The sequence below is a fragment of the Stylophora pistillata genome, chromosome 6 (genome assembly GCF_964205215.1).
Source record: "Stylophora pistillata chromosome 6, jaStyPist1.2, whole genome shotgun sequence".
Taxonomy (NCBI): Eukaryota; Metazoa; Cnidaria; class Anthozoa; order Scleractinia; family Pocilloporidae; genus Stylophora; species Stylophora pistillata.
Genome location: NC_142524.1, coordinates 25,682,379 through 25,746,357, shown reverse-complemented (window position 1 = coordinate 25,746,357; position 63,979 = coordinate 25,682,379). Strand labels below are relative to the sequence as shown.

The following is a 63,979-nucleotide window of genomic DNA, read 5'->3' as shown; positions in this document are numbered from 1 at the left end:
CTAACCCTTCTAATCACGGTCCTGGAATTTGGAAGTTCAACAGCTCTTTACTCTCAGATGTAGAATTTAAAAACATTATGTCAAAATCGATTAATAACTTTAAGCTTAAAATTCCCGAATTCGCCTCCCTTCGCGAATGGTGGGATGCTCTAAAAATTGAAATCCGCAAAACAAGTATTTCATACTGTATCCGTAAACAGAGAATAGCAAATGCCAAAAGAATCCTAATTACTAAGCAATTAACCCATGCTAAAAACGCTTTACATTCTAATCGCTTAAATAACCCAGGTGTAATTAGCGATTTGGAAAGCCACTTGTCCTCTCTAATCTCGAAAGAAGCCGAAGGAGCTAAAGTCCGCTCCCGAGCACAATGGTTCGAAGAAGGCGAGAAACCAACACGCTATTTCTTCCGTCTGGAGAAAAAACGAGCTGACATGAATAGTTTTGAATCTTTTTTTGACGAGAACGGTGTTCTCAGAAATTCTCAAAATGATCTTGAAAGAATTTTAACCAATTTCTACAAGAATTTATTCACCAAAGATCCTCTTGATATGCGAATTCAAACTGAAATAATTGACGACCTCGAATTTTCACTGACTGATTATGAGCGCAATCTATGTGAAGGCCCTTTTTCTAATAAAGAATTACTTACTGCATTGGAAGGCCTTCAGACCGGCAAGTCACCCGGTTCTGATGGTCTCCCAACAGAATTTTACTCGTGTTTTTGGAACGATTTGAGCGAATCTCTCCTTTCTGTTTTGAACGAGGCCTTTCTTGCTGGCTCCCTCGCGGATAGCCAGTACGAGGGGCTCCTACGACTCATCCACAAAAAAGATGATCGACGCCTCGCAAAAAATTGGCGCCCAATTTCCTTGTTAAACACTGACTACAAGTTAGCATCTAAAATCATCACTGAACGATTGAAAAAAGTCATGAACTCCATCGTGCATTCAGACCAAACGTGCGGCGTGGTCGGCCGCACTATCTTCTCAAATTTGGCCTTACTTCGTGATGCCCTTGACATGATTGACAAAACTAATGAACCAGGTATTCTCATTTCCTTAGATCAAGAAAAAGCTTTTGACCGAGTTGACCACGAATTCATGATGAGAGTATTGCGTAAATTTGGTTTCGGCCCCTCCTTTTGTGGGTGGGTCGAACTATTTTATTCTAAAGCCTTCTCTAGAATCATTGTTAATGGCTCCCTGTCCCCCCCTGTCCACTTAAGAAGAGGGGTGAGACAAGGATGCCCATTATCTCCTCTCCTTTATGTGCTAGTTTCAGAAGTATTATCAACGCAAATCCGTAATTGTAAAGATATTGAAGGTTTCCTGCTCCCCGGAGCAGGGGGCCTTCAATATAAAATATCCCAGTACGCTGACGATGCTACTTGCATCTTAAAATCCGAAAGATCTCTTTCTTCACTTCTCCGAGTCGTATCAAAATTTGAACAAGGATCTGGCGCTAAACTGAACACGTCCAAATCTGAAGCAATGTGGTTAGGAAAATGGCGAACTAGAATTGAATCTCCCTATGGCCTCAAATGGGTCACTAAAATGAGAGTGCTTGGTGTTTACTTCTCAAACGGCCTCGTCAATGTCGACGACGACAATTGGCGGGCCAAATTAGACAAACTAAGTTCGGTTCTAAATCTTTGGAAACAAAGAGACCTGTCTTTTATCGGTAGAACCTTAATTGTAAACACTTTAGGCGCAAGCCGTTTATGGCACGTTGCTAAAGCCATCCCCCCACCCCGTTGGGTGCACGATAGCTTTAAGTCGATCATTTGGCCTTTTATCTGGAAAGGAAAAATGGAAAATGTAAGTCGCGATCGCTGTTGTGCGCCCCCATCCTCTGGGGGCCTCAACGTCGTTAATTTTAAAGCTAAGTGCGCTAGCCTGCGCCTTTCTGTTTTTTCCAGTTTAAGAGATGACTTTGGCACATCCAAATGGCATTACCTAGCTCGATATTTTTTAGGACATAAGCTAACTATTCTAGATCCCCGTTTTTCTTTTCCCACAAATTCTGGCCCCTCTTCCTTCCTTCCTTCCAATTACTACCGGCTTTGTTTAGATAATTTCCGTACCTTGCATCAGAAAACTGGTGCCTTACCTGATTTACTCACCAGTCAGAATTTATATCTTTTGTTGCTTGACCCCGTCTGCGTTGCACCCCGGTGCTCCGGTTTTTGGGCGTCTGCTATGGACCGCCCCATCAATCGTTGGGCCTGGGTGTGGCGCAAGTCTCGCCTAAAGCTAATTGAGAACAAGAAGAACGATCTAATTTGGCTATTGATCCATAGAATGATCCGCGTAAGATATCTCCTAAAGTCTTGGGGATACATCAATAACGACAAATGCGCGATCTGCGGTAAAACAGAAACTATTGAACACTGTTTCTTGGGATGTCCCAGAGTTGTGAAAGTCTGGGACTATTTCTCTCCCCTTTTTCGTGTTCTACTCGACTCCCCCTTCTCTATCTCCCCTACCTCTATCTATTACCCCTTTTCCCTAGACCAATCTACCACCAGTATATCCTTATCTAACTTTCTCAAGGCAACCATCATATATTGGTGTTGGCTTGCCAGAAATAAAGCTACCTTCGAAGGTTCTCTTTTGAGCTCCAACGCGATTATCGACTTAATTAAAAAAGATGTCCAACTCAGAATTCTTAGCAGCGACACTGATACCTTAAGGAATTTTTGGTCTTTTAAAAACGCATTTTGTTCGGCCGATGCTGGTAAACCTGTCTTCTTTCCCTCTCTTGCTCCCCCCTGAACCTTTGTATATAATAAAACTTGTTAAACCTCGCCCATGAGGGGTCCTTACTCCGGGCTACAGGCCCGCGCGCTGTTTGCGCCCCACATGGTCGGGACAAAACTCTTTGAACTTTATAAATAGAAAACTTGTAAATAGAACTTTGTTAGCTCTTACAGGTGGGCGCTTACTCCGGGCTGTTATAGCCCGTGCGCTGTTCGTGCCGCCTGTAAGAGAAAATGTCATTAGTTAATGGAGACCTGTAAATACTTAAGTAACTCATAATTTAATTCGAATACTTTAATCAATTAGAATTGTAAATAGATATCATTGACGAAATAAAACCGCCTGATCTCCAGGCTTTTATATTTTAAAAAAAAAGTACTGTCTGCAGTTAGATATAGCTCTTTGGCATACAAAGCTTTGCTTTCATGTCCAAATTGAGCACTCTATCTAGGATGAGTCATTGCCGTTGCAATTGCGCATGCTCGCTGGTTTACTCTAGTTTGAGCACTCTGGCATGGCTTAGACGATACCACAAAGGTTGGGTCGTTTGGGGTGACCGTCTCGGTTCTCCCCCATCCTAGCATTAGCACTGCACTGATACTTACCTGACGCGGGTTAGGGTCTCATAGCATGTAGTTCTCTGCATTATGGGACTCGTTACCCAACAGCAGTCCTTGCACACCCCGACTGTTCAGGTGCCCCGTTAGGCGGGGAGCGCTTCCGGGGGGCCAGGTTCGATTCCTGGGCGATTTTGGCGTACTGGTGTACCCTCCTTCAGGCGTTACTCGGCGGAACCATTGCACTCCGGTTCCGTTAAGTATATATGTCGTCCGGCCGTTGCAGCACTGACCATTGCACTAATGGGTCCGTGGCCGGGGGCGCCTGAAAAACAAAAAAAAAAAAAAAACTGCACTGATGAGGCCCAGAAGGCCGAAACAGTACTGTCTGCAGTTAGTTATATATATATATATATATAACTGCAGACAGTACTGTTTCGGCCTTCTGGGCCTCATCAGTGCAGTGCTAATGCTAGGATGGAGGAAAACCAATATGGTCACCCCAAACGATCCAACCTTTGTGGTATCGTCTAAGCCATATATATATATATATATATATATATATATATATATATATATATATATAACGATCCAACCTTTGTGGTATCGTCTAAGCCATATATATATATATATATATATATATAACTATATATATATATATATATATATATATAACTAACTGCAGACAGTACTGTTTCGGCCTTCTGGGCCTCATCAGTGCAGTGCTAATGCTAGGATGGAGGAGAACAAATATGGTCACCCCAAACGATCCAACCTTTGTGGTATATATATATATGGTATATATATATATATAACTGCAGACAGTACTGTTTCGGCCTTCTGGGCCTCATCAGTGCAGTGCTAATGCTAGGATGGGGGAGAACCGAGACGGTCACCCTAAACGACCCAACCTTTGTGGTATCGTCTAAGTATATATTTCAGTATATATATATACTGAAATAAATGAAAGACGAAAGTCCTCTTTAGTCGCTCACGGATTTCATCCTGTTTATCACACTGGGAAGTTCGGTTAGACTTTGACATTTCTCCTTGACACAAGGTTAAGATGCAATGTAAACAAACTGTAAACTTCTGTGTCGAATAAAGATACTGAAATAAATGAAAAACGAAAGTCCTCTTTAGTTGCTCGCGGATTTCATCCAGTTTATCAGATACAATGTAAGTTCCTAGTTATTACGTTCATCGCGTTCGCTTTAGCCACCTTTCAGTTTTATATTTCTGCATTTTGTAAACTTGTATTTTTGTTGGTTCTTTAGTAGTTCAAACCTCTTCCTCTATCGAGCGCTTGAAATCATTGCTGTAAGCGGCCACGAAAGGACACGCCTTTTGGCAGTAACATAGTTTGAAATTGTCGAGTTGGTATTAGGAGATAAAGGATATTGGCGCTGATAAAGCTTTAGATTCTGGTGACGGGGATGGCGTTCGACCTAAGATGCCGAGTAAACAACTGGATGAAGAATACGTTCTCCTCGAAAGGCTTCGCCGACTCAAGAATGAGAGATCAGGCTATCTTTCTACAGTTAGTGCTAGGAGAAACGAAATCGATGCGCTGTTATCCAGCGAGGAAAACGTTCATTTCGTAAAGGAAAAGTTTCCCGGCTTCCTAGCTGCTGTTGAAAGGTTTAAAGAAGCTCATCTAGCCTATTCGTCGAATCTTCAGGATGACGTTAGCGTAGCAAGATGTCAAGAGCAGTTAAATTCAGAGTCTTCGCGGGCCGACCTCTTTTATCCAAGAACTCAACAGTGGATCAAAGGATCAGAGGAGCTTCTCAGGTTGAACTCTCAGGTCAATCCTGAAGATTCAGCGAGTCAGATCGGTTCTCGGGCCACAACTAAGTCCTCGTCAAAGAAATCACAACGTTCGAGTCATAGCGGTTCAAACAGGAGAGGTACGTCACCCTTAGCGTTAGCACGAGAAGCGGCGCCTAATGCTGAGCACGAAGCGGAGGCGGCTGAACTAGAGAAACGACGATTGTTAGAGGAGCAAAGGTTACGTTTGCAGCAAGATTAGGAACGTCTTACATTTGAAACCGAACTCGCTAAGTCTAAAGCTAAAGAAAGAGTTTTATCTTCAGTTATGGAAGCTGTTCCGCGTCCATTTGTTGCGAATCCGATAAACCTAGAATCCAAGAAGGGTGAGGGAAAGGTTCAAGCACCTGTTATCGGACTTGAAGCAAAGCAAGTTGGAGAAAATGGTCATTCATCAGTCGCTGTTGGTTGTTCTATTCTAAATCCCGAAGCAGCAGAATGGCATCAGCCTTCGCTAGGAATTAACAGGAATGAACGTGCTAACGAGTCTGAATACTCTGGTGCGTCGACATCACCAAGTGAGAGGGCCTCTCACGAAATGCTAGGGCTGCATCACCGTCAAAACGCGCTGCAACAACAGCAGAACAAAATCGTGGAAATGCTTGCGACTCAGCAGAAGAAAAGCAGTCTTCCCCAACAAAGGGTTCCTATCCTCGATGGTGATCCAATGGACTATGGCGCCATTGTTAGAGCCTTTGAAAACCTCATTGAGTCTAGAACCTCAAGTGGTACTGAGAGGTTGTATTACCTTGAACAGTTTACTAGTGGTGATGTTCAAGAACTAGTTCGATCTTGCCATCACCTTCCATCTGAAAGGGGTTATCAGGAAGCCCGATGGCTAATAGAAGAGAAATTTGATGACGATTATCGCATTGTGACTTCCTATGAAACCAAGGTGTTAAATTGGCCTGAAGTGAGAGCTGAGGACAGTGCCTCTCTGGACAGGTTTTTCATCTTTCTCATGAGATGCAAAACCGCTATGAAATGCAGCAAATACCGGACCAAGCTCGAGCAGCCTGACACAATACAAAAGCTCGTCATGAAGTTGCCATTGAATTTACGAACAACTTGGCGCCGTTTAGCCGATATCGTGATAGAAACTGAGAGAAGATCTGTTACGTTCAGCGACCTTGCCGAATTCGTAGATAACAAAGCAAGGGTAATTGCCAATCCCGTATTCGGAAAGATTACTGAAGACACAAAGCCCAAGAATGAACGGAGGGATAAGCAGAATAGATCCGGTAGAGGTAGAACAAGTCTTGCTACACAAGTAGGCGATCTCCAGAGCCCATCTCTTCGTGCGCCACCCTCTGGATCAACTCCTCCCACCGAGGACGTCTTATGTTCCTTCTGCAATTCCGGGCACGCCCTAGTCGCCTGGGAGGCCCTTAGACGCCTCCCGTATCCAGAACGAACTCGGTTCTTGAAATTATAGCGCCTCTGTTTTGGTTGTTTGTCCTCCAATCATATGTTGAAGGAGTGCCCGGAAAAGAAAACATGTACGGTTGCCAACTGCACGAAAAAACATCCAACAATTCTTCATACGAACACTGCGCCAAGGATTCGACAATCTGGCATTCCTTCCACTTGTACTTCACCGCGAGAGGAGTCCCCTCGCGTTCGTAACGGAATGGTTAATATAGACCGCTCAAGAATAGGCATGGCTGCGGTTCCAGTCGAAGTTTGGTTTCAATCCACAGGTCCTCCTGTGATTGCCTACGCATTTTTGGACAGCGGTAGCTCCTCCTCATTTTGCACGGAGTCCTTGATGAGACAGTTGGGCGTCAATGCTACCCGAACTCAGATTTCCCCAACAACTTTGGAAAAGAAAGACAGTCTTATTGACAGCTTCGTTGTGAAAGGTCTTGTCATCTCGGATTTGGACGAAAATGTGTTTATCGAGCTGCCAGCACTTTATACGCGACCAGAAACACCCGTTTCAAAGGAGGACATACCCACTCAGGGTGACATTGACCAGTGGCCACATTTGTGCGGAGTATGTCTACCTGAAGTTGATGCCGATATAGGCCTCGTCGTAGCCTGTGATGTTCCTACGGTCTTTGATCCTTTGGAAGTGAAGCACAGTCAAAACGGCGGTTCCTGTGCTTCCCGAACAAGTATGGGATGGGTGGTTAACGGTCCTTCTGGGCGTTTTCGAAAGGATTCACGCGTTGCCAGTTTCGTTATCAAGGCTGACCTTGAATTTTATCAGATGGTGAAGAATTTTTACGACAGTGGTTCCAGTGAATCCTGCGCTGATGACAAACCTGAAATGTAACAAGAAGAGCTTCGTTTCCTCAGCGAGTTGGAGCGTACCATAGTCTTGAGAGATGGTCACTATAAAATGGCGCTATTTTTAAAAGATCGCGAAGCACCAGCCCCGAACAACAAACCGCAGGTCGAACAACGCACTCACTGGCTAAGGAGGAAACTTCAGCGTAACAAGGACTTGTACGACGACTACAAGTGTTTCATGGCGGACGTTATTGACAAGGGTTACGCCCGAAAGGTCCCAGCGGATCTCCAGGACCCCAGTGATAACAAATGGTATATTCCGCATCATGGAGTTTACCACCAGCACAAGCCGGGCAATATACGCGTCGTCTTCGACTGCTCGGCTAAATATCAAGGCACGTCTCTTAACGACCTGCTGCTTAAGGGCCCATATTTGACGAACAATCTATCTGGAGTCCTAACGAGATTTCGACAGGAGAGGATCGCGCTCATGGCGGACATCGAATTGATGTTTTACCAAGACAGGGTATCTGAGGCGGACTGCTCCTATCTTCGCTTCCTGTGGTGGCCCGATGGCAACTTGGAGAGTAGCCTTGAGGAGTACCAAATGGTTGTACACCTGTTCGGTGCAGCCTCGTCTCCATCATGTTCGAACTTTGCCTTGCGCAAGACAGCTGACGACAACAGCCAATATTTCCCAGAGGCAGTTCTGAGCACGGTCAAAAACAACTTATACGTAGATGATTGTCTCAAGGCCCTACCTTCAGTCGAAGAGGCTTCACAGCACGCGAGGGACCTACGGTTACTACTCTCAAAAGGCTGGTTTAGGCTGACAAAGTGGATCGGCAATAGTCGCAGGGTTCTCGAAACCATCCCCGAGGCCGAGCGCGCCAAAGAAGTGAAAAGTCTTGACCTTAGTAAGGATGACCTCCCATTCGAGAGAGCTCTTGGTGTTAAATGGTGCGTGGAGACAGACGCCTTTGGATTCAAAGTGGATATTAAGCTCAAACCGCCCACACGGCGAGGAATTCTTTCGATTGTCGGTTCTGTTTACGATCCCCTCGGCCTTGCCGCACCCTTCGTGTTACCGGCCAAACGCTTGCTTCAGGACCTATGTCGAGTCAAGCTAGATTGGGATGATCCTATTCCTCAAGAGCACAGGGCACGCCTGGAGCGATGGATGGCTGATCTTCCTAAACGATCGCAGTTTTCTGTCGATCGCTGTGTTAAGCCAGTTGGTTTCGACTACATCTCTTCAAGCCAGCTGCACCATTTCTCTGATGCCTCAGAGAGCGGTCTCGGATCGGTTTCCTACCTGCGTCTTATTAATGGCGAGGGTGCCGTTCACTGTTCTTTTCTGTGTGCCAAGTCACGTGTGGCGCCCCTAAAGACAATTACGATCCCGCGCCTTGAGTTGTCTGCCGCAGCAATCTCCGCCAAGCAGGACAAGGTCTTGTAGAGAGAATTAGAGATACCGATTAGTTCCCAGTCCGTCTTCTGGACAGATTGCACTGCAGTATTACGTTACGTGAAGAACGAAACAAGGCGATTCCACACTTTTGTAGCCAATCGTGTCGCACTTATTCGTGATGGCTCTGAACCCCATCAGTGGAACCATGTGAGTGGCGACATGAATCCCGCCGACGATGTCTCTCGAGGATTGACAGCCGACGTCTTCATTAGTCAGCGGCGTTGGTTAATGGGGCCGGAATACCTTTGGAAGCCCGAACACATGTGGCCAATGCAGACCGAAGCATTTAACAACGTACTCGATGGAGATCCTGATGTTGTTATGAGGATCGAATTATTTTTACTGAATCTGTCACGCAATCCTAGACTTTTCTAGAATTATCTATAATCTGTAATATTCCAGAAACATCTTTCTTGTGACGCAGCAGTTTCCAAAAATAGTACAACTTGTAATACGCTATAAATAGTAATAGAACATTCTAGATAACTAAAGTAAGTGTATAAAAGCTGGCTTGTGAGAAGTACAAAAGAGATTTTCCCGAGGGCTTACCCTCGTGGCTTGCTGACTGAACTTGTGGAAGCTATGATGTGACGAGGCTATGACCTTTTGACCTTGCGATATCTGGAGAGAAGAAAGAGAAGAAAAAGACAATAGCCGAGAGAGGAAGGAGATAAAGAGTTTAGAGTTCACTATGAAGTCCTCCGGAAGAGTTTGTGTACAAGGAAAGAGTGCAATAAATCAAGAAAGCCAAGCGTTGTGGTCTTCAGTCGGCGGATGTTGGAATTGGAAGTTGATCAAGACGACGAACACTTACACGGCATGAAGGATTGTAAGCCTGCTTTATGAACTGCTTAACTTAATCTTTAACCTAAGTAAATTAGACAATGCAAAACTAATTAAATAATAGTGAAATGGGTAACTGCTTGTTGTTACATTTTTGTTGCGTGCCATATATCGTACTCGGGAGTCTATTTTCATATATGCTTTGTTAGCGGACATTTATTGGTCATTCGTGTACGTAACAAAGTAAAGACGGATGTTGAGGTGTGCATGTCCTCACTAGCCAAGCCAAGCTGTCCACTGTTGTGTTATTTCCAGAAATGTTCTTCCTAGTTCCGCCTAAAGAAAGTTGTTGCTTGGCTCCTGCACTATCGGGAAAGACTTCTGAATGCGAGTAAAAACAAAGGTTTAAACCGCGATATTCCGAATTACATCACCCTTGAAGAGATCGAGAGAGCAGAGAAAGAAATTCTGAGGCATGTACAGAGAAGAGCCTTCCCCGAGGAGTTCAACCATCCCGAAAAACCAGTTAAGAGGAGTAGTCGCCTCTACAAGCTTGACTCAGTCGTTATGGATGGGCTTTTGCGCGTTGGTGGCCGGCTGCGTAAAGCATCATTACCCGCAGAATCAAAGCACCATACAATTCTTCCGAAAGAAGATCACGTTACCAGAGTCATTATCGACGATTACCACAGGGCATGCGGCCATTCCGGTAGAGAGCGCGTTCTAGCTTCCATTAAGCAGAAATTCTGGATCGCCCAAGGAAGTTCAGCCGTGAAAAGTGTTCTGGGGAAGTGTGTCAGTTGCCGTCGCCGCCAGGCACCACTTTGCCAACAGAAGATGGCCGCTTTACCAGAAGATCGCGTGCTGGCCGAGAAGCCACCTTTTACATCAGTGGGCGTAGATTATTTTGGCCCATTCCAAGTCCGTCGTGAGCGGAGTCTCGTAAAGAGGTATGGAGTGATCTTCACATGTCTAGCAATCCGTGCCGTGTACCTCGAAATTTCACATGGCCTAGGTACGGACTCGTTCCTATTGGCTTTGCGACGTTTCATTGCAAGAAGAGGCCAAGTGAAGCAGATCTACTCGGATAACGGGTCAAACTTAATTGGTGGCGAGAAGGAGCTGCGTGACGCTATTTCAGATTGGAATCAGGAAAAGATACACAATTCCCTGTTACAAAATGACATCAAATGGTACTTCAACCCTCCCTATGGTTCCCACTTTGGAGGTATTTGGGAGAGATGCATCCGAACCGTTCGGAGGATTCTACAAGCGCTGCTGCGAGAGCAAACTACGGACGACGAGAGCCTGGCCACTTTAATGTGCGAAGTGGAGAGTATCATGTACAGCCGACCCATTACCACCGTATCCAGTGATCCGAACGACAATGAGCCCTTGACGCCTAACCACTTGTTGTTGCTCAAATCGGAAGTCTCCTTATCCCCGGTCTATTCAAGAGAGAAGATTCTCTGTCGCGAAGAAGAGATGGAGTAGGGAATACCTTCCCCTTTTGCAACTTAAACAAAAGTGGGTGCACCCAAAGAGGAACTTGGCCGTTGGTGATATCGTTCTGGTCGCATCTGAGTCGCATCGCAATTCCTGGCCGCTTGGCAGAGTTGTTGAAACCTTCCCCGACAAAAGAGGCTTTGTTGGCCGGGTGAAAGTGTTCGCCAAGACAGCTGTTTACGAAAGACCCGTCGACAAGCTCTGTCTTTTGGTTGAAAACGAATGTCCTGAGAACTCTAAAAACTGAGAAACATTTAGTTTATTTGTACTTAGCCTTCAATTACCCTTGTTCGCTAAGTAGACCTCTTGGAGTGCACTAATACTTAAGGTTTAGCAGTAGTTTATTGTAATTCATTAGATGTAAGTGACTCGCGTAGTACAATCTCGCACTTAGGGGCCGGGATGTAGAATTTAGCATTCTTTGCATTCTATTTCAGTTTATTAGCATTCCCTTGGGAATACGTTTTGTTTTTCTTTCTCGCGTTCTCTATAATTTACATGTTGTAATATTCTAGCTTTTTAGTTTCATCGTTGATTTCACCGAGAGAACATCTTGTTTAGTTGCCCCTTTTTCGCGGCCTACAGCGCCGATACAATGTAAGTTCCTAGTTATTATGTTCATCGCGTTCGCTTTAGCCACCTTTCAGTTTTATCTTTCTGCATTTCGTAAACCTGTATTTTTGTTGGTTCTTTATTAGTTCAAACCTTTCCTCTATCGAGCGTTTGAAGTCATTGCTGTAAGCGGCCACGAAAGGACACGCCTTTTGGCAGTAACAGACAGTCCACTCTTGGCATTGAGTCAATATTACAGAAAACTTGAAAATTAGACTCTGTGAACTGTAATTGGTAACTTGCATAGGAGCCACTTGGACATTTTCCAAATTTTGTTTCCTGTAAGTTGGTACAACCAGTAGGCATAATTTGATACAAGGCAGACTTAGGATTAATCTTTTGAAGTTTGTATTTTAACAAAGCCTCATCAGATGCCTGTGTACCCAAATTTTTCCTAGCCTCATACAACAAGCACCTTACTCCACTATCAGGGTTATATTCTGCGTCTAAATTCACCTTTTTTACCTCAAATTCCATGACAGGTTGGGGCTTGATTTTATCCCCTCTTACAGGCCTGTGCCATAGTTGTAAACTTGAAGCGCATGCCTTAGCTTGTGTTATATCAGAGTCATTTTCCAAGTCCAGTTGATATCTTGACAACAATACAAGCTGAACTTACAGAGTTTCATCCTAACAGCCAGCACATGATTGCAAAAATCAACAGTTCCTGCTACATATGTACATGAGGCATATTTAACAGCTCCAGTTACTAAACAAAGTGCAACTTGTAATTTATGGGGTGGCTCAATTTTTTTGAAACTATGGTAACACAAGCATTTAAAAAAGAAGTAATGGTCGTCACTTGCGCAAGTTATGTCCTTCAGATATTCATCAACAAGAAATGTTTTTGCCATTTTCATGCTTGTTGGAACCGCATGGTTCTGTTTATTTTTGTCCAAGTTTTCTCCAGATTTAGAAATATGGAAATCCATCTCTGCCCTTGTGAATGCGTTGCAAATTTGTAGACCATCCAGCTGATGGAAATGTAACAGTTCTTTCCTCAGGCATCGCATCACTTTGAGCGAGTTGTTCTTGTCTCTCCTTCCGACGCTTGTATACCAGATTTTTATCGGGATCCACAACATCTTTATCACGACCAGACGCAACATATTCAAGAACTCTTTAAAATGAAAAGTTGAAAAACTATTAATCATTTCATCTACATTTCATTTAGGAAAGTAATTCCTAAAATACTTTGATCTTCTTGTACGATATTAATTTCTGTTTAATTCTAAGAAGTATCACGCACGACTGACAAATACTGTACTTGCCTTTTCGCCAATTGTGCCTTTTGTTTTTAGCCTCTTTGCTGGATCGCCACGACATTTTAACCAAAAACGAAGTTGATCTGATTTTAGAGCGGTCGGATTTCTTCCTTGAAGCGATGCTCCTGGGATATCTTCCTCCGTAAGAATCTGAGAAAGACGGCTACTTACAGAGTCATAAGCGGCCATATTTTTAACACGAGCTAACAAGGTTCAACTAGCCTCGTTTTCACGTTTATCGCTCCAATTCTCTTCTCGTTATGCATAGGGTGTATAGACGGGCATAACAAAGCCACAATCAGGAACGCAAAAATGTCCGAAGAAAGCCGCCCCCAAAGATTGTGCAACTGCAGGAACGAAAACGAATGCCCTTTAGGAGGGGAATGTTTGCAAAGCGAGGTTGTCTACCAAGCCACAGTCGCTACCAGGGAAGAAACTGAAACGTACGTTGGCCTCACAGCGACAGATTTTAAGACTAGATGGCGCAACCACCGAATGGCGTTTAACCACGAGAGACGGTGAAATGATACAGAGCTGAGCAATTACCTGTGGAAACTCAAGGAGAAGAGGGAAGACTATTCGATTTCATGGAAAATTATTGCTAGGGCTAGAGCATATTCCAATGCCACAAAACGTTGCAATTTATGCCTCACTGAGAAATTTTTTATCTTGTCATGTCCACATTAAGCCTCTTTAAACAAGCGAAGGGAAATAATATCCAATTGTAGACATCGGCGAAAATATATTCTCAAGAATTCTTAACGCTATTATCGGGGCGGGTACGGTTTTCAAGATTTGAGTTTTTTAAACAATGTCATGTGATCACGTTGCTGAGTTAAGTTAGAGTTAACCGTCACGATGCCTCAGTGTGTATGGAGTTTGACTGATGAGTGGATCAACTTTTGCTGGTCTACGAAACAGGCTGTATTAAATTCCATATGTGCATAACTTGAGTAGCTACTATATATATATATATATAAAAGCGAAATAGGCGACGTAGGATCCATGACAGTGCTCGACAACGAAGGAGCGATTACAGTAGCAAATGGACTACTCAAGTGACGCACATATGGATTTTAATACAGCCTGTTTCGTAGACCAACAAAAGTTGATCCACTCATCAGTTAAACTCCATACACACTGAGGCATCGTGACGGTTAACTCTAACTCAGCAACGTGATCACATGGCATTGTTTTAAAAAATTCAAATCTTGAAAACCGTGCGCGCGCCGATAATAGCGTTAAGAATACCTGAGAATATATTTTCGCCGATGTCTACAATCGGATATTATTTCCCTTCGCTTGTTTAAAGAGGCTTCATGTGGATAATACAAGATAAAAAATTTCTCAGTAAGGCATAAATTGCAACGTTTTGTGGCATTGGAATATGATCTAGCCCTAGCAATAATTTTCCATGAAATCGAATAGTCTTCCCTCTTCTCCTTTAGTTTCCACAGGTACTTGCTCAGCTCCGTGTCATTTCGCCGTCTCTCGTGGTTGAACGACATTTGGTGGTTGCGCCATCTAGTCTTAAAATCTGTCGCTGTGAGGCCAACGTACGTTTTAGTTTCTTCCTTGGTATCGACTGTGGCTTGGTAGACGACCTCGCTTTGCAAACATTCCCCTCCTAAAGGGCATTCGTTTTCGTTCCTGCAGTTGCACAATCTTTGGGGGCGGCTATCTTCGGACATTTTTGCGTTCCTGATTGTGGCTTTGTTATGCCCGTCTATGATCTGTTTCATATTTGGTGTGCATGAGTAGCTCAGTTTAATGGTGTTTCTATTGAAAATTTTCCTCAGTTTGTGGGTGACTGGAAAGCTTTACGAAACAGGCTGTATTAAAATCCATATGTGCGTCACTTGAGTAGTCCATTTGCTACTATATATATATATATATATATTGAAATAAATGAAAAACGAAAGTCCTCTTTTTCTTTTTCTTTCGCTTTGCTTTTGCGCTATGCTTTTCACCGCTGTTGCGGCTCTTCAGGCATAGCAAAAAGTGTTTACTGACCTATTACGTCACAGATCTGATTGTAATCACAATGGTTATTGTAATTCGAAGCACACGCGAGCAAGGGTCGAGAATCTTGTAAAACGGAAAGATAGTGAACTAAGCGGTCAGTCCCGCAGCATATTCATCAATATGTTTGCTGACTCCCAGCATACATGTGTGCGGGTCTCTAATATGTTGTTTGTGGACTGTCATTTTATTCTCATGACATCACCCGTTTCTCCTATATTATTACGCCATATCTTGTTCATGCTCCTCCGGATTCTAAAGGCCTCATTCTTAATCCAGATTGTATTAGTGTCATTCAGCAGAGTAACATTTGGGCGGTCTATCATTTGGCTATTTAATTCATCCACTTCTGAAGTGATCCGTCCCAAACTGTTTAAAACTGTATCTCTGGTTGAATTTCTTTCTTGGCGCCAGTTTTCCAGAAACTCCATGAAGAATTAGGCTGTTTAAAAGTTCATGAAGCTCCTTTAATTTTTTCCCATCAGAGAAAGAAAAAGAGAAAGAGGACTTCGTTTTTCATTTCTTTCAGTATCTTTATTCGACACAGAAGTTTACAGTTTACATTATATATAATTATACTTCAAGATTTAGGTTACTTGAACTTTTACTCAAGTAACCTAAATCTTGAAGTATAATTATCCATAGCTCTAGCCCTGCTACTGAGCACTTTTTAGTAGATGATGATCTCATTCCGCTATATATATACATATACATATATATATATATATATATATATATATATATATATATATATACTGCAGACAGTACTGTTTCGGCCTTCTGGGCCTCATCAGTGCAGTGCTAATGCTAGGATGGGGGAGAACCGAGACGGTCACCCCAAACGACCCAACCTTTGTGGTATCGTCTAAGCCATGCCAGAGTGCTCAAACTAGAGTAAACCAGCGAGCATGCGCAATTGCAACGGCAATGACTCATCCATATATATATATATATATATATAATGTGTGGTAGTCGGAAAAAAAAAACTACATATGCATCCCTACAGACCTGTTTCGTGGTTGCCCACTCATCAGGGAATATATATATATATATATATATATATATTCAAACCAGATAAAGATCAGAGTAATTTAGCGTCAATTAACACGCCTAAAAATCTGTATGTTGATCAAATGTTGTTCTGGTTTTGCTGTAAATTACATGTTGACCGAAATAAGTTATCATTTCGGCAGAAAAGGAAAATCTTATGCCGTGAAGCTATGGGTTGGAACATATGGGGACGAACTGATAAAGGGGCATGAGGAGAACTTGCAGTGGGGCGATGCCCTTTTAAACCTATTTTCGACAAGAAATCTGTCATTCCAGCCCCGGCGTTTTTAATTTTTGTATTTTCTAATATTTGGTGTTGTACTGTAGTTTTTATTTCAAAGATCGCAATTATTATTCGACCTCTTTCTTTTCTCAAATATTACTTTCGACCACACCAATACAGCACATGAACTGTTACTCAACTGTAGATTAATTACTTTAATTATAGCAGTTTTACGGAGCCTATTCTTCTACTGGTTGGTAATCCTTAATTAGCACACTACATTTTTCTGCTTTATGATGGTTTCTCGGCTTAAAAGTTAGGAAGTTAATAGTGTCCCTTGTCACTGCACCAGGATGTACCCCATGGCTTTGATGTGCTTGTCTCCATTATCAGGCGAGAGTATTGCTTCATTGCCACATGTGTTGGAGTCATCTTGTGAACCTCCTGTACCAAAACCAATTCGCGAGTTACAGGAAGAGCAGTGATTCTGCTGATTAGCAGCGATACCGATTCTTGCTTTGGCACCATGAAGGTTGTCTCCCCCCGCATTGAGTCCTTCCTGGTTGCAGTAGAGCTGTAAGGAGGCCTTTGAACCAATCAGCGACTTCCACGTTGAACGACCCAGTGAGGTGTTGCGGTATTTCCCATCAGCGAGGAGTGAGTGGAGAGAGCCGGCCTGTTTGTTGATGTCAATGAATCTGACCTGATTGCCGATCTTCATTCCGAGACAGATCTTGGAGAAGGGCGTGATCCAATAGGTCGGTAACTTGGTCTCTTGCAAGTCAAATCCAGTCTTACCTCCTACAAGATTGAAAGAATTCCTGTCGCTCCAAAAATGTGAGTCGTAATGGAATGTACTCTAAAATTTACAACAAAGAAAAAAACTATTTCAATAAAATTTCAGTAACAGCTTGATCCGGGCTCCCAGTCAAGCGAGCGACGTTTGACCTTTTTTCAGGGAAACAGCCGCCATTTTGTCTATCTTCTTTGACGCTTTTCTCCACCGACTTATACCCACACAGAATTCCTTAGCCGGTAAATTTTTTACCTTATTTCCATTAATCTTCATAACCGGCGTCCATCCTCCATCTCCGCACCCAAAGTCTCCCATGTGACAGAAAACAGAAATTGGCTTTGAGTCTAAGTGCAGGGCAACTTCGCCACTCTTTTTGGATCTATTCAATACATTATCGTATTATAAGGAGAGATATAGTTGAAGTTTTATGACAATGGCTTCTGCATATTCACTAGATGACATGAGACACTTATCGATTCCTTGCAGGCGAGAAGCTGATGTGGAAGATTATTATCAAGGTTATTATGCTGCATTCGTGATATAGAAGAATGACAAAATTATGCCGAGCGGACAAACTAACTGGCCAAATGGCTAACTAAACTAATGAATTACCTCAACACAGAACTGTTATTTTCATATTTTCTTGTTCTAAGTGTTTGTGTTTTTTTTGTCGCTTTATGTTTGTGAATTATTGACTTACACATTCCGGTCGAAAATTTCTCTACACGTCGAAGCTGAAACTGTAATATAAAAAGAGTAAGAAAGATTGTAAACTGTGTGCTCGGTAAACTCTTGCGCGGCCGTTTCTAGTCTGAGTCAAAGGCACAGGTAGAAAGAAACGAACTTGGAAATGATGATAGAAAACGCTCGTTTTCAGCGTACTGCGGGGAGATTTTTGGTATTGAGACGCTTTCCAGGGTGCAATAGACTTAGGTCGTAAGCTGTGGGTAAAAAAAAAAAAATGCCTATCAGACTGATTTTCTCTCGCCTCCGCGTGGGCAACGGTCAAAATCGTAATGAGCAGCCTTGACCTCGCTTGATAACAGGAAAAACAGTGATGGCAAAGCAAGCCCAAAGCAACAGAAATCGCCAGAAACCACAACGGACACACAAAGAGTGAGTAATTTTGATCAATTTTACACCTAAGATGTTCATATATCGGAACATTTAGTGTTCTAAATGGACCATATTTCGTTCCAAATACTATTCATCATAACGCATTCAAATACTCAACGGCTGCTAGCGTAACTTAACACCGCGTCACACGACGCGTGACGTTTTTATTAAATGATCCTTCCCCTTTTTTCGATACGTGAGCTTGGGACGCCTGTGGAAAAATATTTTGCAATTTTGGAGCAGCTCTCTAACCAAGAGGGCCATCAAGGCAGTTGTGAGATGGTTATGGTGAGATTTTATATTATGCCGAACATAAACTTTTACTATCACTTTAAGAAGTTGTATGTAAAAATGGAGCCCACACAAGCCTACGTCTGGTTTCACATGACAGGGTTTACCTTTTTCACAGTTCGGACCTCTGAATCCAGTGGTACACAAACAGCGATATCTTTTGTCGATAAAACCGCTTTGACAAGTACCATTGTTTTTACAAGGGTTATGAGCACAGGCGCTCTGAAGCCAAAAGGAGAAAAAATATTAACAATCTTAAAATCATACCTTGAAATATCAATTTGCAAGATGGGTGTTCGTTTTTTTCTAAATTTAAGTCTCTAACTTTTAATCAGAGCAATTCAAATAAAAGAAAAAGGAATCAGAAAACATGGGGCACTTAAACAAAAAAAGTGATGATGATCAAAAAATAAATGTCATTGATAACAAAGTTAAAGCAATCATCTCAACACTGAAGATTATGAAAGTGGTACTTCACCGAGACTAGTCGTCTGCTAATGAAGTAACACCTACCACAGATGCATGATAAAATTCATTTTCATCCTCTTTCAGATCGAGTTTCAGTCCTTCGTGAGTAACGTTACTGAATTCACAATTGTACCCACGGTGTTGACGAAATCGTTTTTCAAGGTTAACGCTGACACAGTCGAGTTCCATACACATATTTCCACAAAAAATAATTGTTATGACCTCAACGAAGCGTATTTGGTCGTTTTTCAAGATTACTGCCCCCCACAGTTGGCTCATATGAAGTAAAGAGTCTCAGAGTTGATGATAAAAATAGCTTCTTACCTCAAAGTAATAGTGATACGAATTCTTATTGTCTTTGTATTCGTTAGGACTGCTGTATTTATCAGTTGACAATAACTCACACCACAGTTGTCCTTCAGTGGCCAGGTTCACGGAGACACACAGAGGGTGGTGAATGCATTTAAAGGTGCATTCAAAGTCGTCGTAAACCATAATTCGTTCAAGTTTAGGTACATTGAGATGGTGGAACTTGTCTAGGGAGAGAAGACTTTGCCTGGATATCTGTGATGAGGTGTCTGGTATATCGTCGGGTTCTATAATGACTGCTTCTATTGGTTAAGATTGAGAGTACTTTTGGAGAAAATAGGCTCCTAGCAAAATTTCACTTATTAGCAACAAAGAATTGGAAATGCGTGGTGTTTCTAAACTTTCATGGAGATCTGTCTCTACTTGCAGTTATTGTGACCGACATATAGTTCAAGGCGGCCGTCTTTACAAAGTTTAAGAGGTGAAGCTGTTTAAAGTAGTGTTAAAAAGTGCTACACTAATTTAAAACGAATTCCTATGTAAAGATAAAAAGAAGACATCTTTTAAAATACGTTCAGGTGTTAAACAGGCAACCTTGATTATTAAAGAATGACTACATTCCCCTCACTGTCCCCGCTCAGAAATGAGTGATGGTGAAGTCAACCTTGCGATAAGACAGACGCAGACATCCTGCGAATTCATCATGGCGCAGATTGCTTTCTGAAACCAAGTTTCCGAAAAATGTACAAACATAGGGGGCCCATACAATCTGTTTGTGTAGCCGACCGTTGTTTTATAGTGAATGTACCAGATTTACTGTTTGCCTCACAGTGAATAATTAAATAGTTTGTATAGTGGTTTAGTTGGACTTGCTTTTGAGCTCCGTAAATGTAAAGTTGTGTGAAATAATCAAAGAAACGTATGATGCACGATCCTCGCAGTAGATAGCGCTATTTATGCAATAGCGAAAATCAGACCTGAAAAAAATCAAGCCTGTACGGGACTCGAACCATAAATAGCGCTATCTACTGCGAGGATCGTACATCATACGTATCTAACAACGCAGTTCAAAATATATGAACCTCATATATTCATTGTATCTCACGAGTTTTCTTTCACGAGTTTATTACGAATCAACTTAACGGCCTGCTTCCAGTTGGCTTGTTAGCTCAATTGGTAGAGCGCTGCACTAGTATCGCAGAGGTCCGTGGTTCGAGTCCCGTACAGGCCTGATTTTTTTTTTTTTTTTTCAGGTCTGATTCAGTTTTCGCTATTGCATAAATAGCGCTATCTACTGCGAGGATCGTGCATCATACGTATCTAATACCGCAGTTCAAAATATATGAACCTCATATATTCATTGTATCTCATTTATCACTTTCACGGGTTTATTACGAATCAACTTAACGGCCTTCTCCCAGTTGGCTTGTTAGCTCAATTGGTAGAGCGCTGCACTAGTATCGCAGAGGTCCGTAGTTCGAGTCCCGTACAGGCCTGATTTTTTTCAGGTCTGATTTTCGCTATTACATAAATAGCGCTATCTACTGCGAGGATCGTGCATCATACGTATCTAATACCGCAGTTCAAAATATATGAACCTCATATATTCATTGTATCTCATAATCAAATAAATAAAGTCTTACCTTCATGGAGAGTAGTCTTTGTTGTTCTCCTCGCGATTTGAGGCCGTTTTGATGTGTTTTAGCTTGACGCCCTAAATTACCGTGCATAAAATACGGGAAGGTCGGAAACTTCTTTTGACACATGCTCGCCTAAATCACTCGGAAACAACACTTAAATACTTTTCCTCGAATCAAAACTCGGCAGCACGAAAGCCAAATAGTTGCCCTTTAAGTTCACCGAAAAAAATCCCACAAAAGATGGTTTGACGAGCAACCAATCCTGCGAGAATTTCAAATTAGCGGCCGTTCTGAATTCTTCTAGTTCGTGGAATTAACATCTTGTGCAGCTGAGAGACCGTTAATGCGCTGTTGAGAGAGATTTGACTAGAGTCCAGGTCGACAGCGTATTGACGGTCTCTCTGCAGCCCAAGATGTTCCTTCCACGCATTAGAGGAATTCAGAACGGCCGCTAATTTGAAATTCTCGCTGGATTGGTTGCTCGACAAACCATCTTTTGTGGAATTTTTTTCGGTGAACTTAAAGGGCAACTATCTGGCTTTCGTGCTGCCGAGTTTTGATTCGAGGGAAAGTATTTAAGTGTTGTTTTCGAGCAATTTGGCGAGCATGTGTCAAAAGAAGTTTCCGACCTTCCCGTATTTTATGCACGGTAATTTAGGGCGTCAAGCCAAATCACATCAAAGCGGCCTCAAATCACGAGGAGAACAACAAAGACTACTCTCTATGGAGGTAAGACTTTATATCTTTGATTATTTCACACAACTTTACATTTACGGAGCTCAAAAGCAAGTCCAACTAAACCACTATACAAACTCTTTAATTATTTACTGTGAAAGAGCATGTGACAGAGCTTGGGCCACCTGTGGAGCGATATATTGCTGACTATGTACATAAATCATTGGATAAATAAACGTTGAATTACTGTACCTGCGGTGCAGAGTCGTCCTTTTGCCTCAAAAATGTTTTTTTTTTCTTAGCGATTTTGAACAAGTCTGATTTCGTCGTTAATGTAATGCATTAAAGAAAGACAAGGGTGGAAGCCTTGTTTTGAAAGGGTTTAAGCACCCGAGCGATTTTGACCCCGAAAATCGCATCGCTCCGCTTTCAAACTTCGCAGCATTAAGGTCAAAAGATGCAAGATTCTCCTCGTACTTTCCAATGGAAAACCCATCCAGACGGACCGGAGTTAGCCCTCGAAGAAAATCAAAATCCCACAGTATTTTAGCGTCTCGAATTCGTAGCAAGATTCTCATGTGCCAGCCAGAAACGGTCACGTTGATTACCCTTTTCTGATTGGACGAAGTTAAACGATGACTATTTCAAAATATCTAACGAGGGTGGGGAACCATTGGCGTTTAGTGACCCTTCAAATGTTTACCCAACAGACTCGGGTCGTGTGTCTTAACGCTCATCGGAAGCAACTTATATTTACGCCCATTGTTAACGTCCGCCAATGAATGATCAGGGAAACAGATTGTTTAGTATTCAAATATTCCATTCCCGGTTAAAAGACTTCGAATGCACAGACCGAAATTTTCGCAAGGTAGAAGGGGCGGCACGGATAAAATTTACAGACAAATGAATGGAAAATTAGAAAAATTATTTGAGCGTCTTACATCCAACCTACATTGTTCAAACTTGGTGAATACAATCTTCTGCTCAGTGTTTTAACGTTGCGATTCATAAATTGCGTAAAATTCGATTTTGGGAAAAGTTATTTGCCATGGGATTCCCATACAAACACTGTAATTTCTGACCGCTTTGCCTACCCGTAAAGATGGCGCCGTAAACCGTGACAAGGCCTGGCTATTCGTCGTCGCCTGTCTGCGAGACGTGTGCACGGAAAAATGCAGCGATATTTCCTATGCTTTCATCAAAAGCCTGGCTCGGCCTCTTTCAGATGAAATGAGAGAAACAGCGACTCATATTTTCTTCCGGCGCTTACCAGTACAATCTTTTAATTCACAGGTGCTGTTTATGTTGCTGGGTGACCTGTTTACTTTTGACACAATTGATGAAGGAGATGCGAACAATGGGCGAAAATGTAAGTCGCTTCCGGTGAGCGTTAAGACACACGACCCGAGTCTGTTGGGTAAACAGCTGAAGGGTCACTAAACGCCAATGGTTCCCCACCCTCGTTAGATATTTTGAATTGGTCATCGTTTAACGTCGTCCAATCAGAAAAGGGTAATCAACGTGACGGTTTCTTGCTGGCACATAAGAAACTTGCTACGCATTCCAGACGCTAAAATACTGTGGGATTTTGATTTTCTTCGAGGGCTAACTCCGGTCCGCCTGTATGGATTTTCAATTGGAAAGTACGAGGAGAATCGTGCATCTTTTGACCTTAATGCTGCGAAGTTTGAAAGCGGAGGAATGCGATTTTCGGGGTGAAAATGGCTCGGGCGCTTGAACCCTTTCAAAACAAGGCTTCCACCCTTGTCTTTCTTTAATGCATTACATTAACGACGAAATCAGACTTTTTCAAAATCGCTAAAAAAAACATTTCTGAGGCAAAAGGACGACTATGCACCACAGGTAAAGTAATTCAACGTTTATTTATCAATGATTTATGTACATAGTCAGCAATATATCACTCTAGGTGAGGCAAACGGTAAATCTGGTACATTTACTATAAAACAACGGTCGGCTACACAAACAGATTGTATGGGCACCCTGTGGCACAAATTGGTAGAAATTGTTGGTGAATTCAAATGTTTGTTTGGAGTTATGAGAGTCTGCTTCTTTTTTTTTCTGCAGAGGCGTGTGTAAATCTTGATCTTTCTTTCGCCAAAAATTTGATGTCATCTGAGAGGATTTCTCTAGCTAGACAAAAGGGTATTTGATGCATCGGTGAAATTTATATTAGAAATGTCCAAACTCAAGGGACTTTCAAAGAATAAGCAGAATTGTATTTAAGGTACCACGGAGGGAAAAACTTTTTTGTTTCAATTTCTTGAACATTTAATGCCTAATATATAAAAAAAAAAATGATCTATCATCTTCTGAAACTTTATTTTGATATATTCTTTACTTCAGAAGATATAAAGCAAAAATTAATTTGAGAGTAAAACGAAAGGCGCGCGATCATCTAGTTAACGATTTCACAACCAGTCTTGATTTTCAATGTACATTGTACAGTTTTGAACAGTTCTAAAATCGCTCATTCGTTTTCAAATACGCTTACATTAGTTCTTCCGAAAACTAGATATATAGAGAGCCTGTATAGAGAGAGTGTCTTTGTAATTCAAGTGTTGTTTTTCAAGTTGTTATGACATCCAAAAGCGACGAGTCCCTTTTGCTGCTCCGGTAAAAGGAAAATTTTATCGCAGTTTGCATCGAAGTGGAAATATTGTTGAACGATAGTGATAGGGGCTCCTACTAGACTCAGAGAGATTCAATGGCCAGGGTCTACATCTATCGAAGCTGCCGTGGGAGTTAGTTCGCGGATAATATTGCTGACAGTCCATAATCATCATTCGCGTAGCATTGCACTTGCGTTTGCGTTTACAGTGTAGCTCTCCTTCCTCTGCCTGACCTCTTTCCTCCTCTAATTTAATCAGTGTTTATTAAGCTTCAAGAAAATTTATGCTTTTATAGGTATAGCGCGAATGATTTTCAGTTTGATGAAAACGCTAATTTTCCCTCTGTGATACCTTGATTAAGGAAGATCTCAAAACCTGGCCAACGAACGAATGGTTTTGGAGGATTTGCATATTAATTTTATCATATAAGGGGCAAAATTACTGAATTGAAATTGGTCAAGAAGGAGGGCATTTTTTTCTTAATTTTTGTAATTGCCCCGGGCAAAATTACTTGAAAATGATTGGCTGAAAATCGCTTAGCAACGGCTGCCAAGGTAAAGAAATTTCTGTTTATTTTGTAACAATAGCGTCCCGTTTTGCGCGAGATCAGTAAGAAAACATTTTTCCCCTTGTATTATAAACAAGTAATCACATGGTTCCTCATAAAATTAAGGATTAATATCACTTGCATTTTCGGAAGTTCCAGAAATTGCCCTCGTCGCTGCGCGACTCGGGCAATTTCAGCAACTTCCGAAAACACGCGTGATATTAATCCTTGATTTTACTCGGCCCTATGCGATTACCTATACAAATGAATGAGAGTCTCAGCTATCAATGAAATTGTTAACTGGAAGGACCTCTCGTTTTATCTTTCTGAGTTACGTTTGGAGGAAGATTATAAAATTACAAACGTTTTTAGGCCGCGTGTCGTTCTTTTTGAAAACAAAATTTAGTAGCAAAAAATTTATTTCGAAATCAATTGTAGCGGAAAAACCACAGCGATTTGAGAGAGAGAGAAGAGAGAGGATTAATGTTGTTTATCGGCTAAACGTCTCGACCGCAGTCTTTTTTTAATTTAGCTGCCCAGCCGGTAAAACAATATATATTTCTGAAAAATTTGGATGAAGCAAGAGATGCTGTGCAGAGCGACTCAACACTAAACGGATATGGCCCACTGAGAGCGGTCCGGACGGCATATTACTGCCCGCTCTCGGAAACAATTAGATCGCAAGATTTAGAGAATACCACCTGCTCACGAATTATGAAAAAAAAAAATATATAACAGATATGAACCCTCTTGTTATACAAATCCACAATCCTATGAACGGATAAAGTCTAGATGGAAAAGTCGAATATATCAAGGGAACTCGACATTATCGAGAACATTTTCAATTCCTCCGCATAAACTGGCATTACTTATATATTTACTAATGTAAACTGCAAACCCAGCCATACATCCCCATGCAATTTTCTTAGTTAAGGGATTGAGAGAACCGGCTTTTCAAAATGACGGTTTATATGCTAAGCCACAGCCAAAAATAATTTTTTTATCATGCTGAGGATGAAAAACTAAAACGTGTCCCTAAACAACTACAATGGGTACAGGCTTGGTGTGATTATGGACCGAATGAGTGATGTTGAAACAAACCTTGTGATGTGACAAAGATAGACATGATAACGCTTACCAGTAACAAAAAACAGATAAAAGTCGAAGTTTCCATGTTTTTCTTGCTATCCATTGACTACAATTTAGATCAAGGTAATTTTCTCGACTTTATCACTCTATCATGCGATCAACAATACTATTATTCATCTTCTCCAAATAGTTTCAACCGGCAGCTTTCACCTGCGCTGATTATTGATCTGTCATGAGACATCAAATTGGTAAAAGTACAATGCTTTTTCAATCATAAACTCTAACTTTCGACATTCGTCAGAAAGTCTTAGAGATTGAGAGTAAATATGAGAAAAGGAAAACAATGGTAATATAGATAAACATTTACCTTCCATTTTAATTTCTCGGTAACAAGTAACCGTTCTTCTGCCATCTGCAAGAAACTTGCAAGTGGCAATGAATTTCCACAGAAAATGCAAATTTTTAAGTAAGATATTTGCTTCGAAATTCCCAAAAAAATTAAGAGAAATGAATTTTCCCAATCAAAATGCAACTTCTTAGTTTTAATGAGTGGAGTAAGCTGAATTGTTGAAGAAATCCACGAATTATCCGGATCAAGACAGAAGTAACTTTTGCAAATAATTTATATTACAGGAGAGCTTTTTTGTAGGATATTACGGTTCTTCAGCCATTTAAATTATTACCCAAAAGGTACACATCTGCCATGAGAAGTAATTTTGTTGACATTCTCTAGTTATTTGTTTGATAAAATTTTGATCAAAACTGAGCAAATATCTGGCTTTACTAAGCACGATAAGCACTCCAGCGGACAGCCAACAATTAAATCTTGCATTTAGACGACGATATTTACAAATGTAAACTTTTCACACATAAGAATAGTAGTAGTAGTAATAGTAATGTAATTTATATCTGACCAAATACATAAATGAAGAGATGGATAAAGAGCTGGATAGATAGGTAGAAAATATTACAAAAGAAACGCCTGAATGACTAGCTCGGTAATAAAGAACCAGACTATAAAAAATAAAAAAAAATTAAAAAAAAAAAATTTCGCAATTCACTGCGAAAGAAATGCCCAAACACTTACCCAACCATGTGCCCATTTATCATCCATTCACCCAGAGTTTCTTGGTTAAGCAGTTTTAAAAAGTTTAAAAAGTGTTAAGGTATCTTTAAAAGAATATATTTTGTGTGGGTGAATAACAAATCTCTTTCAATCAGATAGCAGGTGTTGAACAGTAACTCTTATTTAGAAGGACTACTTTCCCTACAACATCCCCCATCAGAAATGAGTAATGGTAAAACTGACCTTGCGATGAGACAGAAGCAGATATCATGAAATACCACAGAAACAGAACAATGATAGAAATCGAATTCTTCATATCTCAGACCGCTTTCTGAGACCGACTTCACGAAATATGTGCAAATGGATGCAAAAAGTAATTTTTTTTCCTTATGGTAAAAACCTCCTGACTTTCTTTTGACCAATGAGACCTGGAGGTTACCTTGTCGTTCTTTGTTTAAACATAATGTCTTAAGTCACTTTCCCAGCAGGTATTCAATTCTTTGGTAAAAAATGGATTATTTATCTTACTTATTAAGTTTCTCGATGGTTAATCGCATTGACATAACAACAGTTTAAGTTTGAAAATCGATTTCCATACGCTTAGCAAGGAACTAAACGGAAAATATAAATGCTACTGCCGCTGCACCTGACTTTAGTGTATTGAAGTATGCTATACCTATTTTGCCGCTTATTGGGCCCAAAATTTTTCTCCGCCTTGTAGTACCTTTTACGACGGCTCGCTAGGAATATTTCAAAACCTTGTATTGTCAGTCTAGAGGTTTACATCAAATGACAAACTGGCATGGTGAAAATTACGGTAATCTTAGGTTAAGTACACAGGACGAAATCCCACGTTTCCTCGTTTCGTAAATGTGACGGAAACATAGAGCTTCATATTTCCGCAACATTTACGTCTTGCGGAAACATGTTGTACCAAGCTTGACGATTCTATCACGTTTCCGTCATGTTTCCGGAACGGAAATGCCATGCAATGTTTCCGTCATATTTAAGCCAGGACGTTTCCGCTGCTGTTTGTTTCTGTTATATTTCTGCTAACAGATACTTAATATCCTTGTTGAATCTTTGCAATGACGGACAACAAACCGATCATGATTTTGGGCATGATTTTTACTATTTTGACAAAATTTAGAAGGCAAGAAACTCCACTTAGATATCGATGAAATTCAATAAATAAGGGTTTTTCGGAACAACTATCGTGAGAAAGTTTGCATATGAATCAGTAACTTCGGCTTCTGATACGCATGACCTGGCAGAATGATTTGAGATAGCTTGGACAACTTGGCCAACTGAGTCATTTGAGGCGGTTGGCCATGGGTGTCTTAAGGGGACTGGATAACTGGAACTTGTTGGGTTATTTGCTCTGGTTGGGTTACTTTGAGTCATTGGCCGCGCGTAACGTGGGGAAAACTTTACCTAATTCCAATATGGCGGATTTCTCTGAGCCCACCGATGAAGAACTAATATCCTCAGGAAAAAAAAGCACTTAAGAATAACAAATCGGCATTGCAACAGAGAATTGTGAATGGGAATAGATTTAGGGATCTAGGTATTTTACGTCTTTACGTCATTTACGTCTTTATTTGGACAGAAAATATCAAAATCCCCAAGCCTTGCTTGACCTCTCCTCCTGACCCCGTCTCGTCCGTTACATTGAAAACTACATACTCACACTGCAGGGGTATTTATAAAGTTTTTTCCTCAGTCGTTTCTTCCGCTGTGGTAACTTTGACAGGTTATGATCATTCAAGTGACTTAATGCTTTCGGCCTCGTTGGACATCTTCATCTTTATCAATTCCATTGACATTCCTGTGCGAGTGTAGGTTGTCGACTCCACGTTTCGGATCTCATGGAAATGGCAAACAAGATTTTCCATTAAACTGAGAAAGTGGCTTCTTTGCGTTAATCCAATATCATTTGCCACTTTCTTTTCTTGGCGAAATTGAACAACAAGATCGATAGGGTCGTATCCATTTTCGAAATAGAAATACATTTCAATTGAAGGGTGCAAAGAGCAGCGTAACTTCGTGACCTCCCTCCCTGTGGCAAATGTCTGGGGGTCTGGTTCCCAGTCATTGTGGTTAGAGGTAGACAACTGTAGCATTCCTCAGCCTTCGATCCGAGTCTTTCAGTTCAAAGATTTAGTTTGCAGATATGCCAAGCACAACACGTTTTCTTTTGTTTTTGTTTGTTTGTTTGTTTTTTTTTTTCCAGCTGCAATCGATTGAAAAAAGAAAAATGAATCGTGGTGTCCCAGTGCGTCACTGTTCCGTCTCTTTTTCCTCGCCTTCCCCTTCTCCCTCCTCCCACGCCTCACACCTGAACTCCCCCCCCCCTTCCCAACTTTACCTAGATGAAATGATTCTTCCACGTTTAGTACTTTAATTTCCGGAAAAACATGGCTTCTCCTCGATGTAGTGGAGAAGTTTCACATTATCATGGTCATCATGGCGCAAGGACACCAGCACTCGTGCTAATTTCGTTAAAAGAATTTAGAAAAACTTCACATGGTTAGCCAACCCACAGTAAATAGCTGTTATGATATCTTCTTGCGGAAACATGAATTGACCGTCAAAAATTATCTTTAAAAATATACGTCCGCACACACAATTGTGAGCACTGAGGAGGAATACGGTAGTTATATGCTATAACGAAATCATGTACTAAACATGACTTCTGGACTATCTAGAAAAGGACAAAAAAAGACCTTTAGAACAATTTTATGAAGAAATCAGTCTATAAAAACTATTACTGAACATTACTTTCGCTAGGAAAGTGATATTTTAAGAAATAGTCTAGTATCGTGGAGGTTGGAGGACGATCGACGTCGTGTGTGACTTGTGGTTGATTTGCTTCTTGATGTACAATGACACGACAACACAACTTAACGAATAAAGCGAAGATCCAGAGTTAGCAATTGATCGCGTTAAACCTCTGCGCGATTTGCAGGACACTTTTACAGAGTAGCGCTGACTGCCTGTTTACCATTTTAACAACATAATCCGTTAAGTCGCCTGAAATAATTACAACTTATAACTTTTCCTCAGTAATTCCGGCACGTGCTAATTCCGTTACGGGTGTGTCAATTTCGTTATGGCCTCACAAAGGACGTATACTGATATATTCGACTTGATATCATACATAACAGAAATTGGAAATTATGTGGCACATATTCACTATTTCATGGATGTCACCAAGATATGTTTTGCCTAAACAATGTATAGCAAGGTTACATAATGACATCCATTGCCATCTAAGAATAATAGGAGGTACATGGGTGTATCTACATACATACATACACTTTATTTGGTATAGCAGGTTGAATTAAGGCAGCTAAAAATAGCCGATGTGGACCTCCTGTTATCGAAACAATTTACGTTAACAATATAAAAATTAATAAATAGATAAAACCGCATGAATTCTATGGATAAGATCAACGATACAAATGAAGTTTGAAATTAAAAACTAAAAAATTTTGTTGGACGGGTGATGGTTACGTAAACTATGCAACGCTCAAAAAGCGTCATTTCAGTTCAGTAAGGATGGTCCGAATTGACAATGTACTAAAGGACGACGACCGAGTTCAGTATTTGGCTCATCAACTAGAGTATTCAAACCTAAGTTATATAGTGCCTTATAAAGGCGATAATTAAAATACAGAGTTTATGTTGATATTCGAGGCACCCAACCCACACTTGCTAACCTCTGTTTATCTATCATTCCCTTTGGTACAGATCGACAAAGATGACTAATGTTTTCGTTCAACAATGGTGGACCTCTCAAAATTGCATGACAACGGTGACTCATGGTCCGACATCTTTTCCACGCCTACAATTTTACTTCCAGTGAACTCCAATCCATACAAACATGATTTTCAATCATATCAGAACCTAACAGAGTCTGTATGGGAGTCTAATAAAACGGGGTTTTGACTAGGTGGGTAAGTAGAGCTGTCCACTAACGAGTGTCCGTTAATTAAGGGAGCATCGGCACCGATTAGCGTTTAAAATATGCCCTCTACACATGTTATGCATAATCCTAATAACGTAAAACTGCAACGAATCACCACCAAGATGAAAATTGCCAACGGTGAGATTTTATTAAAACATATTGTGATGATTAGCCAGTCAGTATAATCCTACACGATGTATAGCCGCCCATTTGGCCCAAGGGATAGAGCGCTTGACTGTTGTGCGGGAGGTCGAGGGTTCGAGCCCCGGCCGGGCCAACACTCAAGGTCTTAAAATAATTGAGAAGAATTTACTACCTTTCTATAACATCAAGAAATGGTTAGATACTCTAGTCTTCTCGGATAGGGACGAATAAATGGAGGTCCCGTCTCCTGCACGGTTGGGGGTAGGAGACGTTAATTTCCCACGCACGAGATTGCTGTGTGATGGATGTCCTCCCCTGGGTGGGATGGGTGGGTTTACTGGGCCCGCAGTAATTGGCGCAAGCTGTTGCGGTGTCCCTGCCGGTTGGCGAAGCTAATAAAATAAATTGATATTTATTGGGTTTTCCGAGAAGTTTACCCGCTATTAGCGCTCGCACATAAACAAAACAACGGCTGTTTCTGTATGGTTTTGGCAAGCACCAGAGACAAAATGAGCTTTATTCGTCATCAGATAATTCGCTGTCTGATGATAGTTACAACACAAAGGCCTCATCGTCCACATCTTCCTCCATCATCGATTCGTCTGATTTCTCGTCATCTGGAAGATGGTCAATACCATTCCAATGAGCATACGTTTTTGCTACCTCAACATGATCAATAGGCCGAGGGGAATCCAAGATACCACCCCACAAAAGCAGCAGCGAGGAAATGTGATTACAGTGAATCATCCTTTTCTTTTTAAGGCAGGCTATTATTCCTGCATTAACAGGGTTATCAGTGTGAGGCAGAAGCGCTTCCACTGATTCGTCTATAAGCCTGATTTCGTTTTGGAGAAAAGAGACAAGGCGATTCATTTCCTCTTTCAACAGCTCAAGCTCCTCCTGACACCTGTTGTGTAAAGCAGAAAAGGTCAATTATCTGCCTCCTAACAAGAGCAGGAACGGTGTCCCCTTCCTCTTGGACTTCAGAGTAAATGCTTCTCCTTGGATCCTCAGCATCGTCATAAAGAATTTGGGGTACATCATTAGGAAGATACCCATTTACCTCAGACAAAGTTTTGTGGATGGACTCCACGACTTTGTCGATCTGATTTGCGAGCTTTATGGCAATTGCTCGGCCATCTGAAAATTAAAAAGTTCACAATAACTAAAGACGCAATGCAGTAGCAGTTTTATGGATAAGACGGAAAAATGTAAATGTGTAAGACTTGGGAACTGGGAAAATTTAGCCCTCATACCCCTTCTCAAATAATCGCAGTACAATGCCTAGCCTCGCAGTTAAATACAACATACGCAGTAACATAACGAAGGAATTACTGCAGACCATGATCACCAAAATACACATGCTACTAAATATTTTACATAGGAATTTCTTCAGTTTATTACCAGCATATTTTCGCTTCAATTCCACCAAGAAACATCTTTCGGATGCCATACAATGTAACTTCAACAGGAGTTCGCTCTTTCTCTTCTCGAAGAGGCGTGACTTTACGGTTACAAACACACGGGACAAGTCGGACCTTCTTTCTTTGATGTGTTGCTTCTTTTCCATGGTTACTATGGCCTTCTCGTTCCTATGTACAATAAATGCAAGTTAGAGAGAATTATTATTTTTCTTTAATTTGGCACCCCTAATATTCTATCTGCAGAACCTGATTATTCCAGTCGTTGTTGCAAGGAAGAAATTTGCATCTTTATGACTTACCGTTTGATTTTCTTTTCAACATCTTTTACCTTCCCTTCATCTTCATCTTGTACATAGCTCAATTCATTTCTGAAAAAAAAATTTAAGTGGGTAGAGATAAGTACAAGATATGTTCAGTTTAATACTTAGTAATTATATCAGCTAAGGCGGAAAGAAAGGGAAGTACGAATACGTTTGTTATATTATTGTGAAAACGGGTTTTTGCCTTCACAAATAAACGGACGGACGGGGGACAACACGATAAACTTCTTCTGGGAAAAGGTTTTCCAGGGGGCACTCGCTGGCTGCAGGAAGGCCGGGATCTACTTACGGCTGTTGACTATCCTTGCAGCAATGAATAACAGCAACAAAGTTGGCTCCAAAGTATATTTATTAAGTACCACTGAGCTGACTAGTTTTTTACCTGACTTGACCAGACTGAGTTTGACCGAAGAAAGCTCTACAAAACAGCACTATTCAAGCCGAAGTCACAAAGGATTATAGCTAATGCCATGAATCAACTAAAAGATTAGTTTCACGTAGTCTACCACAACGATTGGTTGGGTAGGAATTTCGCCTTTTACAACATTAATCACTTTCGAAAAGCTCAGGTATACTCGCTATAATGTAAATCATGAATTTGGTAGGTCAGGTACTTCCACACTATTTACCTGAGTTTTTTAGACATAAGGAGCGAGCTGACATATGATTCGTCCCACTGCAATGTTAATCCTGTGACAGATTAATAATATATTAATGAATACAAAAAAAACTGTTTTCCCTACTGATTTTTAATAAATGCTGAGGAATAAAACTACCGAGTTCTTTTGGTTTCAGCGCTTCCACTTCTTCCTTTTGCCACTCTTGTATCACATCATCATCACAACCTAGTACAGGTAAATACAAACTGTATTGCAATAATCCAGCAGAAACGCATGCATGTAAGTCATTGTGCTGTTTTTCAATGCAATGATTAAAAAGAAAAAGTTTAAAATGTATACCTGGAAGTTTTTCAGTGAGTTCCTCAAACTTTGCACTTACATCATGTAGAAGAGTTTCTGCCCTAGCAAACTTTGCTTTTAGAGTAAGACCTGTGAACATTGAAAGGAATCAGTTTAATGTGTGCTTATGAGAGTAATCAACCTCGACTTACATCTTAACACACGTCCTTATTGAAAAAATGAAGAATTGCAACTTATACGACAGAAAACACAGGTTAGATAAAGCTGTCCAGCTAAAGTTCTGGTCAATAGTTGATATATCTTTTACTTTTCAGCAAAACCTACAGAAACGTGGAAGTTATGTCTTCAATAAAATTGACCATACCAAATTTGTGATACAAATGTTGGGCATAGTGAAGAAGCCCATCAGTCTAAACATCTGTCCTCTTCTGAGCACTCATTTCTTTAGTGACAGAGGAAAACCTACGCAGAAAGGACCATAACCTTTCCACCCCTTCACCGTCTGTCAATCCAGTTCCCTTGATCCTTCTTGGACTGTATTGGATCTACAGACAATCACATTGAAGATAAACCTAAGAATCAATAGGGCATGGACCTTGCATGAGATAGTTAGCCAATACATGTACTAGCCTGCAGTGCAGGCAGATTTTAGCAGTGTGAATGAATATTTCCAAATTGAGTGTTCAAAGCACCATCTTGAATTAGGAAAACAGTGGAGAGTTAGAGCAAAAATATGTTTACCAAGCCAGTAGGCGTGAGACCTCCTCCCGCATTGAATTCTCGCCCCAACTTTCCAGTAAAACAAACACTCAAAAGATAACAACCACTAAAACCACCTACACTGCATGCTATATACTCAAAAATTATAATTTTCAATTTAGGTAAAATTAACCTCAAGTAAAGGCTCACTGGCCGGTGGTCTTTTCCGAAGCTGATAGGTTTATGTAGGGTGGCCACTCTTTTAAAAGGAACATGTACATGTGCTGAAATATTTTACCTTGCTTGCTAAGCTGACCCTTGGAGATCATTTGCGTTTGATTTTGGAAACTGCTGTCAGATTTCTGATCCCACACTGCTCACCCATTGGTAAGCGTGGGATGTTTATTATAATTACAACTGTTGTGCACGCATGAAACGGTACGACAACACAAACTTGAACACGCGTACTTGTAATTATGAAATGGACTTTACAATCTTGAATGAACGTTGTACGGTTTCGAAAACTAAAGGAAAACAAAGGAAATTACAACTATAAATACGGAAAAAGGCTAGACAAACAAGAAACAAAACCAAAAAAAACTTACGTTTGTGTCCTTATAATATAAACGATGACGTTAAACGGGCGTTGAAACGATTCCCCACTTCGATCGAGCACATGTATTTTTTTTTAACTCGCAGCGCCTCTCGGGATCTAGCTAATGAGTGCGTGACATCACGCATAACGGCAGTAACATTCCTGACCCCTTAAGCGATGCTTAACATGGAAAGTTCTTAGCTACAAAATAAAGTAATAATCATGAAAAATAACTTGTCATGTCCTTTGCTAAAGCTAACGAGTCTAGTCCATCACACAATCCGCTTAAAGAAAATAGGGACTATGAATATTCCATGAAGGTTCAGCCTTTACGAGCTTCCTGTTTCATTGTTCATTATCGAGGCACGATTGTTCTTCCTTAGCTAGCAAGAGGACAACCTTGTCAACTGGTCTGCGTAGTTGGGAGGTTTGGGTCTTCGAATGAACCGTGCGTACCAACCCCTTCTTGTCTGATTCCGCGCTAATGACTCGTCCCATTGGTCAAACACTCCTCGGGCAGTTGTCGTCTTTCAACAGGACAACGTCTCCGACAGCTAGATTCCGTTTTGGACTGTTCCACTTCGAACGAGGTTGGAGAGTTGGGAGATATTCTCTCTTCCAACGCGTCCAAAATAAGTTTGCCAGATACTGCACTCTCCGCCAGCGCCGCCTCATATAGACATCTGCACGTTGAAAAACTCCTGCTGGGGGAAGTACAACGCTGGTTTTGATCGTCAGGAGATTGCTGGGACTTAGTGGGTTGAGATCATCGGGATCACTCGAAGCGAATGTTAGCGGTCTCGAGTTAATGATAGCTTCAACTTCACATAGTAGAGTTCTAAAGGATTCGTCATCCAGACGGCAGCCATGCTCATGGAGTAGAACAGTGAGTACTTTGCGGGTAGTGCGAATCTGCCGCTCAAATGCCGCCCATGTGGCTGCCACTCGGTGGGTTGAAAATCCAATCCGTACCCTCTTGATGCAACCTGCTTCTGATTTGCTCATTGTCCATTTCATAAACTGCTTGCTGCAACTCTGTCTTGGCGCCTACAAAATTTGTTCCGTTGTCGCTCAGGATCTCTCGGATAGGCCCACGACGAGCAATAAATCGCCTCAGAGCCTGGATAAATGAATCTGTTTGGAGAGAATTGGCGGTCTCAATATGCACTTCTCTGCTTGCTAAACATGTGAAAAGGCATCCGTACCGTTTGAGTTCCTTTCGACCTCCTTTGATCATGTACGGACCGAAGTAATCCACGCCAGTATACGTAGATGGCGGGGCTGGAGTCACTCGGTCTTTAGGCAAGTCAGTCATTTTCTGTTCAGCGACAGGGGCACGATTACGGCGACAAGTAACACAATTTGCGATTAGGTGACGAACAGCAGCATTGGCACCGCTGACCCAGTACTTCTCCCTCAATTTAGCAAGTGTGTGACCGCGGCCTGCGTGTGCTAGGCGTTCGTGCAGGCGTTTGATAATCAAGTTCGTAACGTGACTCTTGCGAGGTAAGATGATGGGGTGTTTCGTTTCTTCTGGAAGATCGTCAGCGCGGCTAAGGCGGCCACCAACACGAAGGAGGCCTTCATGAATGTAGGGATCCAGTCGAGTTAGGGAACTTGCTTTCTTCAGCACCATTTTCTTTTGCTTTGCCCGACCCCGTTCGTCTCCACCGTCTTTGTCACTGACTTGGCTGAGAGCGTCAAACTCTCTACTGAAGGACTGCGACTGTACAAAGCGAAGGATGGCCATCTCGGCCTCTTCAAACTCTTGAACTGAGAGCGGTGCGCAGCAGTCACCCACTACCTTCTCAGCTTGTAGTGACTTCACGCCCGACCTTGCTTGGCCATGGTCTGAATCTATCTCGAGAGAACCCTGGCCTCTAATCTCCTTCCGTTTTCGCAATACAGCCTTGATTCTAAGGAATGCGGCCACTGACAATCTCAGGCGATACCAACTCGAGTGGTATTCTATTAGCTTGTTAACTGACGTAGCCGTGGCTTCCATTACCATGGTACCGGCGGAAGCAACTTTTCTGACCTCAGGGTCGTCATCTGGGACCTCACCGACTGGAAAGGGCTGCTGCGGTCAGTCTTTTTCTGATTTCCATAAGAAGTGTGGACCATTTTACCAGCGTTGCTGGTGCAGAAGTCCAGCGGCGGAAAGCTCTCTTGAGGCATCATCTGCCGGATTGCTACTGGTGTCCACGTATTTCCACTGCATAGGACTAGTGAAGTCCCTGATCAATTGCACACGATTTGCCACGAATATCTGAAACCTCTTCCGCTCGTTTCTTATGTAGCGGAGGACCGTCGTCGAGTCGGTGTGATAGATGATAGACTCAGGCTTAACCTCAAGGTCTTCATACAGGATTTGTCCCACGCGAACAGACACGGTTGCTGCAGTTAATTCTAAGCGTGGGACTGTTACGGTCTTAATAGGTGCAAGACGAGCCTTCCCCATTAAAAAAGAAAAATGTATGCGATCCATGTCATCCATTAGACGTAGGTAGGCAACGAATCCATACCCCACCGTGCTTGCATCGGAGAACAAATGGAGCTGTCTGGAGACAACTGGGCCAAAACGCGGCGGCTTGTGACACCGATCAATGTGAAATTGCTCTAGTAACGGAAGCTCTCCACACCATCTTAGCCATTTACTGCGGCAGTCTTCCGGAATGTCGTCATCCCAGTCGAGATCTTCATTGCGCCAGAGATCCTGTAACAGCTTCTTTGCTAGAAGTGTGAAAGGAGCGATGAAGCCCAGGGGATCAAAGATTGATGAGATGGTGGACATGACTCCTCGTCTTGTAAACGGTTTGCTGTTAATGACGATTCAAAATCCAAAACAATCTGATTGTACGCACCACTGTATCCCTAAGGCACGCTCGATAGGGAGGTTGTCACGGTCAAGAGTTATTGATCTGACTTCTTTCGATCGCTCATCCTCTGGTATAGACTCTAAAACTGCACGACTATTGGAAGTGTATTTGGTGAGGCGGAATCCACCTTTCTTACAGGATTGCCGAAGACCTTCAATCAGCTCGACTGCTTAACCTTCCGAGCTTACGGATCGTAGACAATCGTCCACATAAAAGTTATTTCGCAGCGTGTCAGCAACCAAGGTAACGTACTTATCTTCGTTATCCCTTGCGGTTCGCTTAAGGGCAAAGTTAGCGACACTTGGCGACGAGGCCGCTCCAAATAAATGTACAACCATCCGATACTCTTGTAGCTCGGCTTCCAGATTGCCATCTGGCCACCATAAGAAACGAAGGTAATCATACAGTTCAGGAGGAACTGTAACCTGGTGGAACATGGATTCCACATCCCCCATGAAGGCTACGGGGTCTTCACGAAATCTGGTTAGCACGCCTACTAGGGAGTTTGTCATATCTGGACCTTGCATCAGACAGTCATTGAGCGACACGCCCTGAAACTTTGAACTACAGTCGAATACGACGCGTATTTTTTCTGTTTTTTTCGGGCGATAGACCCCATGGTGGGGTAAATACCACACCTTGCCTGTGTTCGGCATCAGCAACTCATTTGGAACTCTTTGTGCATACCCTTTGGCGATGACATCGTTTACGAAGGAAACGTAATCAGAGCGGTATTTAGAATCTCTCAACATCTTTTTCTTCTGCCAGTTTGCTCTTTTGATAGCTTGCTCCTTATTGTTGGGCATGATAATATCGCTATGTCGCAATGGAAGAGGAACTTGGTAGTGGCCGTCGACAACTTTCGTCTCCCTTTCAACCATAGTTAAAAACTTTCTGTCTTCTTGAGAAGGCCCACACTCGTCCGGTGCTTTGCTTACGGTGTGATCGTTGAAGTCCATCTGCAACATTCTGAGCAATGACGTTGGAGCAATGATTTCCTTCGGCGCTTCCACTTCTCTCACTGTAATTCGGTTCGCGATTATTTTGTCCTTGTCATGATCAGTTCGGATATGGAGAGGTCCACAGACTGTCCAACCATGGCGTAGACGGAGGGCAAATGGGCCATCGCTTCGACAAGGTACAGCTTCTAAGGTGGGCGGGCAATTGCTGCCAATGAGTAGTCCAATCTCCAAGTGAGGCTCAAGCTCAGGGATTTTCTTCGCAACCTCGGAAAGGTTTGACCACTGATTTATGAGACTGGGCGTGGGAATTTGATGATGTTCTGCTGGGATTTCATCTCTTGTGTATGAGCGAGGCAACTCAATGGGATTCTCATCATCTAGGCTTGTAACGATAAGATCGTCCAGAATGATGCTTTCCATTTGACTCTGTCCATGCATGGTGGTGAGTTGTAGCATAACCTTGACACCGTCTATTCCTAATCGTCTCCTGATATTTTCGGTTGCAAAACAGCCGCCACTACCATTATCGTAAAACGCGTACGTGACAACTGAATTGTTACTGCCCTTCTGTTTAACTTTAACTGGGAGTATGGCATGTAGCACTACGGACTCTTTGCAACTTGGTGCGTCCTGTACAGGTTCAGAGACATCAATGCGCCTATTGCTAACCGCTATAGACTGAACTTCCGTCGCTTGGGGTTTGTTACTGACGCTCTCTCTATTCATTGTGAAACCATCAATGTGCAATGCTGTTGGGTGCCGTTTCTTGCACTTCTTGCAGATGCGTCTCTTTACACAACCTTTGGATTCATGATCAGATTCGTAACAGGCAAAGCATAATTTTCTTTCGTAAAGAAATTTCTTCCTTTCATCCATGGTCTTTTTGAGGAATTCCGCACAATCATCCAGGTCATGGTTCTTGCTGCAGAAGGGGCACAACTTTTTCTTGCCACCAGCATTGTTTCGGTTCGCATGGTTTACAGCCTCTACGACGGGAGTTGTGATACCGGTGGCAAAACTGTTGCTTGTTTTAGTTGCTGACGAGGGCTTCTTCTTGCCATCTCTCCCACTGTTATCTCTGCGCCTTTCCTGGCTACTACTTAAAGCCTGCACGCCAAATACAGGGTCGTTCGCTGATTCGGCTGCTGATACCACAAAATCAGCGAGATCCTTAAAGCTCACTATCCTTCCGTTCTCTTTCAATTTCGCAGCGCGATCACGCCATCTTGACTGGAGATGCGAGGGAAGCTTTTTTGCAATGGTCTGCAGGTTCGTAGGGTGATTTAACTCATTCATATGAGACACGCTCATCATAGCATTTTTACACTTAATCAAGAAAAGCGATAAACGTTTTAGCCCTGATGCGTCATCTGGCCGAACTGGGGACCATCCGAGAGCTTTGTTCACATAGGCCATTGAAACCTTAAAGGGATCCCCATATTCCTTCTCCAGTAACCTCCTAGCCTCCTTATATCCTTCAGAAGGGTCCATATGCAGACAGCCTCCAATAAGTTCTCGTGGTTCTCTTTCAAGATGTTGTTCCAGATAGTATAAGCAATCTGCCGCCCTGAAAGTTCTGGACTCTATCCTTGCCTTGAATGCGATGATAAAGGTTCCATATTCTATGGGGTCTCCTTTAAACTTGTGCACTTCAGGTTGAGGCAGAGTCATTGCTGCAGCAAGTTGCGGATGGGTTGCAATCATTTGCTCATTTTGCTGTCGCTGCATGGCCATCACTTCTTTGAAAGACCTTTCATGGGGTTCCAGTCGATAGGGATCATCAGCTGCAGCGATAATTCCTTGTGGTACATCAGTGGTCCCGTTGTTAGCCGGAGGCGATATCTCGCCAGCTAGACTGTTTGAATGAAACTCTGGGGCAGCAGTGTTAAGATGAGCGACAGGCGTTGAAGCCATGAATTTAGGTTCACTTTGCTGGAGACAGGGAACAATACCATCCTTATTTTCTAGGTTACCATCATTTTCTTCCAAATCGGCATAAACCCTTTCTCTGGCCTGGGCTTTCGCTGTTTCAGTTTCCATTTTCAAGGTTTCATCTGCTGCTCGTAGAGGTTGTTTGCTTTCTAGCATTTGTTTTTCAGCTCGTAATTCGGCTAGCTTAAGTTTCTCCTTTGCTCGTGCAGATGACGTTGAACTGGCTGAAGACTTCTTCGAACGGGTGCTAACACGGGACGATTTGGATGAAGCTGATTTTACTTCTAAGAGCAGATCAAGTTCTTCTGTTAAGCGACGTTCTGCTACATTCATCCATTCCATAACCTGTTTCCTAAATTCCAAAAAGGACTTCTCCTTACTTTCATAGCGATCAAGTTCCCTTTCTTGATTCTGTTCGGAGGTCAACTGGCAATAATAAAGGTCACGTGCTTCTTGATACTCTTTGAATAACGTGTTCAATACAATAACCTCTGATTTCACTAAATGGAGATTGTTCTCATCTTCCTTTAAGTTTGTAAGAGCATTCCTTTGTTTTGACACAGCAGTCGTTTTGGCAGTTTGATCGTTTTTCAGTCGCCTTAATTTCTCTTTTTGACCCTTTTCAGTTAATTTCCTTACACGAGTATCGGGACAGCTTTCGTTCGGAGGAAACCCAGGCCCAGCGCCCTCAGCGGCAGGTTCCTCGTTCATGGTGGACTAGGCACTAATTAATCCTTCGGTGGTCGCTTTAAATTAGCGATGAGTGGCGAACAACTCGCCCAACATTGCAAATAAACGTAGGATAAGTTCCAGTAAACCAGTATGCGATGAGGGTTAAACTTTTCGAAACGAAATGTGCACGCATAGAACGGTACCACAACACAAACTTGAACACGCGTACTTGTAATTATGAAATGAACTCTACAATCTTGAATGAACGTTGTACGGTTTCGAAAACTAAAGGAAAACAAAGGAAATTACAACTATAAATACGGAAAAAGGCTAGACAAACAAGAAACAAAACCAAAAAAAACTTACGTTTGTGTCCTTATAATATAAACGATGACGTTAAACGGGCGTTGAAACGATTCCCCACCTCGATCGAGCACATGTATTTTTTTTTAACTCGCAGCGCCTCTCGGGATCTAGCTAATGAATTCATGACATTACGCATAACGGCAGTAACAACTGTATTTAACCAATGTCGTGGTATTGCCACACATTTCTTCACATTGTCACCAGGCCATTTACCGTTAAACTGATATATAATTACTAACCTGGCATGATGCCTTGTACCCATAGCAATGGAATATGGGTATGGCAACATCAACACCTTCCAAGAGGCTTTCCTGAGATGAACACTAACAAATATAATCATGTCAATGAAAATTGTGTAAGAAGTAACAAACTATTCTGAAGTTAAGATGTGATCCTCACAGATATTCATGCAATTTAAATGTAAGCAATAATGGGAATTTAACCAAACACAAAGAAGAAAGGAATCTGGCCCCGTTGGGATTTCAGCTCATGACATTGTCATTACAATGCTCTATCCACTGAGCTATGAACCGCCATATGTTGGGAGCAAGCCAGTACCCACGAGAGGAAGTGATGAAACAGGCAATGGACTAACGTGAGCTGCAAAAATGAAGTTTTATTTGATTGAGCCAACTGCTCAAAATTCATTTCATAACTCTGACAATTACATCTTCATTTAATTTCCACAATTCACATAATTCCAGACTGTTCCAATAAATTGTTTTATTTCATCCCAAATTTAATAGAAAATACTTTGGAAAGTTCTACAAAATTAAATACCACTTTAGAACTACCATTTGGCCTCCTGCACAGTCATATTCAAAAAATTTACTTACCTTCAAATGGTGTGCTAATAGACAAGCGATGTCATACATGATGATTACTCTGCTTCTGGTGCTCTCATTAAGACTTCTAAGTCTCTTAAGCTCATAAACAGAGTATGATATTCTCTAGAGAGAAAAGATTATTGAAAAGGTGAATCAATAACCAATTTTTTTCTTTTATATCTTTTTACACAAAATCTAAGACAAATTTAATATATTTCCTATAATATGACATTCAAATTAATAACAAAGTTATACAAGGGTGATGCTATTGGTGTAAAGAATCATAGGATGCTCCTGCATTGTATATACAAGTGTGCTAATTGTCAGCTTGGCAAATTCATAATAATCATGGATCTATCATGTAATTCTCTAACAGACAATACGTGTAGGATTGAGCACAACATTAGGTAAAATGTATTTACATAATTATACTCCATACCTTTCACAATGCTTTATGTTAAGGAATCCTTCAGGAAAGTCATGTCTGCATACTTGCCCAAAGACACCTTTCTCGTCAAAGAGTTTGTTTTTGCCTTTTGATCTTAAAGCTGAAAGAACCTCTCCAGCATGGAACTTACTGCAGTTCTGTGACAAAAAAGGGACAAAAACAGAGAATCTTGAATTCAAAGGGCCAAAAGGAAAATCATACAGTTCTCAGATTAACATCTGAGCATTGCATCATCTTATATACAGACCTGTTCCATGTCTCCTCCAGCTTTGCCATAACTGTTGACAAAATTGTCAACATCATCCTGGTCTGCACATAGGAGTGTTCCATGTTTGGGTGTTCCTAAATCATGCCCTTTGCCCTTTTTTCTACACAATCCAAAGCACCCATCCATGCTTTCAATGAGTACATCATCATACTATTCAAAAGAGAGGGGAAAGGAGAAAAATAGATATAAAACAGAACAGCAACAACAACTTAAAATTAATACTGCAGAACTACAGCACTAGTGTAAAGATGAGTGCATTTTGTGTGCCCCAAAATGAATGCCATAATAATGTTCCTCAAGTGCAAGCTACTATTCAGAACAAATTACAATGTATAGTTACCCTTGGACATATAGGACACCAAGCTCCATTGTACCAAATTTCCATTGTAGTTTATACAATGCTTGTACTGATGCATGAAATACCTTCACGTGAAAAGAACAAAATGTCAATTAGGACTAATTATTTTCTTAGAGCAAGTCAGTAGATGTACATGTACAGCAAGAAATATGTCTTGTAAATTAATGTAAATGGAATCTTCAACTTAAAACAAACAGTCAATGTATCTTTGAATCATATGAACACAAAAGCAACAAACGCAAAGCATGAGTTTGACATCTATATATTTAAGCTGGACAACTAGATAATAAATAAAGAAATATAATAATTATATAAAGAAGCACTTGTAAATCATATTGTGACTGCCTCTACTATTACTATTACTATTACTACTACTACTACTACTAATAATAATATCAATTAATAATAATAATAATATAACAAGAACAACAACAATAATAATAGTAGTAATAATTATATTAATTCTAATATCAATAATACCTTAGTAGACCTTGTACGTCCACAAATTAGCAGCTTTGATACTCACAACCTATAACCACACATACCTGAATTCTTCAAAGCATTCTGAATTAAGGATACTGTAAATTGAGCTCACCTAAAAAAAACATACCGTCCAACAAAAATCAATCAATTAAAAAGAGTCTGGTCATATGTCTGAAAAAGACTCTTTGCAAGCAAACCGACAGGTGTTGATTGTAGCTGAGGATTGAGTTCTGTGATCACTTCTGTGATGTTTAGCAAGGACACTTGACAATGAAGAAAGACCTTCTCCACAAACTCCATCAGTTTGAAGCTGAATCCCGTGGTGGGATTTGCTGGTGACCCTGGCCAGAACTGACATTTCAAGAGTGTGACAGCATGCGGCTCGCAATCACACACTTGTACATATTTGAGGTGATGATTTCCTGACATTCATAAAAAAAAATAAATGAACAATTTATGAAGTTAAGTAAACAAAACGAAAAAAAAAAAAAAAAAAAACACTACATGCAGCTTTACATACCTCTTACTTTGTTGAGGGCCATGTAGACACCTTAACCAACCGCGAGGGCCATACTTGGAGATTATTGGCCCGAGGTCTTGAAAGTACAACCAAGTGCAGCGAGGTCTGTACAGAAAATTCCAAGGGCCAATATTCTCCCAGCATGACAGAAAAGGCTCTTACAGATAGATGCAAGCCAAGTTTATTGTTTCTCTTTGGACTTAATGGCAAGCCATATCATTACAAAACTTAATTGCATGGGGAATCATTCAGGACATTACCCGGTCCAATACTTAGAAATTATTGGACAGCCAATCATGGGCCCTGACATATTGAGAGAATTTAAATATTGCATCATTATTATCAGCGTTCTTGATTTTAGGCAAGCGGCAGGAAAATGTGACAAAGGAGCAGATGAAATTGAAAAAGAACGCTTCGTTTTAAAACCATTCTAGTATTTTCTAACGGCTATAAATGAAATGAACTGACCTGAGGCATCCAGAAGTCTGAACAGCTTTACTGTTGCGGCTCTGCACGTATGGCCATAGCTAACAGTTGCCTCATCTGCATACAAAGGAGAAAATACCCCATCCTATTAAAATAAAGAAAGTAAGAAGTAGATAAAAGTACAGTTTAACCAGATATGTTACACTAAAAGTAGCTAGAAGACAACCGGCCCCAAAATATTCATACACACCTTCCATTGCTCAAGTACATGAAAGTTGTTTCGATTGACATGTAGAGCTCGTGCACATTCAACACAGAAGTACTGGCGAGGGCCACAGTATTGACATCGTGTTGTAGCGATACTCTTTTGACAGTTTACACAGTTAGTATTGTCTGGAAGATGCTGTTCTTCAATGTACGATTTCAGCAACTTTTCCCGTACCTTTTCCCAGCTAGCAGAGATACTCAAAACACGATTTTGCTGTTGAGTTGAGAGTTCCTGCTTTTCGAGATCGTCAAGAGGGACATCTTATTCTACTGGACTGTTGGTGTCCTGACTATTTTCCTCCGTACTCTTATGAGGCTGCTTACCAAGATTCACTCTCAGCGGAATCGATACAGTGGTTTTCTTTCCATCGCGCCCAATATTCTTCACATCAAGGAAGACGGGCTTTAACCGACGCATTTCGCAGCGATCACCTTGGCTTGTTCACCGATGAGTGAGAGATTTGATTGCATGGTCGAAATGTTTATGCATATTTAATGAGAACACGTAATTTTTTAAGTACAGATTTTCTGAAGTAAGAAATTTGGAAAAAAATCAAACTTTGCCATGGTATAGTTACTAAGGTTAAAGCAAAGAATCGCCAACATCACCGAGCGGCTGTCTATGAATTAAGACTTACGGCTCAATCAACAATTTCAGTGACTCAATCGGCCATCACAATTTATATTTGTTTCAGTTAATTTCAAAACATTTTAATCGGTTTCTTTCAACTTGTTACTAAACAGTAAAAAATGAGCATGTTGGCGTCTACTTTTCCAGTTATCAGTGGTGAACGGTACCCTAATATTAGGATAACTCGCCCAAACAGCAGCACATATATCCCTCGAATGGTTAAGTAAACCATTTAAAATTCCATTTATTTTTCAGAGAAGAAAACTTGTCAGCAGTATTTATGATTTCAATACAATTGTGCCACACAAAAAGGCAATGGAAATTTCCATGTAATACTCATTCACGTATACTTAACATTATCAATCATTGTTAAACAAAATTGAACGGGTACATGGAAATTTCTATGTAATACCCATTTGCGCGTAAAAAAAATAATTTTAAACACCTTTGGCCATTAAACAGGTCCATGGAATTTTCCATGTACATGTAATACTTACTCGCGTATACAAAACAGTATCAAACATTCTTAATCAAAACAGGTACATAGAAATTTCCATGTAATACTCATTTACGTATACAAACAGTATCAACCATTCAGAACCAATTTAAACAGGTACAAGGAAATTTTCATGCAATTCTTATACGATTTCATTGTGCCGGATAGTGCCTCACCAAAATGATCTATGGAAATTTCCATGAAATATTTATCCTCGTATACAAACAGTATCAAACAGTCCTGACCAAAGCGGTACCGGTACGTGGAAATATCCATGTAATACCCTTTCACACGCAAAAACTAATAATAATTTCAAACTTTCTTGGCCCAAAATGGGTGTATGGAATTTTATAGTGACATATCTATAGTGTCCGAAATTCCTTTTCAAAACAAGTTTATGGAAATTTTCATGTAATACTCATTCGAATATTCAAAATAGTATCTGTTTCATGTTTTGCTAAACAAATTCTCCACTCGTCGTTATCTTTGGACCCTGATCACGGCTTGCATGCTGAACGGCTCAGCGTGACAGCTTCTTTCCTAAAACCAGAAACAGGCTTCTCGTCCTTATATACGGATAATAAGTTCACGTTCCTTTGAACCGTCAGTTTGAGGCAGAAACTCACTGAAACACATAAAAATAAGGGATAAACAAGTTATTACTTTTTGCAGGTATTGGCATTGTTTACAGATGGTTTGACTGCCGGTTACTGCAAGTCAGCAATTTTGTCTCACTTCTTTTAGCAAATAGAAAATAAAGGAGTCAATGTCTGTAAAATGTGCAGCTTAAGTACATTTTATTTGTATAATTGTGTCTTACCTAGAGTATACGAGTCTCCAAACAATAATACAATCCCTCTTGGAGGCACGAAAAGCTTTATGATGTGCTGCATGAGGTCCACCTCATTCTCAGCCACAAACCAATTTGTGGCACTTTTCGATGTGTGCCAACAATAATGACACTGGCTCTTACGTTTACGTTTGTCGTCGTAAACATCGTAATCGACAAGGTCTCAGCATCAAAAGAAAATGGTTCACTTGGTTGTACGGAAATAGTGTTTGACTCATTCTCACCTCACCGTTTTTTTGCCTTGATTTTCCTCGCAGCCACTGGTAGAGGAACTATTTGCAGGTCGTTTGTCAGAACTTGACGTGGGAACAATTCTACTTCTAGTAATTTTCTGACTTGTTTTCCAAATCTTGAAATGTCAGAAAATTCTCGGTACAACAGTTTATTGAGGTCGTCGGTGGGATTTAAGAACAACTTGAAACGTCCGGGAGAAGACTTTTTCCGAGGTTTATTTTACCTAAGAGACAATGAATGCCGTTTGAAATATCATAAAACCATTTTACCGTATCTTTTACGAATTACATTGGTGTGAAAAGTAAATTCGATTGAAAATGTGGCATCGCCGGCTCCGTCCAAACACGTTTGGCGGAAACGGAAACCAGAAGCGGAACTTTCTTGCGGCATTTTTGAAAAGTGTTACAGATTGATTGCTATTGTGCTCGCATTGCGAAATGCTTTAAATTTGTGTGGGAAATTTCATGTAAAAGGTAGTAAAAATTGAGAGTGAATGGTCAGAGTAAGCTAAACGCCGAAAGGAGGGAAATCCATTGCCATAGACAGGCCAAGTTTACTCAGTGCGGACCTTTTTGGAAGCCAAATCAAATGCAGCTAATCTAAGACACAAGAATATTTTTTCCTCCAAACTTATTTTTCTATTGCACGATAGGAAATGATCCTTATCTCGTACAAACTCAAAATGATCTTTCTTAGAGCAAATTCTCTTTTCTTTTGACTGAAGCTTAAATTTTTCAGAATTCTCGAAACGAAACGTACCTTGAGTTTCCTTCGATCTTCACTCGCAGGCTTCATGTGAACAACAGACCCAGGATCAATGCCATCCTGCGCTAGAATGGATGATTTATTGTAATGATGCAGTGTGCCGGCGCACCTCTCCGTTTTCTGTTTTCGTGAAGTACCACTTTCTGTCGGAATAGTGCCGCTTTTCCCTTTTTCCTTCTTTCGACTAAGGTAGCGAGGACCCTCTACCACGTGTTGTTGCCATATCTTTTCACTAACTGAGTTTTATGAGCCTGGCTTGTCAAATAGCTGACCTGCATGAACGCTAAAGAATGTGCGACCACCATTTTGAATTGAGATCATTTAAGCCGTATCGTTTGTTTATTGGTTAATATGCACATTCCATAAGAAATTCTTTTGTATGCCCGATGACGTAGGAGTTTTCAAATTTCCGACAGCCGCATCACGCTGTTGAGGAAACTGTTAGTTTTTTCAAACTGAAATAGGAATACATGAACGGCTATGGATATTATGGATTACTCTAGTTCGGTTGCAGAAGAGCCACTGTCACTCTCGATTCCTTCAAGTCTCGCCGAAGAACCTTTGGTAGAAACATCAGTTACTGAAGAAAGCTTTGAGAGCCGAGCTACGAGAATAGTAGAGTCAGCCGTGGAGGTATTTCAACATCTCTTAGCAAGCACGCCTGCCAAACGGAAAAGGGAGGCCTCGATCGACTACCGAATCGTTAGACTCTTCAAGAGCTGAAACACCACTCTCGCCTGAGCACACAGCTTCCAAAGAGTAAGAAGTAGAAACTTCTAGCGCTGCAGGTTGTGAGGACGATGACAATGTGGTCCTTTCTGAAAATGAAAGCCTCAGCGGCAACAAGGCGCAAAGCGGCAACCTTGAAGGTAAATTTCTAATCAGCTCTTCCCTAACCTCAAAAACAGAACGTTTTTCTTTCTGTTTGAGGATAATAATTCTCAATTCAGAAACACTGCAGTTGATATAGGGGGAAAAGTAGAGGAATTCTTTGATGTTCTCAAAGTAACAGATCTCGTTATGAATAGCCGGAAAACTGTTTGCCAGCTTATACCGTCCGTACAATTCAATACCTATTCACGCAGCCAAGGAGCAATTAAGAGCTCCTCCAAGTGTTTCTCCTCCAGTGTTTAAAATGATGCTAAAATCGTGGACGTGGCTGAAAAAAAAAAAGGATATCAGTGTATTCCAAAAGTTAATTTTTCCGACTAATCCAAAGTGAAAAACGAGATAGGAACGGACTGACCTCAAAAACCCAACGCCGGAAACGCGCAAAAATGAGAGAACTAAAACTTCATTTTATCAAAGTTGAAGATCAGTCCAGGAGGTTTTGCCCCATTTTGAAAGAATTTGACAAGTTTCCGACTTTAGACGTAGAGGAAGACCGGGAATTCAATCGGGCTTTGGGCGGCGCATCCAAAGCAAGTAAAAAAGGCTTATTGTGAACATTGTGAAGAACACGTATTAGTGAGCTGGATTTGCACTGCAAAGTGGAGCGTCATAAATCCATAATACAGCAACTAGGATAGTGGAACAATCTTGACGCCCTAATCTATAAACTACCGTCTATTGGGAAATTAGAGGATCAATAAAAAAGGCAGTTTTCATTTCGATGTATTTTGATAAATTTTTTGTAAACAAGAATTGTAACAGAAGGGCCGAGTTTACGTAATTTTTGTCTGCAATTTAGAAAGTTTCATGTTTCATCATACTTCTTAGTTGTCATCTTAACCAAATTAAAAAAGGATAAGTTGATATTTCTAATCTAGTAAACAAAGAGAGACGTATCTGTCGTAGGAAAAGTTCGAAAAGTGAAAAAACCTGGAGGTTGCGATCGCGAGAAGTGTCATGCTGCTTCTTTGAAAGAAGGAAAGGCTCTAAAATCCAAAGCGATAATTGTGGTAATTAGATAGGAAGTATCACGAACTCCCGCAGTGACATATCGTAACGCATTCCTTAGGCCTAGTTTATACGTCGCGCTACGGTCGAATTTAATTCAGACGAATTCGTCGTTCCGTCGACGTAAATCGTGGCGTGGTTTTATGCGTCGAAATCAGTTGGATTGAATTTATTTCTCTTCCCAAATGCAGTGCCTCTGGTCAGAGGTGTCATTTTGAAATAAATTGAAATACATCAAGAAAATGCACGCATTTCATTATACGCGACTCTCGGTGCGACGTTAAAACTGAAGACGCGTTATCGATATTTTATCCGTCTTACCAAGACGGATAAAACGTCAAGGACGAATTTAATTCACCAGACGAATTTAATTCGTTTTAGACGTCGCGCTATCGTCGAATTTAATTGCTTGTGCGACCTTGAATTAAATTCGACTGTAGCGCAACGTATAAACTATTAGTGTCGTTTATTGGAGAGACTGGGTTCGAAATAGCCATTACAGAGTGGACGTAAACACCAAAACAGCCAACAGCGTAACGACTTTAAAAAAAAAAACAACAATCAATCGATATTATTTTGTTGCTGGCTATGCCACGTAGAGCAGAAGAAGTGGGGAAGAGTAAACGTCTTGGTCGTTTTTTGTAGAAAGAGGAAAAGAGGCTGCTTGGGTGATTTGTTTCCGCCGTTCGCTGTTTTGTTGTTTACGAGTTACAGTCTTTTACTTCAAGATGAAGGCACGAAGGCGATTATTTAGCCTGGTTCTCTGACGATACAAGGCGCCCTCGTGATTTTGACGGATATTTGAGAAACTGGATTCAGACCGTCTGAGATTTAGGCTAATATCGACTCAAAGTTACGAAATATTCATCAATTCTGTGGGTTTCTGTATATTTAAGGCAACAAAATCTGGATGTGCTGAGAAATGCTTAGAAGCCGTGGATCTCGCAGAGATGTGCATGATACGTGGGAATCTTCTGGGTAATAACTCGCTGCAAACAAGGGAAATCGTACTTGATGGGCTATGGATGCACGCCAAACTAAATGAAAGGTACAGTATATCTTATGTTGTCCTTTAGTTGCACCAACAAGCTTCTTCTCGTATATAGTCTAAATCATAAATCAGACTAAATTAAATAAAACGAATTAGTAACCATTCCTTTTATAACGTGATTCATGAACAAAAAATTCCTTCAAATCTAACTTTTGTCTTTATAGGTAAAACTAAATTTGGACACACTCATGAAGCTGCTGACCAGATGTTTAACAAGTAAGAATCAGAGTTTCATTTTCATTGAATTCAGTTGAGAGGAAAACTCTCTTTGAGAATAGTTACATCGCAGAACCATCTTATTAATGCTGCCGATTTCAGTCAAAGTTTCACTGCTGGGATGCTTAATTGCCAGCTTCAAAATACTAAATGTTGTTGTTAATTGTTAGTCATATTAAATTGTGTCTTACAGGCTTTCTGAATTTTTGGTAAAGAAGGACACAAGAACCTCTATAGGTACTGTTAGGAGGAATGCAATCAGTAAACTTCTACCTTAGAAAATGAGTAGTAGTAGTAGTAGTAGTAGTAGTAGTAGTAGTAGTAGTAGTAGTAGTAGCAGTAGTAGTAGCAGTAGCAGTAGCAGTAGCAGTGTAGTAGTAGTAGTAGTAGTAGTAGTAGTAGTAGTAGAAGTAGTAGTAGTAGTAGTAGTAGTAGTAGTGGTAGTAGTAGTAGTAGTAGTAGTAGTAGTAGTAGTAGCAGCCTCAGTAGCAGCAGTAGTAGCAGCAGCAGTACTAATAGAGGTAGTAGTAGTAAAACTTTATTGAAATTGTCATTACATGAAGAGCCATCCTAAGCTAGGGAAAAATCCCTTACTAATTTGGGGACACTAAAAAAGAAAAAAGACTAAGAGCTATTTACAGAGGTATATATATTAATTAGTTAACTAAGAGAAAATCTATAGTTAACTAATTATGGATTTGTATTAAAAAATATCTATATAAAATTCAAGAGGAGCAGAGTAGATTTGTATAACTATTGAGACAGTCGTGTAGTTATATTTTAAGCCTTCAATTGATTGATGTTTATCCTCTCCTGACAATATGGATGGATACAATATCTTAAAATGTTTTCTCTTGTTAATTGATAGAGCTTGTGACCTCCTTTGAGAGTTGTTACACCCCAACTCCAAAGGCTGCCGAGGTTGAGCATGTTTTTGCTGTGAAGGAGGGGATGTTGCCCATTTCACTGGGGGAGTGGCAAAAAGGAAAACTGGAAACCAGTAAACCCTCATCCACTGAGAACAGTGGTTAACTGTAGTGAAAGTAAGTGGAAATATCTGCTGTACAATGGAGAATAAACAGAAACAAAAAATCTCAACAATACTTTCCATTAACAATTATACTCTGTTCATGCACTGAAGATATCTGTTTTGCTCAGATGGAGTGTGATGATCTTACATTTTAATTCTTAGCATTATACAAGACCAATAATGATAATAATAATTGTAAATAACAACAATATTAGTAACAATGACAAGTACTATTAGAAAAATCACAAACTGATCTCTGTTACAGCTTGATGGTATACAGCTGTAAGTTACTTAAATTAGAAGCTTATTTATTGTTGAGGTCATTTCATTCTCTACTGTCTGGTTCATGTCCTTCAAATATTAAATTTCTGGAATAAGCGTTTTTGCTACAGTTTTTTAACCTTGCTTTTCTTTATTTATGTCAGGCTGATGCAGAAATAAATGTTGATGTCCCCCCCAGATTATGTTATTCCAGATACAGAGAAGCTTGAGCATCAACGGCTCAGGTCAGAATTTGGAAAGTAGATTGTCAAAATATAAGATTTTCAGTTATAATCGACTCACACTTGTGAATGGAAATTTCCATAGATCTTCCAGTAGAATGGTAAAATATAAGATTTTCAGTTATAATCAATTTACACTTGTGCATGGAAATTTCCATACATCTTCCATTGACATGGCAAGATTTAAGATGTTCAGCTATGATCAATTCACACAATGTGCATGGAAATTTCCATGGATATTCCAGCAACATGGCTCAAATGAAAGAATTTTTCAGTCATGATCGATCCAAACAATGTGCATGGAAATTTCCATAGATCTTCTGTATGATAAAATGACGTATCTTAGATATTCAGTTGCAATCGACTCACACACGTGCATGAAAATTTTCATAGACCTTCAACTAACATGGTAAAATGTAAGATGTTCAGCTCTAATCGATCTAGGCATGTGCATGGAAATTTCCATAGACCTTCCATTAACATGGTAAATGTAAGATATTCAGCTATAAATAGATCTACACATGTGCATGGAAATTTACATAGACCTTCCATTAACATGGTACAATGTGAGATGTTCAGCTCTAATCGATCCAGACATGTGCATGGAAATTTCCATAGACCTTCCATTGACATGGTATAATGTAAGATATTCAGCTGTAATCGATCTAGACGTGTGCATGGAAATTTCCATAGACCTTCCACTGACATGGTAAAATGTAACATGTTCAGCTCTAATCGATCTTGACATGTGCATGGAAATTTCCATAGACCTCCCATTAACATGGTATAATGTAAGATATTCAGCTGTAATTGATCGAGACATGTGCATGGAAATTTTCATAGACCTTCCATTAAGATGGTATAATGTAAGGATGTTCAGCTCTCATCAATCTAGACATGTGCATGGAAATTTCCATAGACCTTCCATTAACACAGCAAAATTTAAGATGTACAGTTATAATTGATCCTGAGATGGTGGAAATTTCCATAGACCTTCCATTAACATGGTATAATGTAAGATGTTCAGCTCTAATCGATCTAGACATGTGCATGGAAATTTCCATAAGACCTTCCATTAACATGGTATAATGAAAGATATTCAGCTGTAATCGATCGAGACATGTGCATGGAAATTTTCATAGACCTTCCATTAAGATGGTATAGTGTAAGGATGTTCAGCTCTCATCAATCTAGACACGTGCATGGAAATTTCCATAGACCTTCCATTAACACAGCAAAATTTAAGATGTACGGTTATAATTGATCCTGACATGGTGGAGATTTCCGTAGACCTTCCATTAACATGGTATAATGTAAGATGTTCAGCTCTAATCAATCTACACATGTGCATGGAAATTTCCATAGACCTTCCATTAACACAGCAAAATTTAAGATGTACGGTTATAATTGATCCTGACATGGTGGAAATTTCCATAGACCTTCCATTAAGATGGTACAATGTGAGATGTTCAGCTCTAATCGATCTAGACATGTGCATGGAAATTTCCATAGACCTTCCATTAACATGGTATAATGTAAGATATTTATCTGTAATCGATCTAGACATGTGCATGGAAATTTCCATAGACCTTCTACTAACATGGTAAAATGTAACATGTTCAGCTCTAATCGATCTTGACATGTACATGGAAATTTCCATAGATCTTCTATGGACATGGTAAAATGTAAATGTTCATTAACGTTCTAATCGATCCAGAAATGTCCATGGAAATTTCCAAAGATTTGCTTAAGTGACATGGTATAATGTAACATGATTTCTTTTAGTCCTTTTGGATTATCATCTCTATGGTAATGTCTGCATATACATTTGTAAAAAAGATTCTCAGAAAAATCGCTGTCAGATACGCCATATCTTATTTTGTATATTTAAAACACGGATGTATAAATTTCAGTAAATAGTTCTCAAAAGAAATTCTGTCTTCGTTGTAAAAGTTGTTGTAATCAATTCAACTGTGGAGTGGCTTTTATAGACTATTAAACTCTTTTTCCTTCAATGTAGTTGAGTGTCCTGGTTAGAATGATACATTGTAGAGCACATGTTACCCAACATATACTGAAATGGCAAGGAAGCATCTCTTTCATTGTGGTTTTTACCAAATTTTCTTTACTTCAGAAAATCTGCACTTAAAAAATTATGTGTTTGAGCTACTGGGAAGACTGAGATGATCATTTAAAACGGCTTGAACCCACTGATCTAAAGTTAGATCAGGTGGGTGTTAGCCATTTAGATTGTGTAAGTAGGGTGATTCCCTCGCCACAAATTCACAACAAACGAGCCTACCAAAGCCACTCAACCCTACCGACGGATTTTAACTAAACAGTCAGGAATGACTTACGCGACTCGAGTAGAACAGCCGACTACATCACGTACAGCAAAATAACCGATTTATGTCGTAAGGGACCAGTTATAGCTGAGGGGGAAGTCCGGTCAATTTTGGTTTTAATATTCTGATGAGCCTCCCCCCCTCCCCCCATCCCCCATTATTGGCAGTCAATTGGCAGTCAGATTTCTATGTTTTTACTTCCAGGTCTCTAAGCAACGACCGATCTGTCCTCTAAATCTTCCTGAACTATATCATCCCCCTAAACTCCCCACCCTCGTCGATAGGTAAAAAGCGGTTTCAGTACTATCTTTTGTTCTACACGAGATAACAACAGAATTCTTTTCTCTAAAATTTGAAAATGAAATCTCACTGATCCATTTAGGCTTATTTTCGAATTAAAAGGGGATTGTCTGAAGTCGTGGTGAAGAGGTCTGTTAAAACTACGGGAAATATTTCGGAAGGAAATCTGTTCGGTTGAAGAACTAATAAAAATCTTGTTAATGTGTTCATTCGTATCTCGCGTAGAGACTGACGCCTCAAACAAATGATTCAGAAAAATGGGCGGGTCTAATGAGAGAGAGAAAATGGGCAATACTTTTGAAGGTACTGTTTTTTGTGTTCCTTTGGCTATCGTATCAGGGCAAGTTATTGTGTATTCAAATCATTAATTTCCTGGTCTCCTGGTTACCTTGCAGAACAGGGGAGGCTTTACGGGTTTTTCACCAAAGCGGACAAATGCGTAAGACGAGCGCAAACGGCAAATCCAGCGGAAAAAAAAAAGAAAAAAAAAGTCACTATTCTCGTGTACCCCTCTTAGTGCGTGATCAGATCACAACCTCCCTTTGCGTGCAGATCGTGACGTCGACCTATTATGAACATAGAATATATCTCCATTGCCTATTTCTACTTCGTTTTTAAAACTTGAATTGGCTTTGCACAATTGATACGTCTTAGACCGGTTTTCAAAAAGTTATAGTTAACACAGATCTGACCAGAAAAGAAAATAATTTTGAAACCCTTGTTTTATTAGCTGGTAAGCCTGAGTATACTACTTTTTTAAATTCATGATGGCCTCTTGGCTTGAAATTTGGAACGTTAGCGGCGTTCCCTGTCACTGTAACAGGATGTAGCCCATGACTTTGATGTGCTTGTGTCCATTGTCTGGCGAGTATGTTGCTTCATTTCCACACGTGTTGGAGTCGTCGTGAAGACCTCCTGTACCAAAACCAATCCTGGAGTCACAAGAGTGGCATTCATTCTCCTGGTTAGAAATGATGCCGATTCTTGCTTTGGACAGACGATGGCTGCTTCCTACAGTATTGAACCCTTCCTTGTTGCAGTAGTGCTGCAAGGAGGCTTGTGAACCAATTAACCACTTCCACTTGTCACGACCCAGTGAGGTAGCGCGGTATTTTCCATCAGCAATCAGTGAGTACAGTGAGTTGGCGTGCCTGTTGATGACAATGAACCTGACCTGATGTCCAATCTTCATACCGAGGCAGATTTTGGAGAAGGGTGTGTTCCAGTAGGTCGGTAACTTGGTTTCGTGGGAGTCAAACCCAGTCCTGCCTCCAGCAAGGTTATAGGAATTTCTGTTGCTCCAGAAATGGGAGTTGTAATGGAAGGTTCTCTGAGAAACGAAGAACTAATATTTAATTTTTTTCGTTTTTGGGTGTGTTTTTTTAATTTCATTTGTTCTCTTTTTTTTAAATCAATAATATCCAGAGTTTTTTAAAGGAGACAGCGAGTTTACCTTTGCCCCGTTAATCTTTATGGCCATTGTCCATCCTCCACCACCACATCCAAAGTTTCCCATGTGACAGTAAACAAGAATCTTTTGTGAACCAAATATCAGCGGATACACTTGGCTTCGTCTCGACCTTATGGAAAAGGAGAGCAATAAAACGGATTGAGTCAGCCTGTATGCAAGACAAGAGTCCTTATACCTACCATAATGGACAGCACACATGAAGGGAGCGATTTGGAGTATTGAAATGAAAACTTCTTACTGTTTCCTTACTTTCCTTTGTTGTACTGCTCCTTGCAAGAAGAGAAGGGACGGGCTGTGAGAAAGAAAAGACTGCGGTTTTAACATGTGAGTGTGAAATCATGAAATGCCGCTCTCCAATACATCATCGTAAAAAAAGTACCTGGAGGCTTTGGAGGCAAAGCGTCCTTCACAAGCGCAACAAGATTTTTCACTTCGGTTTGAAGCGTCTTAATGTCTTTGCTGATCTCACCGCAGTCATTAGCAGTACAGGATTGCTGTCTGACGCCGATTAAAACAGCGAACAGCGCGATGAGATTTGCCATAAAATAAATTGCAATTTGCAAGCGCATCTTGATAATTGATCGATGTTCGAAATGTTTTCTGTGTTGCTCAGCCGTTGAATAACTGTTTGTGGTGATTTTGCTTCCTTGTTATTATTGTTAAACACAACTCGTATTTTCTTGCTCGCATTGAGCGACATCAGATGGACAAGTTTCAAGGTTAAGTTTATTTTTAACTTTATTCGATCGAATTGTACAATGTAAAGAAATTATCATAGAGTCTGAAAATCTGCTCACAGTATATTTCTATTTTCTAGAGAACGAAAAGCCATTTGAGAACGGCGACACTGCGATTTAACAAAATAAAATTTTATGTTTCCATTTCATCGAATTGACCATTTTTACATGCGTGCATGCATGCCCACACAACTAATCAGGACCCTTAATGCTTTGTCTTTTGTGCAAATATTCTGATATGAAATTAGCAAAACAATAATAACTGCGATAAGTTTATAAAAAACTGTCAATTTCATTTCTCAGCTGTGAGTTATAATGTAAATTGGCCACTGTTACGAGTCATTACCACATTGAGACCCTGTGACATAAACTGCCACTCTTTTATAGCGTTCAACAGTTCTCTATGACTCTCGCTGCTCGATAAGAGTTTCAGTAGCTTTTCGTGTTCAAAAAAACTTGCGCGGGATGATTTGTTTGTCGTGACTGCTTGCACTGACAAAGCATAATAAAATCAGTAATTCTGTTGACAAAGAACGTCGGCAGACATGGAATACAGTTATTTTATGAGTTAAAACTTGTACTGGGTGGACACTCCAAGAGGTAGACTTGCCCCAAGTCGCCTTTGTATGCTTATCTTTGAGAAAAACGAACGACGAAGTCGCGAGGAGACGACTTGTTGCGCCTGCATGGTTTCGAATTCGTTTTCCACCCCACTGAACTCCCACAAAAACAGACTTTGAGAAAGTATAAAGTGCAGGCGACAGTTTGAAAGGTTATTTGGGTATCCGGTAATAAGTGAATTGATAGGTCAAACAAATAAATGAATTCATCAAATAGGCGATGGATCGTCCTTACTGTGAGGCATTTTCAGATTTCCCTGAGATCCTGAGGTCAAAGAACCGCGACACAAAAACTGCCCACAATAACTTTCGGGGCTGTTGCATGCATATTTTCGGTTTCTTCAAACAACCTTTCTCGAAACAGGTGTTTACAGAACAGAACCTGCCGGCGGATTGACGGATTGAAACTGACGAATCAGGACCGACTTACGCTGTTTGTGTCTCACAGCCAATGACATTGCAGTTCAAAAGGAATTTAATAATGGGCGGCTGTACACACAGCCTGCTTACAGGCGGTAGTTTGTTTTTCAGGCGCGAAACTCGCCTTGTCACTGGTCTTAAATCTTCCATCCCTCCATTCTACCGGGCGATCGATATTCGCCATGCTGAATCTCGCACTTGAAGACATAAACTATCACCTGAAGGCAGGCTTCTGTACACAGTGCTACAGTACCAGGACAATTCTTCAAATTTAGACGCTTCGGTCGAAATCTTTCTTTGTACGCTCACGTTTCGACTCACAGTCGCCCAGTGATATTTGCAATTCAGTTGGCTGTTCCGTCTGCACACTCGTTTATATCTGTAAGATTCAAGGCAACTGACTTAACAAGGAAAACCCCTAAGCAGGTGACTAATTTGATCATTTGTAGGGTTGAACACGTTTTTTTCTTTAATTTTTATTCCTTTGTTCGTCAAGATAATTAGGGTTTTGGTCTAGTTCACCTTTGCATGTCCTTCCATCTCCAGAATATCCCGATTTACACGAACAGTTGTAGGAACCTTCGGTGTTGTTGCAAACAGCATGTTTACTGCATTCTTGTGTTCCTGCAGCACACTCATCGACATCTGCAAATAAAATCGTCATCATTGCGAATGTAAAAATAAACTGTAAAAAGCAAATTAACACTTGCGTGGGAACTGACATGATATTCTTACAATATTGGAGCAGTTCTCTAACCAAGAGATAAATAAATAAATAAACTTTAATAGCTAACACAATTTCTGGTAACCCAGTAGTTTACATTGAGGGCTGTATTAAAAAGAATTATAAAAACTAGATTATCAAGAACAGCATGCACACAAATATATTCAAAACGTTCTAGAGATAGTAAAATGTTCACCATCTGAATTACTTTGTGAAAAATTGTTCACTAACCGATTCTTAAAGTTGCTTTCATCTCTAATAATTTCAAATTTGTCGTCCAGACGGTTTCATAAGTGGCATTTGCATGAAATGTTCTAAGGCCTGCGTTGGAGCGACATTTCGGAGTTTTTTACATAAGTTCTATAGCTTGTAAAATAATGCGGACACTCTCCGCTCACAATTTTCAACACCATGCACAATTTCTTCATGCGCAATACATCATCATTTGGCATCCACCGTAGTTTCTTGAACATTTGAACTGAGTTATCGTGGAAACTGGCATCTAAAATTAACCTACTACAACGTTTCTGCACTCTAAGTATTCTCAGCAGTTGATCGTTAGAGGCGTTACCCCAAACCGAGCAACAATTTTCAAAGACAGGCTTCATAAACGCATTCAATAGCAATTTTCTGCAGTGGAGGTCAAGGTAGCCATTCGCTCTTTTTAGCAGATAAATTCTAGAGTTCAGCTTCCAAATTAATTATTCGATGTGGTTGTGCCAGCTAATGTGCTTGTCGATCTGGACGCCTGAGAGTTTTTCATCTTTGGCTTCGTCTGTTGCCATTTAAGTAAAGATCTAAGGTTGGGTTGTTAGCGGATTTCAATTTCTGTCGTGTAGCTATGAGTAGGTGTTTCGTCTTCTTTGTGTTAGGTACCATTTTGTTTAACTTGAACCAATTGCTAGCATTGTTTAGGCTGACTTGCAAATTCTGTTAGATATGATCAATGGAGTGATTGGAGGTCCTTAGCATTGTATCAGCAGCATATATTTCGGGGTCAGAAGTTGATAGGCAAAGAGGTAAGTCGTTAATATAAAGTGAAAAGAGGACGGGACCCAAAATTGATCCTTCTCGAACGCCTTGTGGCAACGTAAGAGGGTTAGATAGTGATCCAGAAATAGCGCATGTTTGAGTTCGATCGCATAAATACGATTTGAACCATCTCAAGGTTGGTTCACTAGCGTGGTATTTAGCGATTTTAGATAATAGAATGTCGTGAATCACTAAGTCCAAGACTTTGCTCAGATTCAAGAATATCGACCCAAAAAACTTTATCGATAGCCTTCAGCCAGTTGTCTGTGAGGTTCAACAGGGCAGTTTAGCATGAATGATGTGGGCGATTGGCAGACTGTTTGCTGTATAGAAGGTTATTGTCGTATAGGTATTTTAAGTAGCATGACGCAATATCTTTTTCAAGAGGTTTAGAGATAATTGGCAGGATTGAGATAGGCCTATAGTTGTTTCTGTCATGAGGTGAGTCTCTTGTAGACAGGAGTTAGCCTTGCTGTTTTGAATTTATGCGGGAAAACGGCTTTACTAATGCGAGAATTGTAGATGTTGGTCAAACAATTAGATATCGCCGGTAGTGCTAGTTTTAGAATTTGAATTCCAATCCCATCCAGGCCTGTGGCTTTGTTTCCTCCTATGCGCTTTGTATATTCTTCAACTTCTTGAGTGGTCATGAGGGGGATATCAAACTGCGTAGAGACATCAATGCGAGCATTAATTAAGTGTGAAATGCTACCCTCTATGTTAGCAAGTACCTGTTCGCTGACTGTGACCTGAGCCACGTTTGCAGCCCGCTGTATGTTAGTCCCGGAAATGATCGATAGTCAAAAGCATCAGCCATGGAAAGTGGGTCTATTATTTCTTATCCATCCATTTCAATGAAAGAGGGTGTTAAAGGAATCGGATGTGTTGGTACTGCATGTTTAAGAGTTTTCCAGAGTTTTCGGGGTTGCCCATATTTTCAGTGATTTCATTTCTCATATGGGCCGCTTTTGAGTTAGCGATCATTTTGACTACTTGATTCCTTAGCTTCTTATACATGGTGTTCGCTAGGACATTAGTTTTCGCACGTTTCTTGAACCTATCTCTGCTTCGGATACAATCAGTGATAGAGCTATTCATCCAAGGTGGCAGCTTTTTCCGCTTTACTCTTTTCTCGACAATGGGTGCGTGCTGGGTGATTACACTATTAAAAATCAGCTCCCAGGTGTCCAACTTGTCGTTAACATCAAACACTGACAATGGAGCGGTCTCTAGATCGTAAGTAAAACTGTTTTTGTCAGAATTATTAAAGCTTCGATATTTGATGGTATCATGATGCAGTTTGGGGGATTTAAGGTCGCGAAACTTGTGTCCAAGCAGACTGGATAGTGATCACTCAGTCCATATATTGGGACTAGGGTTTCGATGATCCGCTCTGGATGCGAAACATAAACATGATCTAGCAACGCGGGCGAACATCGAGCAACCCTTGTAGGAGTTGAAGAACAGACAATCTGTTTCATTCCTGCGTCCCGAAACATTGTAAATAACCTACAAGACCCATTTACTGCTAGCAAGTCGATGTTAAAATCACCAACTGCAATTACTTCGTTATACATGCTCATAGAAATGCCGATTAATTGGTCAAGAAATTTGTAGAAATAAGGACTTGAGCCGGTTCGGTGGGCGATAAATAACAATGAATAAAATCTTTGGGCCTGATCGATGTTGTTTCATTTCCAGGCAGAGATGTTCAAGCTCAATGGATGAATCCAACAATCGAACCCGACGACAAAGGAGAGAATTGTTAACATAAGCGACAACCCCACCACCTCTCTTTGAGTCGCTCCGATCACAGTGGTGGATCTGATAATGCTTCCAAGCAATCATGCAGTCGCTCCAAGTGGAATTTGACCAGGTTTCACTCATTGCAAAGACATCAAAATCATTAACGTTCATCGGAGTCTTTTCCTCTTCAAGATAGCGAGAAAGAGATTTGACATCTGATTTTATCCGGAAGGTGGGATGTTCGAGTTCGAGATCGTAAAATTTCCATCTGTGGTGCGATTTCTCGCTAGTGGGCCGAGGTTTGAAGAAACATCACCATGCAGAGCAATAAGTTCGATGTTAAATTCCGAACGGTGATTGCCATAGTAGATTGCCACGGCGCGACTGTACCCGCTTCTCTTGAAGAAATTAACATGGCGTCTTTTGAATTGCAAACATGCAGGAGCGTACTCAAGATAAGTAGCTGTGGCGCCTTGAAGAGCCATTCCAACTCTGTCAAAGCTAAACATGTCAGCTTGCAGCTCCCTGTAGGAGAACCAGGCGAGCGTAGCTACCAAACAGGACCAAGAAATTAACTTGAAGGCAACTATCGAGATTTCGGCACGCATTCACATTGGACAGAATTGGCTCTGCTCAAGCCAGTTGAAAGATTGTTATAATTTGCGAAAATCGAACCTAAACTCTTACAGATACTTTTAGAAGTTGTGTATAAAACTCTGAGCCCAAACAAGTCTACGACCACGGGTTGACATGGCAAGATTTACCTTTTTTACAGTTTGCACCTTTGAATCCAGTGGTGCACAAACAGCGATATCCTTTGTCGGTAAAACCGCTTTGACAAGTCGCATTGTTATCGCAAGGGTTATCAACACAAGCGCTCTGAAGCCAAAAGGAGAAAATGTATTAACAATCTTAGTATCATACGTTTAAATATTGATGTCGCAGGTTGCATGGGTGATCAATCATCTTTAAATTTTAGATTTAGAGCAGGCAAAGAAAGTAAGATAGAAAACGAGGGGCGTAATGATACTGCTAGACATAAAAATATCTGTAGTAATATTAGAATTATAGCTATCATCTCAACACCTATGAGTGAGAAAGTAGATTTTCGTCGCTGAAAATAAGTATTTGCTGATGATCCAACACCTACCTCAGCTGCACGATAAAAATAATTTTCTTCTTTCTTCAGCTCGCTTTTGTGTCCATCGTGAGTAACATTATTCAATTCACATTTGTACCCTCCATGCCTACCCACTCGTTTATCAAGATTAATACTGACACAGTCAGGCTCCATGTAACACATGATCTCGCAAAAATTCATTGTCATGACTTCAACGATGCGAATCACGTGGTTTACGAGACGCTTGCCGTCTAGTACTTTTTTAGGTGTAAACTCCAAATGGCGGCATTGGTCTTCATCGGAAAATTCTTAACAATTTAGAAGAAATATAAGAAAAGGAAAACAATGTTAATAGAGATAAACATA

General features: G+C 40.7%; 5 protein-coding genes, 3 long non-coding RNA genes and 1 pseudogene across 10 annotated transcripts; 3 read left to right on the top strand and 6 right to left on the bottom strand.

Moving 5' to 3' along the window:
• Positions 1 to 7,493: 7,493 nt before the first annotated feature.
• On the top strand, positions 7,494 to 8,843 carry LOC111319790 (uncharacterized). Its single transcript, XM_022922524.2, has one exon. The coding sequence runs from the start codon at positions 7,494 to 7,496 to the stop codon at positions 8,841 to 8,843; it is 1,350 nt and encodes a 449-aa protein (XP_022778259.2).
• Positions 8,844 to 9,014: 171 nt separating this feature from the next.
• Positions 9,015 to 11,132, top strand: LOC148729097 (uncharacterized). Its single transcript, XM_088725082.1, has 2 exons — positions 9,015 to 9,149; positions 9,969 to 11,132. Exons 1-2 carry the CDS (start codon positions 9,015 to 9,017, stop codon positions 11,130 to 11,132), a joined length of 1,299 nt encoding a protein of 432 aa, XP_088581208.1.
• A 4,645-nt stretch (positions 11,133 to 15,777) lies between these two features.
• LOC111319789 (putative skeletal organic matrix protein 5) lies at positions 15,778 to 17,848 on the bottom strand. Its single transcript, XM_088725440.1, has 3 exons — positions 17,813 to 17,848; positions 17,365 to 17,491; positions 15,778 to 17,175 (listed from the first exon to the last, which is right to left on the bottom strand). Exons 2-3 carry the CDS (start codon positions 17,425 to 17,427, stop codon positions 16,657 to 16,659), a joined length of 582 nt encoding a protein of 193 aa, XP_088581566.1. The 5' UTR covers positions 17,428 to 17,491; positions 17,813 to 17,848; the 3' UTR covers positions 15,778 to 16,656.
• Positions 17,849 to 17,985: 137 nt separating this feature from the next.
• Positions 17,986 to 19,741, bottom strand: LOC148729096 (uncharacterized). Its single transcript, XM_088725081.1, has 4 exons — positions 19,720 to 19,741; positions 19,312 to 19,598; positions 18,627 to 18,741; positions 17,986 to 18,053 (listed from the first exon to the last, which is right to left on the bottom strand). Exons 1-4 carry the CDS (start codon positions 19,739 to 19,741, stop codon positions 17,986 to 17,988), a joined length of 492 nt encoding a protein of 163 aa, XP_088581207.1.
• Positions 19,742 to 31,453: 11,712 nt separating this feature from the next.
• On the bottom strand, positions 31,454 to 45,883 carry LOC148729095 (uncharacterized; annotated as a pseudogene). Its single transcript, XR_015988801.1, has 16 exons — positions 45,407 to 45,883; positions 45,199 to 45,301; positions 44,412 to 44,632; positions 44,273 to 44,322; positions 43,710 to 43,792; positions 43,349 to 43,519; positions 43,093 to 43,238; positions 42,663 to 42,774; positions 42,066 to 42,149; positions 34,086 to 34,266; positions 33,761 to 33,850; positions 33,578 to 33,646; positions 33,431 to 33,491; positions 32,781 to 32,849; positions 32,462 to 32,649; positions 31,454 to 32,197 (listed from the first exon to the last, which is right to left on the bottom strand). The product of XR_015988801.1 is annotated as an uncharacterized LOC148729095 (transcript).
• A 444-nt stretch (positions 45,884 to 46,327) lies between these two features.
• Positions 46,328 to 47,708, bottom strand: LOC148729094 (uncharacterized). Of its 2 annotated transcripts, none has more exons than XR_015988838.1 (2): positions 47,625 to 47,708; positions 46,328 to 47,175 (listed from the first exon to the last, which is right to left on the bottom strand). It is a non-coding gene; the product is annotated as an uncharacterized LOC148729094 (long non-coding RNA). The 2 variants fall into 2 exon arrangements; XR_015988837.1 differs by having other exon boundaries at positions 47,371 to 47,702.
• A 3,213-nt stretch (positions 47,709 to 50,921) lies between these two features.
• LOC148729093 (uncharacterized) lies at positions 50,922 to 55,113 on the top strand. The gene is made up of 5 exons (XR_015988766.1): positions 50,922 to 51,346; positions 51,514 to 51,565; positions 51,759 to 51,802; positions 52,434 to 52,608; positions 53,021 to 55,113. It is a non-coding gene; the product is annotated as an uncharacterized LOC148729093 (long non-coding RNA).
• A 1,356-nt stretch (positions 55,114 to 56,469) lies between these two features.
• LOC148729092 (putative skeletal organic matrix protein 5) lies at positions 56,470 to 57,866 on the bottom strand. Its single transcript, XM_088725522.1, has 4 exons — positions 57,594 to 57,866; positions 57,464 to 57,506; positions 57,197 to 57,323; positions 56,470 to 57,073 (listed from the first exon to the last, which is right to left on the bottom strand). The coding sequence occupies exons 1-4, from the start codon at positions 57,781 to 57,783 to the stop codon at positions 56,555 to 56,557; spliced, it is 879 nt and encodes a 292-aa protein (XP_088581648.1). The 5' UTR covers positions 57,784 to 57,866; the 3' UTR covers positions 56,470 to 56,554.
• Positions 57,782 to 63,589, bottom strand: LOC148729091 (uncharacterized). Its single transcript, XR_015988785.1, has 2 exons — positions 63,258 to 63,589; positions 57,782 to 59,636 (listed from the first exon to the last, which is right to left on the bottom strand). It is a non-coding gene; the product is annotated as an uncharacterized LOC148729091 (long non-coding RNA).
• Between the last annotated feature and the right edge of the window lie 390 nt (positions 63,590 to 63,979).

Excerpts from the sequence above, each read along its gene's own strand:
- LOC148729096 (XM_088725081.1), bottom strand. The coding sequence starts at position 19,741 with ATGTCGGTCACAATAACTGCAA. Across the intron at positions 19,599-19,719 it reads GTCGGTCACAATAACTGCAA|AAGCAGTCATTATAGAACCC; the intron begins GTAGAGACAGAT and ends CTTAACCAATAG. Across the intron at positions 18,742-19,311 it reads CGTATCACTATTACTTTGAG|AGCGCCTGTGCTCATAACCC; the intron begins GTAAGAAGCTAT and ends TTTTGGCTTCAG.
- LOC111319790 (XM_022922524.2), top strand. The coding sequence starts at position 7,494 with ATGGCGCTATTTTTAAAAGATCGCGAAGCACCAGCCCCGAACAACAAA.
- LOC148729097 (XM_088725082.1), top strand. The coding sequence starts at position 9,015 with ATGAATCCCGCCGACGATGTCTCTCGAGGATTGACAGCCGACGTCTTC. Across the intron at positions 9,150-9,968 it reads AGACCGAAGCATTTAACAAC|TTCCGCCTAAAGAAAGTTGT; the intron begins GTACTCGATGGA and ends TGTTCTTCCTAG.
- LOC148729092 (XM_088725522.1), bottom strand. The coding sequence starts at position 57,783 with ATGCGCTTGCAAATTGCAATTTATTTTATGGCAAATCTCATCGCGCTG. Across the intron at positions 57,507-57,593 it reads TTTGCCTCCAAAGCCTCCAG|CCCGTCCCTTCTCTTCTTGC; the intron begins GTACTTTTTTTA and ends TCTTTCTCACAG. Across the intron at positions 57,324-57,463 it reads GAGCAGTACAACAAAGGAAA|GTCGAGACGAAGCCAAGTGT; the intron begins GTAAGGAAACAG and ends CTTTTCCATAAG.
- LOC111319789 (XM_088725440.1), bottom strand. The coding sequence starts at position 17,427 with ATGGGAGACTTTGGGTGCGGAGATGGAGGATGGACGCCGGTTATGAAG. Across the intron at positions 17,176-17,364 it reads TGAAGATTAATGGAAATAAG|AGTACATTCCATTACGACTC; the intron begins GTAAAAAATTTA and ends TGTAAATTTTAG.